Here is a 72089-nt window from a genome sequence, read left to right as displayed (position 1 = left end):
GCCTCCCTTGCAACCCAGCCATCGATAAGTGGAAGAAAATGGATGTATCGATTTGTTGATCTGTGAGACTGATAGTGAGTCTTACAGAGACTGCCTCAACTTACACTTATCATTAAAAATGGTAAATGGACTGGTACTTATATAGCTCTTTTCTACACTAACTGAGCACTCAGAATGATTTGTAGTACAAGCCTCATTCACTGAATTACACAGACAAGCACTTTTTTCCATGCCTAATGTTTGCACAGACACAGCAAATCAGGGTATCCTGTCCAAGGATACTTACAAATAGGCTGCAGTGGCTGGGGATGGAACCACTAACTGTCCGATTGGTAAATAACCTGCACTATCTTTTGGCTCATTAACCTTTTGATTATCATAACTGCATCTGATTAGAAATGCACAGAAAAGAAGAAAAGACACCAACTAGGAAGGATAAGAACGACAAACGCAACAACATTGTCATCCCCCATGTAGCCGGTGTATCAGAAAAACTCAGGAGAGTCTTCTCCAAGCACAACATCCCAGTATACTTCAGACCCAGCAACACACTCAGACAGAAACTGGTTCATCCCAAAGACAAAACTCCTAAACACAAACTTAAAAATGTGGTGTATGCGGTACATTGCAGCAAGGAATGCCCAGACCTCTACATCGGAGAGACCAAACAGCCACTTCATAAACGTATGGCACGACATAGAAGAGCCACCTCCAGGGGACAAGACTCAGTGGCCCATCTGCATGTAAAGGACAAAGGTCACTCTTTCGAGGATGCCAATGTACATATTTTGGACAGAGAGGACAGATGGTTTGAAAGAGGAGTAAAAGAAGCCATCTACGTCCACTGTGAGCGACCATCTTTGAACAGAGGCGGTCGTTTATGACACCAACTGTCTGCCATCTATAATCCAGTTTTGCGATCCCTTCCCAGATGCCTTAATGCCCACTCACATCCTGGGCCATCTGACCTCAGGAAATCACATGATAGGGTGGGGCTAGGTTTCACAATGAGCTCACCCGAAACCTTGGCTGATTGTGACCTACACCCATTTTTACACCTTGGCTCATGTGATTGGGTAGAGGATCATCAGGGGGTCCATTGTCCCTCTCGGTGGGTTACTCCCACAGAGCTTAAATCTGGGACTCTCCACCATTATTTGACCCTAGAACTGAAGAAGCTTCTCGGATGAGAGGTGAAACGTCTTCAAGCTACTTAAGGAAGTCCAGATGCTTTTCTTTCCAAGCTCCTTAGACTACGATGAGCTTCACAGACATTAGAAATACACCTCTTTCTAAAGATGTAATAATGGTTAAAATCCAAACAACCCTATATAGACAGCCAAGGAGGGATATTTGTCCTTACAGGCTACACATGAAAATTATAAAATAGTTTTGCTCAAAAGAGACTTTGCCCAGAGTTTTACCCATGTTTAGTAGCAAGAAGGATAAAAAAAATTGTCTGTATTACTGATAGTAAATATACCTCTCTGACTGCGGTTAATCTCCTGCTTCCCGTATCTATTACAACTTGTTTAACATTTTCAACTCATAAATCATTTTAAGATCTTAGACATTAATGAGTATGGCCACACAGATCTCTTTGATATGCATCTTTGTTTAATAATTCTTCATTGTGACTGGAATATTCAGACCCTGTGAAAAATAGGGAGATCTAACAGGTTTTAGACATATAAGTATATTTTAAGTATATTTTCATCATGGTTAAAAAAGATAGTAGGTTTTGGGGTAACTGTGTGTTATAAGTGTGAGTGTGTAAAACAATTTTGGCTCAGTGGAAATGTGGTAATAAATAAGTGAATTAGGAGACATTTCCCCTGCAAAGTGATCTGAAGCCAATGGAGAATTTCAGTACAGCTAGTTCAGTTAAGGCTAAATATGTGGACGCTTAGCAGCATTGGCCAGACAGATGCAGGAGGTGTCCTTGTAATTTTGCTCTTAAATTTTTTGACTGGCAGACAGGGTTCATTCACAGAACACTGGGCTGCCCTTCCCCAAAATAGGGGAGGAAAGAAAGATTTGCACGCTATTTTATTCGTGTTTGTCTTTGCCTTGGCTTCTTGTGAGGTGCATTTTATGACGCCGGGTGAATTAATGTGTTTGTCGTGCCTGCGGTCGAGCCTGTGAGGTCAGCATGTATTCTGGATTTTGTTTTGAACACATGATTAGCAAATAAGCAAATGTTATGCTCTTGGCAAACAACAAAAAATATATTTTGCTTTCTGGGTAGGCAAATTTTATTTCAGGGGGAAAAAAAGATAGCTAATGGTTGAATTTCAGGAAATGAAACAACAAAAGACAATCTAACCACCTGCTCTTAATTTTACTGGAGAATGATCAAAACATGTTAGCTAATTAGGGACAGATGATCTTAATGTGCAATCTGTACTACAGTCTAAAATGGTCTTATGCACTTCTTTAAAGACCAGTGAACCTTTCAGCTATAACAACCGAGCATGTTGTGAATTAGTGCCAGCATGCCAAACTGAACCACAAGACAGTCCGGCGCTGACCTTTGAACTTGACTATATACCACCAGGTTGATGTTGGCACTCCATTTTCCTCTGTGCTGTGCTATGTCTGTGTATACGTGTGTGGGTGTTCATTCATCTTACTGTGGTTGCTGTGAGGCTATTGGAGGCTGTCATGCAGACATGCATGGGAAAGGTTTGTCGCGGCCCGATGTGCATTTATTCATAGCAACACATGGTTAGCTCGGGTTTGTTTAGTTGCAGGACAAAGTTCAAGGGCCTGCAGCCAGCATTTAATTGGTAAACACAATCATGTTTTCAAAAACACATTTTATGGCTGTCACGGGGGCGGTAAGGAAAAAGAGACTGAAAGATATATATTTATTCGCACATTAGCTGTCACGGCATATTTTGCGCTTGCTATACAGTAAAAGTGCCAGAGGCTGTAAAGGAACTCGTAAATGATATTAACGGTGGATAAACAATTTTGATTAGTTACTCATGTTTAAATGAGCTTTTATATGGAATTGTACTCTGATTGTTGCTTTAAATCATGGTTTTAAAAACTTCAACCCAAGTCCACACACAGACACACGCATGCACGCATACTCACACATTGTTATCTGTATGGAAATACTGTCAACGCTTAGGAACAGTTTAGTTCAGCTCCTACCATGTGTTACTAAGTTTATCTAGATGTTGACCTTTTTTTAGAAGGGAACGTGGTCATGAGGAATTGGAAGGAACCGGGAGACACACTCTCACACACTCGCTCGCTACATGCTATATGCTAGATGATAGTCGCACTCGTGTAACACACACGCACACGAGCACTCCTTACTCTAACAGTCCTGAGGGATTAGTAATGGTTTCTTGGCAGTGAGCCAGGCTTCTAGCACCACTAGTCTTTGGGAACCCATATCGAGGGGATTTTCAGCTAACCTCACGGTGTTTTTCTTGCACTAAACTCATATGTTTTCATCCTGACAGCACATGTTAAAAGAAGAGTTATCATTGTAATCACGGCAAAACATAAATGAAGCTCAAATGAAAACCAAATGTTTGTCTAGAAGTGGTTATAAATTGCATGCGCTGTATTTGTGATTTGTGCATTCATGCTGCTTTTATAGCAATTTCACTAATGGTTTTATAGCCACCAGTCACCATGGCAGCACTGGAAGCCAAATGAAGTGCACGCTGGGAGGACTATAAGAGTGTGTTGAGTGTCTTCAGGATTAGGACCACAGGGCTATTTTTCATTTTGCTTTTGGGCCACCAAACAAGAGAGTAATGGGGAGCATTGCCTCTCCTAGAATCTAATCTCCCTTCAGCACTTGAGGCCATGCAGGAGAGTGGGAGGATAGCATGGGTCTGGGCGTGAGTCCGTGTGTCTATTTGTAAGAGAATGAGCAAGGACCAGATGATGCATGCTAACAAGTGCGGCCATGGAATATTAATCACAGTCCTTAGTTTCTCCAGTGCCTTGGCTGAGGACTGTATCAGCATTCATGACACGTCTACACTTGAACAGCAGCACACTAACCGCTACTTTAACTCATTTCATTAGTTTGTTTTTAAGGCGGTCCAAAAACAGTTCTTCTGGATTTGTTTCTCAAAGACAAATTTGTCATCAAGGATCTTGTTATCATATTTTTTGTCCATTATGACTATTGCTTAGTAGATAGACAATGAAACTTTAATCACACTCTATGTCTTCTTCTGACATATGGAACTGAGAATTAAGAGTATTCCCTGAAAACCCCTCTTTTGTCTAATCATTTCTTAATACATTTTAATGTGCGATAATGAATTACGAATTGGGGAATACGTTTCATCACAGTGTTTTTCTGAAAATGCTGCAATGAAATGTGAGTAAAACTGACTTTATTTGAATTCAGATTCATTATTTTTATTTACACCAAAAATGTGGCACATATCTTAAATGATTTTTTCCCATTGAGATTTTATGTGTTTCCAAAGTGTTCCTTTAATTTTTTTTTTTTTTTTTTTTTAGCAGTGTATGAATTTTAAATGTCTCACAATGCATCAAACCAGTAACATATAAATGTTGGTATTACACATTCTTTCTCATAATAATAAGGTTCATCAAAGCCATTTCTTTAGTGCTTTTATGTAAGAATATGAATACACTAAGAATATATCTGTGACAGACCCAGTTGTGTCATCAGAGCTGTTGTGTCACTGTTAAAAGCTGGTGGATGTCAGTGCTGACATTTCCTTAGGTATACAGTACAGAACAAACTTTGCCCAAGGAAGAAGACTTACAAAACTCAACTACTACTTTCCAGTGTGTGGTTCTTCCAGCCAGGTGGACTGAGTGGTTACCTGGTGCACAGTGCACAAAAACACACATGCGCATACACGAACATAGACATGCACTTCATGCTTAATGGTTTCTGTGGAAAGCTGCCAAACTCACTGAAGATCTTCCCCTCTACTCTTCTGTATTTCATCTATCCCTCCCACTTTCTTGGCCTTTTCACTCTCTTCTATCCCATCTCTCTCCATCCCTCTCTCTCTCCTTCTAAGAGCATATGCCCTTAAACCCTCCCTCCTTCCTCAACAATCTGCCACTAAGTTCCTTATGAATGACACAACCCAAGACAGAGAAAACAGACATACAAGATGTTTGTGAAATGACACTCTGTCGCAGTATATGTTTTGCCCAACACAGAACAAGCCTGGAGACAAAGTACCATATTATCATCCTTCCTGTTGCATAAAAGCACTTCAAGAGGATCTCCTTTTTATTTAGTTTCCCTTTTCTGATTTAAACACAGAGGTCATGAGTAAGGTTATTGCAACAGGCTTGCACAAAAAGCAATTGGGGGTTAGGTGCTGGTTGGGAATGTGGGAGATTTCTTTAAATTGATAAAAGTTGGTTCTTGGGCCATTCTACCCACGCATCAGATGGATCAGTACTTTACTGTGCTACATTTTGTTTTTCTGCAAAGGCATGTTTTAAGATACAGAAGATAACATACTGACATGTGGTGGATGTGTGATTCAGCATACCAATACTGGCCTCCAGCAGCACAGATGAGCATTTAAAAATTAGTAGTATAATGTCAATATTTCCATTAGGCTTAGTGTCAGTGCAAACAGTTCTAGTCCTTTAATGCTCTGCTAAGTGCTTTTCAAACATAACATAATTTTGAACCAGAGCAGAAGCAACTGCACACAATTATACACAGATTCCACAAGCAGATGTTGTAAAGAAACCTTAAATTAACCATGAATGAAAATGTCTGAATCATGAGATATTGTCATTCGCAATTTGAGAGCATTGTATTCTTTAAAGCTTGATTGTGTTTCTGATCCAACAAAACATGCCCAGAGTCTTGATCACAAAGCACTCACCAAGACGGCACATCACTAAGTTCATTCAAAGTCAATTATTCTGAAAACTGGATCACTGTGCTTAAAGGATTCCGTTTTTATGAATTGCAACAGATAGGAAGCTTTTCATTCACTACCCAATCCTTTTTAGCTTTTTAGTTTCTGTGATTATTCATTCAATGCTTAGATCTGCAGATTATAGATCTTAGCTTCAGGGTTTTTCAAACCTCAGTGTACATTCATAGGTACCCCATAGTAAAAGTCAGCAGTTGTGTTTCTTCACACAGGAGTCAAAAGTCCATGACATGGAGCAGGTTTTTTTTTTCAGAGAGATCAATTACATGGACAACTGTGGATGATTCAGGATAAACTCAATTGGTTGGTTAGCTTGTTATGGATCAAGAAGTGGAAGGTCAGCAACATGGAATATTTCCTCTTCACATGGTAATGCGTGGATCTTGCCCTTGTATAGTATTGTATAGTTAGTAATTAGTACTCTTTTATCCCTTAATTTTACCCAAATTTAGCATTTGTTTATTTATTTGTAATTCCTAGTTTTATATCTCTTGGAGATATATTTTTATATACTTATAAATCCACCATAGGGGGCTTGGGGTGAAACAGCATTTCGGTACGCTGTATACTGTGTATGCTGTTGTATTGACAATAAAGCTCTTCAATCTTGAATCTTTTGTAATAGATTGTTATCAGACACAGTTAAAATAGACCATATTATAAAACCTTTGATGACATCATTAATTTTTTCTTCAAGTGTAAAGTTGTTGCATGCCATTGTTGGCTTATGTCTATTGCTTAAGAATAATCTTGTTCAATATTCTTGGAAAAAAGAAATTCACCAGTCTCTTAGGGAGATATTTGCTGAAATAACATTTCTGGTAGAAAGTAATGGTGTGAGAACACAGTGATTAAAGTGTTTTTCCTTATATTTCAGTTCCATTCAGTCGATTCTGATTGAGTGATTCAATGTATTGTTCCTTTCTTAGTTTTATTCTTTCAGCTGCTAATGTTTCTGTTTTTGTGTACTATTTGGTTATGCCTCTCCATGAATGGTGTAGTTTGCGTCTTATATCCTGTTATTGTGTGCTGGACTATCTCAGTGGTGTCTTGTCACAGCTTGAAACTTAGGACCAGTATTGTAGACTCCTGCCTCTGTGGATCTGGTGCTTGAGACCTGTTCTTGTCCTGTTATGATCAGGACATGATCTCATAGCATTTCATCACAATGAATGAAATGAGGCTAGCTCCTCATTTCATTCTGTATTGTGGCTCTGACACTCACAAATCTTTGCACTATCGCCTTTTGTTGCTTCTAGAGTCTCATTGTGCTAGACTTTGGATGGAAACACCCCTTGCATTACAAGGAGGTTGCCGGTTTTGACATCAGTGGGATCGGTTTCTTTATTTGGTCAGGTTTCCTTCCATCTGGGTATCTGATGACTGGTATGTTTACTGGATAGTGGCTTGCATCGTATTTCTATCACTCTGCGTGTAAGTGCCTCTTTTCTTATTCTGGAGCCATTTGGCCGTGGTCAATCTCCTTGCACTCTCATCATGGTCCCCAGTGGCCTGTAGGATCCCAAGGTAGTTGTAGCTGCCCCATGTGGCCTTAAGTTAAAACACTTCAGTACAGATCAAATTCCTTTGCCAACATTTGACCACACCACTACAAATGAGATCCTGAAACCCCTATCTGGTGAGGGTTAACAGCAAAAGGAACATTTTATCATCTTGCTATGCTTGGTGGTAACTTGTGCACTGGTCTTGGAGTTGTTTTCTATAGTAGCATCAAGTTCTTGATGAACCTTACAAGTACACCAATGGGCCTGTATATTACTTAATATTCTAGTATCCATGTGAGTGGAATCATATTGTAAGCTTTCTCATAGAAAATTCAAGAAGTTCTCAGGTTGGTATGTCAAAACATTTTATATTGTTCAGTCATCCTTATCTGTTCTGGTATTTGACTCTCTGCAGGTATTTTCTGTGGCCTTAAGAGCTTTTTCACGGATGTTCTTATAGAAAAGGCTGTAAGACTAGAGATGGGCCGATCCGATATTACGTATCGGTATCGGTCCGATACTGACCTAAATTACTGGATCGGATATCGGAGAAAAATAAAAAATGTAATCCGATCCATTAAATATCACGAAAGCACCTCACAAAACTTGCAACACGCCGTAACTCACCTCAGAACGTTAGCACTCGGAGCAGTATGCATCATGTTATAGAGCAGCTGTGGCATGCGGGACCTGTCGGTGGTCTGGATAGCATTTGGAGCTTCGCTAGCAACCCAGCATTTCATCTCCGACAAAGTTATCCCAGAGAGAAGTAAAGCAAGTGTGTAAGTCCATCTCTGAATGTTTGTAAAGCATTCCTGCGTTAAGCTTAACAAGCGACTGCCTCTTCTTGCTGCTACTTCAATCATGAAACTGCTTAATGATCAGCTGATCGGCTTTTCTGTCGTGAGTCCGTGTCTCTAGTTTGCTTTTGGCCCACTTTGCACCAGAAAGAGGAAACCAGCGGCTGAACAACAGCAGCACGTTTAAGCTTGATAAGCTGTTGTTAGGATTTATTTAATATTACTTTCTACTCGATGATCTTTTTTTTACGTAGCTGACGCTGGTAACTGTGCAGGGGCGGATCTAGCAAAGTTTAGCCAGGGGGGCTGATAGGGCATGAACAGGGAAAAGGGGGCACAAAGACATACTTTTCTTTCTTACTCTCATTTAAAATGTCTAGCTTTTAATAAATAATTATCTGACACCCAAAGTTTTAATTTGATGTAAAATGAATAGAAGTCCATTACTGTATATAGTAACTATTAAGTCTAATATATATATACCCTAGTAAGCTATAGTACTTTTTCCTTTGGGAAGGTACCATCTGTGCAGTCTGCAATTTTGTTGAAGAAAGATGTTGAATCTATTTAATATTTCTTGAAAAATAATTGATTTCTGTGCATTTTTTTTTTTACACTGCATCAAATTAAGGTTGATTACGTCGATTAAGCATCATGAGGTGGAGCGTGAGGGGTGGTTCCCTATTTTTTATTTATTTATTTTTGTTGTTGCTGGGAGTTGGAACCCTATTAGTTAGGTTGCTTAATATTTACGCTAAGTACTCTTTAAAATACCAGAATAGGGAGGATGGAGTAGGTTTAAGTTTATTAGATTGATCAGTATTGCTGAACTATGAAATATTTTTTTTTTGCATACAGGTATAACAGAATAGCTTTAGTGTAGTTGTTGTTTTAAACTTGAGTATGAACTTATACAAAATGCAGCAAGATATTTTTAAAAAACAGTTTTGTTGATTAAAAAACACTATATCGGATTCATATCGGTATCTGCAGATATCCAAATTTATGATATCGGTATCGGTATCGGACATAAAAAAGCGGTATCGTGCCATCTCCATGTAAGACTAATTAATTCTGGCACTGTATTTGTAAAATGTATACACAAGCACGAGGTTACAGTTCTACTAGCTATAACAACTTTGAATTTTAAATTTTTGGCATTTCAATTTAAGAAAAATATAAATCCTAAGAAGTTTGCTAAAAGCATTCAGATCTGGTGCTATTCCTGTTTTGTTTTTGTTTTTTACTTAGTGTTTATTACTCACTGGTTTTATCTTCCATCTCTTTTATTCAGCATATATTTCTATTTCGTCTTTGTTTTATCTTATACGTTCTGATGTGTGCATTATTATTATTGCTACTTTTGCCCACTAATTCGCATAAATAGTGAAAAAGTAAAGTATTGCTTGGTACCTAAAGAATTTTTTCCCTTTTTTGCAAATAGTATGTGAAAAGAATGTCTTGTAAATGTGTAAATGAATAGTGAGATCATGAATTTTATCTTTTGTTAAAAAGGAATAAAACAAATCTAGATTTATTATATCATAGCAGCCTTCAACATTTTTCAAACAAGATACAAGGGATATAACTCAGGTCTGTTTCTTGGTCAGTTCATGGATTTTTTTTTTTCTTACCGATCTGTGTGGAATGGACACTTCTTCACCTTCACCCCCCTGTTTCATAGAGCCCCAGAACCCCAACAACACATAGGATTAATGCATATAATAAAGCATGTGGCTGAATGGGTTTTGTATAGAGCAGAAAAGAGGTAATGCTCTGTGTTTTCTAAATGGGGGAGCAGAGGGCCTTTCAGAGGGAAAACATGCTGATTACTGTATTGTAAAATGGCTTTTGATTCCCCTTGCCTGCTTTAATCCCAGGACACAACAGTAGCCCTGTCTCCCACCAATGCCAATTGAAACTCTAAGAAGACTTGCATTACCAGCAAGCAGGGTTTAATTGTGAACTCACTCAGTTATTAAAGAAGCCAGGGCCTACTGAATTGGAGACCGGTGGGCCAGTCCTTCACTGCTTTTGACTATTATGGCTCTTTCTTTCTAGACTGTGGTTCGCAGTTTGTTGTTTGCTGTGCATAGGCCCTGGATGAATACAGGCTCCTCACTATAGAAATCTTTCTTTTTCTTCCTCTAAGTTTTTCCTCCTCTTCTACTACTGGCTTCCAGGGAACGCAATTATAGTGTGGAATTTTATGGGAGGATAGAGCAGTAGTGGGGAGTGAAGGGTGAGCAGGCCAGTGAGGCTATTATCTGTCACATAGGGTTGATTGTCCCCCCTCACCCTCCCAGCAAACACAAAAGGAGTGGTCAGAGCTGAACTGGAGAGCGGCCCCATCTTAAGAATGGCAACAATCAGGGGTGGCTGGTTCCTGCTGGCTTTATGCCGGAGGATGTTCACCCTGCAAAAACGTTTGGTCTCAATAATGGCTTACTCCAAAACTTCACCTTGAAAAAATTCCTGAAGAACAGGAAATTGTCTGTCTATAATTGATAAACAATTTTCAACTGTTTAACTGTAAATTGTAAAATGAATGCCTTTCACTTTTGCAAGTTCATGGGGCCAAACGGGGATATTATTGATGTTGGGGTTAACTATTTGTTACTTTGTAATAAACTTAACTGATGATTGGCTCAATCAGGGGGCCATGATGACCTCAGTGGATTCCACAAGTACTCTAGATGCAAATTTGTTTTTTTAATCTTTTGATTTGTTGTTTGCTCTCTTGCTTGTTGTTCGCTTAAAGTTCCATTTGCAAATCTACAAATGAAACATGTGTTTGGTAAAAAGTTTGGGAAACTCTAAAAATGTAGACATACAATAATGCTTTATTCAAGGTGTGATCAGCCATAGCTTGCGAGCTATAGCACAGTTTGAACCCCTTCCACATTGAAGCAGTAAAAGTGACATGAAGTCCATTTCACCCTCAAAAATAACAAGGGACAAACACAGGGGCTGTATGCAATGCTCAAAAGTTAAACAAAAATTAAACAGATTAAACAATTTAACAGAACTCCAATCCAGTTCAGTTTTACCTCAGCATTCCTTCCCATCCAGCCGGCTAGTTCTCCATTGGACAATAGTGGATTGAGGACACCCTGAGCAGGCCAGCCTCTCTGGGGCCTTTGCACTGTTTGCCAGCATGGGTAAATAGAGGTTTTTTAATATCCGCCAGGGGGTTGAGAGGTGGGAGAGGGGTCAGGGTATAGAGCTCACTGAACTGGCAGCCATACAGGCCATTGTTGGTGTTTGTTAACAGGTGTGTGTGCTTAAATGGGAGTCTTTCACTGGAGCTGCTACACGAGCCCGTGGGGCCCGACCACCTCTCACTCCCTCACAGTGTTCTCATCAATGACAGCTTTTCAGCGGCCCAGGGAAAAGGAGGAGGAGGAAAGGAGGATGATGAGGCTGGCTGAGAGATTAAAAGTGAGAGGAAAGACTGCACAAGAGTGCATAATTTTTAGAAGGTACATTACAATCTGGAAAACTGAATTTCAAGATGCATAGGAGGAATGGAAATACAGAGATGAATACATCATGATGCACTTGTACTCTTTTTTTGCATATTCACAATATGCATACAATCCAGTGATACAACGGTTGATCGAGGAAAATTTACAGTGGCCTGAAAAAATATGTGGGCCCTTCGTTATTTTTTAGTTGTTGTTGTTGTTTAGCATATTTGTCACACTTAAACATTTCTGATCATCAAACAAACTCACAAAGATAACACAAGTAAATGCAAATGATGACTTGTATTTCCCAAGTTCAAGAAAATCAAGAAAATAGTTAAATAGAGCCTGTCTGACAAGGTGAAGTCGGCTAAAAGACTTCAAATAGCAAGACATCATACCGCAATCTAAAGAAACAGCTAAGAAACAAAGTCATTGACATCTATCAGCCTGGAAAGGGTTACAAAGTTGTTTCTAAAGCTTTGGAACTCCAGCGAACCATGGCGAGAACCACTATCCACAAGTGGAAAATGACTCCAAGAACCCGTCAATGACAAAAGAACCTCGAGCAACTTCTTAAGAACTGCAGGCCTCGCTTGCCTCAGTTAATGATTCAACAATAAGATAGAGCCTGGGAAAAAATGGCATCCATGGGAGCGTTCCAAGGAAAAAAACCCGCTGCTGACCAAAAAGAACACAAAGGCTCGTCTCACATTTGCCTATAAACATCTTGGGAAAATATTATGTCGACTGATGAGAGAAAAGCTGAATCTTTTGGAAGATTTTAGTTTGGAAGATTTACCACCCAGTCAACCATGGTGGTGGTAGCGTGATGGAATATCTGTCCATCGGTTTGTGCAATGGAACTCATGTACAATGGGGTTATGCAGCAAGACATTTATCTAAAACACACCAGGAAGTCCATATCTGGATGGCTTAGCAAACAAATAAAAACAAAAAGGTTCTGGCGTTGCCTCAACATCTGGACTTAAATCTATGGAATAAAACGTCCCGCTTTAGCTTAAATAGGTCATTTATGCTTGAAAAACCCCCAATGTGGCAGAATTAAGACAATTCTGCAAAGGAGGGTGGACTAAAATTCCTCCACTGTGATGTGAAGGGTGGCACAATTATCAGGTTTAAGGTGGAATTACTTTTTTACCATAGGACCAGGTAGGTTTGGATAACTTTTTTCCCTTAATAAATTAAATCATCACTGAAAAACTGTATTTTGTATTTACTCGTTATTTTTGTCTTATATCAAGAATTAAGTTGGTAAGAAACAAATTCAAGAATAAATGAATTCTTTGTAAGAAATCTGGAAGGAAGTAAAGACTTTCTCACAACACTGTTCCTACATTTGTTTCTTGGCTATATTTGAAGTACAGATCTGTATTTGGGGTATTAGCTTAAAGCCAAGCACAAAATAGTTGCTTCAAATGTCCAAATTTTTACACAAAAAACAAACAAATGTACCAGTGGACATGTGATCCGGGTACATACTACATAGATAAAAATGCTCTTAGCAACTGATCCCCTGTTTGGGTCTTTATCAGCAAAACTCTCTCCTGTTTTCTTTCCTTACACTTCTTGTCTATCTGTACTGTATGTCACCAATTAAATAACAGTCACAAGACAATCTTAAACATATCTCTTTCTAGGAGCAAACATACGTCTTAAAATGTTGTCTGTCCTGCAAACTCTAAGTTGTCTGTTTACAAAGGATTCCTTTGGGTCTTTACATTTCTCCTCGGTTGACACTGCAAAACTGTTTTACAGTTGGTTGGCCATCACATTTTCCTTCCCATGTCACCCCTGTCTGTGACACACCAAGGCTCAAGAAAAAAAGGTCAAGTCTTACGCATTTTCACCACGCGTGTATCAGGAAAAATCGTTATCCTGTGGCTGTGGAGGTCTAAAAACAGAGGGCAATGAGTCTCCCCCCGCTATATTGGGTTGTGTGCTGAGGATTACTGTGCTAAGAGTAAAAGAGAGCAAGAGAGAGAGAGAGCAAAGGAAAGCTGTGTGAATGATAACCTAGCCACACTGCTCCATGGAACCCTGCCCTATTAATAGTTTCCACCATGGGCAAGTGAGGAGGAGACTGCACGTAAAAGAAGGGAAATGAGAAGAGAGAGAAAAGAGTGGAAGCAGTAGAAGATGCTTCCTGTGTGGCTAGATGGGTGCTGGCCACACCACAGAGAAGGAACCTGCCTTGGGCACTGTGGAAGAACTGATGAAAGCTGCACTTTTCTCCTTTTGCAAATAAAAACAGATTTATTGTCTTGTCAACATACTGCAACTAGCAGGCTTTATTACTTAATGTCATTATGATAATACTTTTCAGTGAGCATGCCGAAAAAAGCAGTATTTTTGCGCAGGGAAGAAAGTTCCTTTTGACTAACACTTTTCTTTCAAGCATTATATTTGGACTGGCGACTTGAACTAATGATTGTTTTTTCTTCATTCTCAATTGGATCACACTACTTCGGACTGGTTTGGTCTGGCCTAGTCTGAGTAAACCTGATTGGTTTCCAGGTTCTGTATCTCACCACATGTCAATATAGGCCCAGTCTTTTAACATGGCCCTGAGGACTTCCAATCCCTCCTCAAAGTGCACTTTATGTGTGGAAATAAATCCACAAATATTCTGTTAGACGCTCAAATGTGTTAACAGATTACAAATAGATGACAGACTATTTTGTGGAGTCTCAGTATTGTGCTCTGCCAGCTGTCTTGAGCTGTCTTGACGAGATGATGAGATTTTGTTCTTTGTATTTGGTCTTTCATCTATTTCCTTTCTTTGTTGAGATGTAGGCTTCATTTAATGTATAGGACTGATCGAAAATGGCATAATTAGGTAGATTTATGGCACATTCAGTTTTCTGCTTATCATAACTGTGACACACTGTGCATGAATTACAGTGAGCTACACGGATAAATGAATCTTGGAACCAAGTACTCCTGTCCTCAGGTGGTGAAATATGACTTTAGTGCCCATGAACAAGATAAAAACAAACTGCAAGGCCTGCAACGCCCAAGTCACCACAGGCCTTGGCACTGTCAGGCTTCAGTGGTATAACAGCAGCATGCAGTAAAAGGCAGCTTCGCATTGCGGATTATACATGTTGGTGGAGCCCCGCTGATAGGACGGGTTAAGGGAGCAGTCCACTCTGTCCCTTGGGGAGATCCTTAGTCCAGGCAACAGTCAAGTATAGCAGTGTTTTCCTCTATAGGGTAGAGGAGCATAACATGTTAAATGCTTCAAAGTATATTTAGGGCGAGTCCGGTAAAGAGCCTCCCATGCTTGACTTAGCAAACCGCACACGTCTTTAACATATTTACCATAACTGGACAGAACAGATCTAATTCCAAAAAAATCTAGAGAAAATAAATATGATTACATTTTCTCTAAACTGCACTGCAGAAACTTCAAATTGTTTCGGTATAAGTAGAGTTAATACTGTCATTCAACTGTTAGAACAATGCAATATGTGAATTCATTGCTTAATAGAAATCTGACTATTTTGCACATGTGACTGTCACTCTAGCTGAGGAATGTATTCTCAATTAATTTTGTCAGCTTTATTTTTTAATTGCATTGGTGTGCAAAACATATATTTCTTTGCTTTTTATGTTTCATGTTGCATTATGTTTTTTTTATGAGTTGGTTATCGAACATAGTACTTTTTAGGGTACTGAATTACATCAGAACCACCAAGTACCAACTCACAGTAAATCAGAGTACATATGCATAAGAGTGAGAAAATCTGATGTCTCTCCTGTGATGTGTTGAAGAACAACACACACGTGGAAAGCCAAAAGCAGTGTCAGGTGTGGTTACACTTGACTCAACCCATATGGAAAAGAAATAGAAAAAACTTATAAAAAACTTGCATAAGATGTGGCCTACTTCCAGTGTTGGGGAGTAACGGAATACATGTACCGCCGTTACGTATTTAAAATACAAAATATGAGTAACTGTATTCCGTTACAGTTACCGTTTAAAAAGGTGGTATTCAGAATACAGTTACTTTGTTGAAATAAATGGATTACACTGCGGTACTTTCCTGTTTCATTTTGTCGAGGGTCAGGACTGTTTGGGTTTTGTTTGACAGCTACGTTCTGTTGTTCCAGGCGGCAGCGTTACGGTTGCCATGGTTACAGGGCGACGCTCTCTCTCTCTCTCTCTCTGCGACTGTGTGTTTCCTGGGTGAGAGAGCGCCTTTTCGTTGTTGTTGTTGTTGTTGCTGTGCTAAGCTAACAGGCAGAATGCTACAAGCATAGCTCTAAAGAATGTAGCCTCATGGGCAGTGTAGTCCGTGTTGCAGGGAGAATGGACTGCCATACACGTTATGGGTCTGTGAGCGCGAGGAGGGAGAAAAAGGGGAGTGGAAAGGTACGAGTTGTCATCGAGGAAAAACGGGAGCTGGAAACATGTAAATATAATAATAACCACTGCAGCCAAGAAGAGTGCCTGACGAGCCCAGTTGTAAGTAAGCTATTAAGACTCGACTGTACACCGTGTTCGTGTTTTCCTCCGAAAACAATAAGTTCCGTTGGAGCAGCCTTTCAACGCCTCTCTGTCTCTCACAAGAAAAGTTGACCCACACAACAAAGTAAAGCTATTTTTCGGCTACGAGCCGACAGCGACCCCGCCGTATTAGTCAGAGGTCCCTTTACTACAGTTCGGAGTCGCGGACCTTCAGTAATAGTAATAAATCATACAGCAATAGTACATTCACGTTGTTGTAAAAAGCATGATAATATATTAAGTAATCCAAAGTATTCAGAATACGTTACTGTCATTGAGTAACGTAACGGAATACGTTACAGAATACATTTTGGGGCATGTATTCTGTATTCTGTAATGGAATACATTTTAAAAGTAACCTTCCCAACACTGCCTACTTCATATACTGAATCATATAAGGCTTATACGATTTACTCATGAAAGTGGCCACTTTCTCATTACTTTCATTATATTGTTTTAGTAAGTATCCAAAACATACAAGTTTAATTTATATAATTTTTCAAGGGATCTTATTTCTGTTTTCACTCTTGTATGCTTTTCATACAAGTTTCACACAAGACAGATACAAACTTTATAAGATTTATATATATCTTTTCCATATGGGAATCATTGCTCTCTCTGACATTTGTGGTGCAAAATGCAAAGCTGGTCATGCTGACACATAATCTGATTCTAATCAAACACAAAAGGTATCTAAAACTGGTGAAGTCAAATTTGCCAAAGGATCTGCAGCCCTTATTATGTCTGTTGCACGTGTGTGAATTTATGGATGATGTTGATGAAAAAGCTGTCAGAGAAACAAGGCATTCTTTTCACTGTGTTGGTTGATTTTTATAATTTTTAAACTGTCTGCACTAACTAAACTTTCTTATCACTGTGCTATTTAGGATTTTTTTTTTTTAAACAAAACTCAAAAACATTCACATTGACACACATCCATGAACCTCCTCTGCGGTCTTTGTATCTTCTTCCTACCTGGCAGCTCCAAATTAAACATCCTTTGTCCAATATACCCACTCCTCTACACATGTCCATTCATCTCAGCCTTGAGACAAAGTTCTCTCTTGAACTTTGTCCCCAAATCACTGAATCTTAACTGTCCCCATGCTTTACTCATTTCTGATCCTGTCCTTTCTGGTCACTTAACATCTCACAACATCTTCAGCTCTGCCACCTCCAGCTCATCCTCCTGTCTTTTTGTTAGTGCCACCTTCTTCTGGCAGGCGTATCTAAAGTTCCTACCTTCACCTCCACACTCTGGCCTTTTCTTCTCTTGTGCTGCCTCCTAACATGCCTTTTCCCTTGTCTTTAGCCATCAGTAAGAGTTCCTCTGGCATCCTGTTGGCCATCAGCACTGGGGGTGCTTTTTGTTATCCCAACCAATCCAATGTGGAAATCTCAGTTTTTTTAGGATCCAGATGCTGAATTTGACTAAGATTTTATGCCAGATGTTCTTCTTGACACAACCCTCCCCATTTATCCACTTGGGACGGGCACTAGTCGTACACTGACTCGTGGAATCCTGTGGCTAGGTTGTGGAAATGAATTCACATCTTTAGTTAATTCTTGACCATATTCTATTTCTGACACCACCATTTGCTTAAGGATGCATCAAGAGTTTAGAGCAGGACAGTAAAACATCCCAATTTGATGTTGCCCCACAACATGATGCGGTGGGATTTATGTGGCTTATGAACTAAAACTACTATGATGCACCTGGTTTAGAGCACTGAACCGAAAGTTACAGTTTCTGTGCATTGTACTTCAAAAAAAGTTAGTTATGATAAATAAGGGAGGCTGTGATACATAATAAATATCAGTGTCAGTCACTTTTAGTTTCACACAGCATATTTTCAACTGGATAGCAGTTCCATTTCTTAGGAAAGACAAGTCACATTATTTTTAAATTAGTCTCACATCATTTGTCAGTGAGCAAATCATTTGAACACAATAATATAATGACAGAGATTTGTTGGATGGAGTAGCCACATGGAAAGGGGTCATAAAGACCTTGCAGTGACCTCTGTTACTGGTCTCCATGTGCGTCCCAAACCTTCATATGTGGAAAACGTGCAACAATTTGTGATTCTGAATAACAAGTCTTTGAACTGCTGGTTGCTCTGATGCACATGCTGAAAACAAGTAGAGCTTCCAAAAAAGAGATGAGCAGTTGAGAAGTTGCGGGAAGTCTTCGTTTTTTCTGTGCGTTTTTCTAGAGCATCTGTCTTCCTGCTCTGACTCAAAGAGACAAGCTGGAGGCAGCGTTTTGCTGCCCTCCAAGGCCTTGTATGTGGGGAGTAAATCATCCGCACATTGCGTGAGACCATGCTGTTGTTCACTGGTGTCTGTGACAGGGCTCATCAACACAGCATTAATTAGGGATAAATACAAAGCATAAACAATAAACATCTGACCACAGAAGCCACAACTACCTCCCATACCATTTCAAAGCTTTGCCAAAAAAAGTAAATATAATAATCTTTTCAAGATTAGTTTCCTCCCACATAGCCAGCTAAGTGAACCCAGCTAAGTGAAATATATTATTCAGCTGATATTAGTTAAAATATGTCATTCCACAGGATCTAGGAAGCCGGACTAGATTGTGTTTTACGTGGCAGTTTTGCTGGATCTCACTGCAGATGCGCATCTTGGCATATGTTGCGTCTAAAATAACCTTTTCTTGTGTGTTGTGAATCTGGACTATGTTGTTGTTTCCTGAAATCAACAGTGATTGTGTGATACTTGTATTCATCCTAATGGCCAAAAGCAGGGATCTCCCATGGTTTCAGAAATAAGATGTACGATATAGGAGTCTATGGGAAAACAACCCTGTGATCCACAGAGTGTATAGTTAGAGTTAAATAGATGATAAAGCAGGGTGTGCTGTAGGACATTATGGCGGGTTTAACAAAAGCATGACGTTGCTACTGAATGAACGTGCAGTGTTGTCTGTTAATTTAACCTTTACATGAACACCAAGATGGCAAAGGCCACAACAGTCAGCCAGGACTTCACTGGCAGCCATTCTGCAACTGCATATTAAATCAATGCACACTGCTCTAAATAAAACCATTTTGCCATGTCTGTGACTGGATGTAGATGGGTGGCCATTTCATTGGACAAGAAGTCCGTTTTATTGCTGGAAATTAAATAACATTTTCCTTCTAAAATGAGGGGTGAAAAATGACAGACTTTGTCTGTCATTTTACACTGCATTACTTGCAGTGTAAAAATTGTTTATGGTGAAAATGCTGTCAACACCTGAAGGCTTCATACGAAACATCTACAGCCTTCACGGGACATTTCTGTGTTATTGACCAATTTAAAATACTGGTAAGAAAAGTAATCCAAAAAAATTGAAATGTTACTATTGGAATTAGTTTGGTTAGAGCTTGAAATTGTTACATTTCTTCTCACATTTTAGCCTACAATCTGTAACCTTTTATAATTCAAAAGAAACCTTCCCAAAGTTCTTTATGGAGAACTGTGTTTAAATAGTTCTGCCTCTGTGTGTGTGTGTGTGTGTGTGTGTGTGTGTGTGTGTGTGTGTGTGTGTGTGTGTGTGTGTGTGTGTGTGTGTGTGGTTGAATGGGAGTAAGTGAGTGCATGCAGAAGGGGGGATGGTTGAGGGGACAGCTGTAACGGAATCACTTCATAAGTGAAATACCACTCCCCGTACAATAGCCAGCCACAAACCAGAGCTGTGGTGCAAATGTTTTTCCAACATGGCATGGATTTATCCCTGCATACTGGGATTAAAAAATGCATTTTTCACTTACTTCAAATGAGCTACCAGAGAAGGTTATGACTGGTACACTCTGGCTTTGGGATCTCAGATACGTTTCATTCAAACAGTTTTGTACGATGTTTTTGTCCGTCTTTAAACAGTCCTGTGCTTCCAGTTGTATTGTTCAGATTTCTGGAGCTTCAGCTGATGATCACATATGTCTTCCCTGCTGTTTCACCTTTTCATTTTGGAGACACGTTTACTGAGACGGGCTTTAGAGTGCCCACGTCAATGAAGACAGTCTATTGAAGGCCAAATAAAGGGTGCTAAAATGCATTCGTTCTACATAGTTTCACATGCTGAGCGCTACTTTGCATCCATCGGCCTGGAGGGTTAAGATTCAATAGACCCTCACCCTGAATTTGTAGAATGGTCTTATTGAGGAGACCAAGGGGATGAACTACATTCCAGAGGCCTGTTGGGAGAAAACAAGATGGCCGTGTGTGACATGCGGCTTTGTTGGCGGGCAAGGGATGTCTCTCATGGCCATCAGGGTGTCAGAAAGAGTTACCTCTAATCGCTCCTGATAGGCAGAGAGGGCCCGGCCACAGCCACAGGGCCTCGTGATTCAAATCACAATCACTTACAAAAACGCACCATGACCACACATTGACAGATTAACATTCCGCATGTTTAACTCATATCTCAGGAGCTGTGAAAAAGCAGTGACAAACTCCCTCCCAGATTCCAGATCGCATTGTTCCAGCTTTTTTCCCTTGCACTCTCCATGATGTGAACCTGAGGGAACAGGAGCGTTGGAATTTCCAAGATGGAATTCCTCTGAATGTCCATTTGACCTGACTCAACACTTAGTGTCAGCATGGGGAACACAATCATTAACAACTGGACCATGGTGATTGCTGACTTGAATAGCTGTTGTGACCCAGGACTAATGACTGCAATGGGCACTTAAGGCAGGGAAATGCTACGACCATGACTCCACATTTGGTATTTTTTTCCAACTGTCATAGACTACTTAACGTATACGTTATCCCCGTGGTAGTGATTGTGTTTTTGAGTGCTTGAAGAGAAGGCAACTGATCTTCTTTAGGTTTGTGAAGATGTTTTGCCTAAAATGCTGGTTTAGCTCTAAAACAACTTATCAAGAGTCCAAGGTGATCAAGTCTAGCTTTAGATGAGAAGCCCTGGACCCTTACCCTGAATTTGTAGAATGGTTTTATTGTTTCCCTCAGTTGTTTTAGAACTGGGAGTCCCAGTTAAACTAGATTACCTAGGACTCTGCACCTTGATTACGTGGGCAGAGAGTTTTTAAGTAATTAAGTTAAATTTATTACCTGGGACTCTTCATCAGTTGTTTTAGAAGTCAAAAAACCTCTTCAATGAGAGGTGAAATATTTCCCCAAACCTAAAGTCCAGTTGTTTTCTTTTCAAGCTCTAAAGACCTTCAGTAACCTGGTAGACTCTAAGTCTTCATAGTCACAGTCAAAGTTGTATGAATTGTGCTTGTTACTGAGATCTATAGTTTGTTGTTGTCTGGTTTAATTGTGACACAAGTGCATCTAGAGACAAATAATATCTTCAGGGGTTGGTTGGTATTGTAAGAGGTCGAACCACCATATTCCTTCTGTTTCAGTGTACCTTGACACAGGCAGTATCAGGCATTGACTATAGTCTATTTCCTAATTTGATGTTTTCAAAAGGGTGGCAAAAAGTGCTGTCTAAATTAAAATATAAGAAAAAACTCAGATAGATGTTCAGCTGGGTTGAGATCTGGGGACTTTAAGGGCCATAGCACAATTCACATCACTTTTGCATATATAAAACTACTTCATGACTCCTTGTGCCCCGTGGATAGTAGGATTGTCCTTCCAGAAGAGACCATTCCAGTCAAAATAGATTTTATTCTTCATAGGATAAACGTAATCAATGAACAACTTTGTCATGATTTATTATAAACCTTCCCTGGTAATGGCCAAAAACAAACAACCAGAACTTACCTGTACAATTCTCTGTAATGTGTAACTAACAAAGAGATAATATCCAAAAGTTCTGGGAAACAACTTTCCCTTTTGCTAGAAAGTCAAAGAATCGTGTTTGGCAGACGTTTTTGTAGGATGGCCACAAGATGGACAGGTTACACTGGCACAACTTTGATTTTGGCATTACATATTTTAATGGTTAAAATATGAATGGTCTTTTAAACAATGTCATTTATTGTCACATTGTTAGCTTTGTGGTGGCACGGTCAGATCATATCATCTATTGATGTTTTGAATCTATCTATCTATTGTCCATCCATTCTCTTCCGATTCTCTTTATCTGGGTCGCAGTGGAGCAAACTGAACTGAACTGATATCTTTAAATTGAAAATCAGTATAACCTATTGAATTTAAAAACTAACTAATTATCACTAACTAGTGATAATCTGTCAAATGATAGATTAATGCTTCTTTGAATGTTTATTTTATTTTTACCTTTTTTGCCTGTGGAAAGGGGTCTGTAAAACATCTATTAAAACAGGTTTATACAGCAACTAATTATATATCAACCACTAAAAGCATTCCTTAGGAATGTCCAAATATAAAATATATGGCAACTGGAAAATCTTCAAATGAATAGTCCAGCTAAGACATTAGTAATATTTATTCAGTCCAAAAGCACTTCGTTAGCTAATAAGTGTTTTTCTTTGTAATGACGGATTCAACTTGTGATATATTTTTATTATAAATTGAAACAGATCAAAGTTGCACTGATATCAAATCACACCAAAGTGTCACTGTTACACAGTACACAATGATACACAAGTGTCAGTATGGTTTAAATGCAAGCAGGTAAACACTCAAATCTGCAATTACCTAACACAAGTGATCATAAACCAGCATCTGGTGCAGTATAGCGCACGTGCCTGCCAACACTGTGAGGCCTCCCCTCGCCACTCTGACCGCACATGGCTCTCCTAGCTCCTTTGGCACAGAACCATAGTAGTATGCCGTATCACTTTTCCACGTGATATATCTACCACTGTCCTCCTGTGCAATCCACAAGGTCTTTATGTGGGTTGGGAGTGATGGAGGGTTAGTTCTAAACTCTTTCCACGAGATTCGCGGTGGTGCACCTGTTTATCGAAAGCTAGGGAAAATGTCAGAGCTGCTGTGGCAGATGATTCCTAGTCTTTTTGAGTCAGAGCAAAGTGTCAGTGAGCATCTCAGACATCTCATTGCTTCGCCAAAATTGTAGAGTGGAGTTTTGCTCTCCACACGAAAACATGCCACGTTGGTTTCATTTGATATCTGATCACAGATTATGTTCCCCAGTCATAATTAGGAAATATTTCTTTCGGACATTTTGTGCCAGCAACATTATATTATGGTTAAAGGAAACCATTCATGCAATGTTGAAACGGCAGAGCTGAAAAAATATGTCACATTTGAAAAATGTATTCAAGTGTTCAGTCTTATTGGAGGCCTTTTTTTTTTTCTCTGAGCAGCCAAATGAGTTTAACCAACACTTGTCAACAGCCAAACCATCAAATAACTGACATGCAACATATTTTAAACCAAAGAGTGAGCAAGCTACCGCAACAGCCCTGACAAAACCAAGCTCTTCAGGCAGGGGGCTGTAAATGAATCCAAATAAGACCCAGCGCCACCCTGTAACAACTTTTCAGTGCAGGGGAGGAGGAACCTGTGAAAGAGGCAACCATAGGCCAGAAAGGAGTCTCTCACGGTCACTGCTTATAAATGTACCAACCCTTTAGACCGGCCTGCTTCTGCCCTACTCTTACTCATTCTCTCTTTTTCTGCTCTCATCCAGTATTATCACTTTTTTATCATCTATAATATGTCTTGCTTGATGTTACACAGATATTTTTATTACCTTGTGTTACTTTATGGTAAATGGCCTGTATTTATATAGCACTTTACTAGTCCCTAAGGACCCCAAAGCGCTTTACATATCCAGTCATCCACCCATTCACACACACATTCACACACTGGTGATGGCAAGCTGCATTGTAGCCACAGCCACCCTGGGGCGCACTGACAGATGTGTGACTGCTGGACACTGGCGCCACCGGACCCTCTGACCAACACCAGTAGGCAACGGGTGAAGTGTTTTGCCCAAGGACCCAACGACCGAGACTGTCCAAGCCGGGGCTCGAACCGGCAACCTTCCGATTACAAGGCAAACTCCCAACTCTTGAGCCACGATCGCCCATTATGCTCATATTCTGTGTTTGCATTATGCATAAATATGTGCATGTAAAACAGCTCAAGTGACAGTTCTGATTTAAATAATTCTAGATCTTTGCTCATAATTTCAGTAATAACACTCTACTTAATGATAAATGTCTTTAATGTCTTTAAATGCAGCAACACCTTGAACAGATATTAGACTTTAATCAACAATAAACAGTTAAAATACCTTATGTCACTGTGTTTGCTGTACAAGTTCACTGCAAGTTCAGTATAATCTGTAATCAGTAACTCTGTTGGCACTATAATTGAGTTAGAAAAGAAGGCCACCGCTCTCATGTCTTCATTAATATGTAGTCACCAACACTAACTCATATGTTTGTGTACTGTTTTATGGATTTTGCCTTTGTTTTAATATGGTCTACTCCCATCTTATCTTAAGAGTAGTTGAGTTGGCAGCAAGACGTCAATCTGATTGTGTTGTCGCTAAAGCTTGCCACTAACCTTTTTTGACATATTCAAGTGGGTAGTCATGAAAATGCTGGACATGGAATAAGTCACAACCTTAAATATCAGTGAATAATTATTAACAACACTCACAGAGAAAATAATTAACTGATTATTAACAACTCACGTTGCAGAACAATATATATACCTGTAAGATTAGGAAGGATGAATTGATTTTAGAAAGTGGTAGAAATAAGACCAAAACATGTTTTAAAAACTTTAATAGGACCTTAGCTCTATATCTAATTTACCTAAGCTAGGACACTTTCGTTCAGTACTACTGTGAAGAACTCTTAGCAAACCTAAACCTAAAAGTCTACAACAAGCAACACATAGTCCGATAGAGCAGTCGGCGACACACTGGAAATCCCAAATGCCCGGGAGAGCCAGCAAGTGCTACATACGACTGAATTTTCATTAGCTAGATGGTTGATGTTGGAGTACAGATTTTTCCCTGGGGGAGGGTGGCTGTCAGGAGGTTAACAACCAGTCTGTGTGACTGGAACTTTAGATGGAAATCTGTTCCCATGACAGGGCTTTCCTTTTGAGACATTGATATGAATGTAGTTATTTCATATAACTCAAGGTATTCAGAAATGTAAATGTCAGCTTTTCTTCCACTTTGCCTTTCATGTCCCAAGAGAGGATGCATGGTGCTGGCACAAAAATAACTCCAACTGCAATACATTAATTTCTAAGAGCCATGAGAGTGGGCTGCACAGTCTCACTAGCCAGGAAAAAATTGTGCCTCATATGCCATAGAATCAGACCCAAAAAATACCCATACCCTGCTCCCATCCTTCAACGAATACACACAGACACACATGCATTTATTGTGTTTATGATATACTTGTTTTACTGTATTGCCATTTTGTTAAAAATATTTCCATGATATGTAAAATCATAGCTGCGAAGAGAAAATACCCCCCCCCCCCCCCCCCCCCCCCCCACCACCACCACCACCACATATTTAGATAACTAAAGTTGTAAACTTTAACCATCTTTGGGTTAAGCTTGTGTTAAGCCTGAGTCCTCTGCCACTATGTCAGCACTTTTTAATAAAAAATTAATTGATCTGAGGTCACATAACATGTGGAAAGATTTCAATGCAACATGGAAAGCATGGAATGAGGCACAGTGGTTCTTTCGTTGCATTTGGCTGATCCCTTAGTATTTCATAAACCTGCATTCATCGGCTTCATTTTCATGACTTTGATAAGTAATTCTTTCATGCCATGTCTTGGCATTGTGGTTGTCCAATTCTGCCATCATGGGGCCTGTAAAGTCCCCGTGACAGTGTGTTTAAGTTTACAGATAGTTTGCTACATCCAGCCTCTAATCTGCAAGATTTACTGCATACCTTATTCACCCCCTGTAATTATCAAACTTCCTAATAACTCACCTCATACATGTAGAACAGCTTCTAACCCCACATATCAGGACACAACAGGACCTACTAAGATGTCAGTTTCAAACTGAAAACATGAGGACGTTGCCATAGTGACAGTCACCACTTAAGCCAACTCTGGTTTAAGATGTGTTCACTACTCTTTTGCCAAATCTGAAGATCTTACGGAGGGAACTTCGAGTAGTATATTTAAGGAAAGAGAAAAGAAGGGATATGACTCAAGAACAGGATTACTGTGGGTCACAAATCACTGTTTGTTTAGCTGTGAAGTTACTCAGGCTGTGCATAAAAGATTAATAGAAAAAAAAAATTCAAAAGATAAACACACATGTAAAGGAAGCCCAGACATCTTCTGTCAGAATTAGCCAATCCTGACGTGACCACTGGAAGGTCGGGTCATCCACTCGGCTGTGATTCACCAATGCTATCATGGACCCCGACAACCACAGTACGTCAACCAGTAGTCTGAGGGAAGGCTTTGGGGTCAACTTTCTGCTAATGGCTCAGCGCAGCAGCACAAGTGTCTGGTCAGACCTGCTAGTCAGGCACCACACCCTGCCAACAACCACCATCTGACAGCTGCCGTTGGCTCGACAACCTGTGCGCTTGGGAAAAGTCCACTGAAGGCCAAGCAGACATTATGGACATGAGAGGACAGGAGCACGTTTGGTGTCTGTGCACCCCATCACTTCAGCTGCATGTAAAGCAGGTCATATTCTTTAATGGTCCGAGTGATGAGAGGTGTAACTGCAGGTTGCAGGCCAGAGAACTGGCAGGGATTTAAAATGGATTTTACTGCTGCTCCAAGACCTAATAGCACTTCCCAATGAGGTCTAATGCGTTTATGTATTTGCGGATCACATTTTACTGCAATTCAGCTCAATAAAACAGAAAAATATCAGGGTAGAAGTTTTCTTTGGAAGGATGATATGCAGGTCTAAATGCAGAAACCATGACACTTAAAATTAGAACCATATTATTTTTTCCTCTGCCTTCTGTCCAAGTCTGCTAATTGATAGAACATATCCGAAATCTGGTAAGGTGATCCTAAGATGAACATACTGAGCAACTATTCTTTCAAACCGCAGTTTCAGTCTGTATGTGGTCAGAGACTAATTAAAATCATCAAGGAGGGAATTCAAAGTCCAATAAATATTTTCCTAATCTTTCGCAGCTTTCAACAAAATGTGTGGGATTATTATGTACAGACATAAATTTGATTTGTTGTGTTTACAGAACTCAAAGCAGAATATCTGAAATGATAATTCAATGAGCCATCTCATTTCTTTATCCTCTAATTAGATTTATAACGCATATGGCACTTCACAGCCATATTAAAGTGTCACAGAAGATGGATTACAAAACAAGTATCATACATAGACTCGCATGGAAATAAATATTGTTCAGATTTTCTGTAAATAACGACCATATAATCACCAAGTTCTGGCTTTAAGCAAAATCTGTACTCGGTTTCTAAGAGGCCTCGTTAAATTCAATTACTTTGTGGTATCACAAAAAGAAGTTTAACAAACACACTGTTGTTTTGATGGCTGTGTGGTTCTGCTCAACAAGTTGACACCTGCTACACAAAAACCGACTTATGGAACACATTTAAAGTGTATTCTCCAATACACCGAGCAGCATTCAAACAAACAGAGATATCCGCAGCAGTAGTAAAGCCTTTTAAAATATAAAGAAACTCTAAAGGTTCATTCCAAATAACAGAAGTTAGTTTGAATATTAGAATAGAGCATTGCCAGGCTAAATAAACGTTTTATTAATCTTCTGTTAATCTTCTCATTCAAGCTGGTTTCCAAGAAAATCAAAATTGCTGTCGACTGGTTTACCAGTGTGGTTGACTCAGTAAAAAACTGCCGATTTTTCTTATGAACTCTCTTTCAGACTTTCTCCCTGGTAACTTTGGTGGAGCGTTATAGAAGCACGGGGATTTAGAAGAAGACTGTCAGTGCCAGAGCCTTGCCTTAAACAAAGACATGTGTTACCAAAGGGATGTCAGCCTGCCCACTACCCAGCACGGTGTAACTCAATCTCCCCACATTCTCATCCACTGAGGGTAGGGGGATGGCTTCTTAGGAAGAAAGGGTTAAGTATGTTGATCAAAGACTCAATGATGGACCAGAGGACTTGTCTAGATCATCACTCTGACCTCTGCACATCCATCAGCCATTAGGAGGCCACGGCTGAGGCAAGGCCCAGTTGGTGTGGATGCAGCGATGGGGGTGGTGGCGAGGAGATGACGGTCTTTGGGACCTGGGGTGCTTATGGGTCTGTGTGGTAAAGGGGAGTCAGTGGTGAGGGTGAGGTGGGGATGAGGGGGTGGGGGTTGAGACCCACAGAGACAAGAAAAAGAGGGGAAAACTGGGAGGAGGGTTGCTGGATTAAAGCCCCAACCAGCCTTTAACTTCTCCCAAACCACATGAAGTTGGTGTCCAATGCCCTACATATTCAAAGGCATGTACACTAGCCCACTTCCAGCCCTTGACACAGATGGAGATAGAAATATACAAGTGCTGGGCAACCAGTTTCTCTAATGTTACTTTCTCTGTGGTGCACTTTGCTGACAGACTGAGTTAGCCATCGACTCTGAGCAGGAGATGGACAAGTTCACTGGCGTTAAGCAAACTTTCTCTACATGCTGCTCCTCGTTGTCTGTCAGAAATGCTTAAACCTCTGCTTAAACCTCCGCTACTCGCTGGGTTTAACACAGCTGAGAAAGCCATTAAATGTCATAATGTCACGAGATAATTTGTTTGAACAACAGGGCCCAGTGTTTCATGCAGCACGCTTAGCTACAGGTTGAGCTGGAGCCGTTTGTGTGTTGTTCCGGTGACCTTCCATCCCCATGGAAAAGCAATGGATTCAGCAGAATTTTCCATGTATGTGACCCACATCATGGAACCTCCTCACCACCACCACTGCTCTTTCCACAGGCTAGACGGGGAAGGATGATACACTGGCACTGAATTCCACTGGCCCTGGCTGTCTAGTGGGGTTGGCTACTCCCGAATTATCCTCTGAAACTGACTCAAAAGTGTTGCTGTTTAGTGGAGGAAAGAGCTAAAACCTTGTTGCAGATGCAGCAATGTGACAGTTTACAGTAGGCACAAGGTGCACAAATAACTGTGGATTTTTTGGGTGTAGTTGCTGAGAATACTCGATGAGAATACTCGATGCTGTATAAGTTAACAAAGAACTAAAAAAATAATAATAATAAAATAAAATTACAAATCACAGCTGTGGAGTGTCAAGTTCTGTGGTTTCAGCTGCATAGTGCATTGATGTTGTTTTATCAGAACAGATCATGAAGTCCAGCACTTGAAGCCTTTCTGGTTTTCTATGGTTTGGACTGAGCTAGTTTGCTGTAATTTCAGTCAGTTCGGTTTATTATTTGCATGCTGGGATATGCCAAATTCCATTTTATAAAAAATAATGGTTTATAAAAAAAAAAAAATGAATTGCTAAATAATGAGTCAGCTTTTGTCCTAGGAAATAACATGTGCTTAAGGCCTGGAAAATGAATTACCAAGTTACAGTTTTTGTTGTGAAATTCATTATTCGCTTCCTTCAGGACGCTTGTCTCTCTGCTTTGCTTGACAGATGCCGGGGGGGGGGGGGTTGAAGTGCTAAGATAATCTCCCTAAAGTGGCCTGTAGTTTTTCCCCCAGGTGGAGTCTGCTTATAGAACCCCGACCTCACTTCACGAAAAACAAAACATGAGGAGAAAAATAACCTCAAGGAGAAGTCGTGGGCTAGCCAACCACTGGACACTGAGCAGCACAAAAGCGCGTGTGGGCCGTCCTCGAACTCCCTTCACCAAATGTGTCCACATAGAAACCCACTTCCCATAGAGATGTGTCGGTCTTCTCACACACACACACACACACACACACACACATGCATGCAGACAGAAACACAAAGTACCCGACAAATAAATCCACCGAATGAGCTTCGCACACGCATGAACACATACAGCAGCGCCTGGGGTTAGACCCATCCCATCATCTCAGACTGCTGATGCTGTCCTTAATGTAGCTGTGAGGCCCGAGGGCGTCACCACATAAGTATTAACCTTGCACATATTTTACAAGCACTGCTTAGTGCCCCAGTCCAATATAAACAGGTGTGCATGCCAAATTGGGCGTCATTACTCCCCAGGCTGTCTTGTCTGCTTATTAAGATATAGCTCATTTTGATACCTGTGACTCTAAAGGTACTTGAAGTTCTTTAACTGGACATTTTTAATGTTCCTTTTGGTTTGTTTTTATATATAGGTAAAAAAGTCTGTGGGACTTGGCCATATTCTTCTTTTTCCTTCAGTCGTCATGCACAAAGTTCTCCATTGTCTTTGCAGAAAGGACGAGAGACAGTTCGGCAAAAAAGCCCAAAGACACATCAGAAGCCGAGACCAACGATGGTCCGTTTTATTTTCTTTTTTTTAACAATATAGATAAAGATGGATGAAGGCAGTCAGGTAGTGTTCAGAGTCCTCAGTCTGGGGTCTTGATGATCCCCACTTTGCCTTGCGGTTTATGATGTCACACAGGGTTTTGCCTTTGAATGGCCATGTGTTCCTCACCACTAATATCAAACAGATGATGAGAAACCTCCAAATGATGGTCTTTCACAAAGACAAGCAGTCAAAACAAAGTTATAGGAACACAGAAAAACACCACTCCAACTGATCACATGACAAAGAAAGACTATGTGTTCTTAATTACAGCAGGCTGTGCTGTGGGCGGCCTTATGCTGTATTGTCTGCTCCTCTGCTTTGTTGAAAATTTAATTTGAAACCTGCATCATCATGGCATTGGCTGCATTTCTGTTCTGTTCGCACGGGCTGCTAAGAGATGCCCTTTGCACAGTAGCACTTTTATGATTTCATCCAGAATCCAGACTATATCCCAGAATAACAAACAAAAAGGTTCAAAGGAATGCCCCAAAATAATCTGTCATCCACGGGGCTGTTAAACATCCCCTGCCTCTACTTAGGAGAAGTCTGTAATTGAAGTGCGGTGTCTGGAAGACAACAATCCTTCTCACTTGGTGTCTGGCTAATCTCAAGAATCAGCTCAGTAGATCTTTCACTCCTTGATCTTAGATTTCATCCCTTCATTTGGGTCATTTTCTTTCTTTCTTTTTTTTTGCCACCCCTTTTTGTCTCTTCACATATCATCACGTGTCGTATCTGTAAAGGGCCAAGCTGTTAACCTGAATGTCCATTACGAAAGTTACAAGTTAGCGAAGGAGGCAGGATACTGGAGAGATTTCAAAGAAATTTCAGAACACCCTTCTAACATCACAATAACAGAAACAAAGGCTGGATTTTACTTTACTATCCTATCAAATTTAAATTAAAAGCTGGTTTGTACACCTTTGGCTTAGATCCATTAAATTACTTAGACACCCTAAAATCTCTTTGCAGCACCGGATTTGAGAATTGGACTGTGTTGAGTCATTTTATTGGTTCAAAGGACAAGAAAGTAAATGACCCCATAGGACTATGATTTTTTCTGTCTTCCCTCTTCTCTTCAGCTTTCATGAATGGAAGCCGGCAGTCTTGTTACTCCTTCACCTAAATTAAAAGCTTCCCATGGCTCACAAAGCTCTCATGTCCCTGACACATTTCGCCATACAGTGAACTCTGAACAGTATGATAATGTGTTAAATTTACATAAGGTAAATGCTTGGCCTTAACACAGGCAAGGTTCATCCATTCCAGCAGTTATGTTACCTCATAACTAATTTTCCATGAATTGGAAAAGTGGGCATACTGCTCCCAGAAGTGAGATGGACCAGAAGCATTAGCTTGCAGAATATATCCCAATGAACTAATGATCCTGACACCCAAACAATAGCAGATTTAGAAGAAGGCACACACAGCAGACTCTGTTTTTCTATCTCATATTTTTAATGACAAAATGTTTGTCGGAAACAAATGGATTTATTTTTCTCAATCCAGGGAATAATATGGGGAGCTTATATGGTTCCGGTCCCCTGGGCTTCAGACAACTAACAAAACACATCTTACTTCTGCTCTGCTGCCCGTCCACAATGCTTTTCACATACAGGAGGATGAGCGCGAGCCTCCGTTTAATTGACAAAGTAGCATGGGTCTCATACATATATCCATTACATAGCAATAGACGAAAGCCGACAAAAGTCTGGAAAGGTCATTTGTTAAATATGTAAAGTTATGAATGATTTGAACATTTAATAATAATAAATATAAATTAAACATTGGATTTAATCGTTTATACAATACACAGAATATCTTCTTTTTTTACTAGCTTTGCTCTAGTTTGTCGCCAACTTGCACCGGCAGCTGCTCCTTCTTATACAGTGTACCCACTATTTCTCCAATGCATTCTCAGTCAGGCCCTCTCTTAAATACCCACCCTTTTCACTTGCTGTTTCCGGCTTCACATGCACCTCCTTTCATCAAGCCATCCCATCCATCTCAAAAACACCCTCACAAAAGAACTACACTCTTGTTTGTGTGTCCAAAAACAAAGAGGCACACTGAGTAACTTCCTATTCACATCAGGTGATTTGCATGAGGGATCTCTCCCCATTTAGTGACTCCAAAACGCTTTTGCCAACACAGAGTGGACGAGGAGGCTTGAGGGTGGAGACAGCTATCCTTTCACTCTGCATGCTAAAATCCTCAGTTCGACTCTTCTTATCAGCCACATCGGATTTTGAGAGTAATATCATCCACACTTGGAAACATAATAGAAAACAGGGAAAGTAAAAGCCCTAATAATTCCATTTAATAATGTTGAGCTTTAACTGTGTGTAGAATTAAAATATTAGTGGTACAGATTTTACTATTTTTCCCCTCTTCTTTCTGTGTTGTGATCACTGCCCGGTTTGACACAGACAAGAAGCTCCTTTCCATACTGGAGCGAGATAATTGACTTCTGTTCCATGCGTGCCACAATCAAGACAGCAGACCACAGCATATTACGAACATGTGCTGTGTACAAAATAATGTCAAAGTCAGCAGAGTGCTTGATTTATTTATTTTTGATTTTTAATGATTTATGCTTCCTAATGCACTTGCCAGTTACTATATTAAGCGTGGTTGGAATGTTTGAATAACAGACTTTGGCATAAAGTTTGGCTTCAAACCTGGACACACATACACGCACACACACACACGCACACACACACAATCAACAAATTTAATGTGTGTGTTTTCCTTCGAAGGGAGAAAATTTATGAAAATAATAGCTTTGGATGTTTGTTGGAACAACTGATACGGGCAACTGAACACCAGGCAGGAACACTCTTGTACCAACAGGCAGTGAGCAATAAAGTGAAGAATGTGTGTTTAGGGTTCAGCTTTCTTTTATATTTCAGAATGCAATTCATCATTGAATCAAAGACGCATCAGATTTTTATGTGTGGAAATGTGTTTGCATCTGAGTCTATTTTTTTTAATGGCTCTAACTGGAGTTATTTTAGGCACTATTTCAGGAACAATGAAAACATGGCAGTGTAAAAATACACGCTAGAAACTTTTTGTTATAATAAGCTATTTAATTGAGTAAATGTGCACAGTTATGAATGTAATTGCTTTGTTTAATCCATCTGAGTTGCGCCTTTGCTGAAATGAAAAAGAAAAGCTAATACTACATTTTAAATGACTAGGCTACATGGTTTTATGTGTAATCATAAATGTGCAAAAGTCATTCTACATCTCAAATATATTAATTAACATGTAAATGAAGATAAACTGGCCTAGACGCTCTTTCACTGTCACATGATTTTAACGTGGTGTTGTAGATTAAATGTACCAAACAAACAAAAAGCAAAAAATGGTTAAAAGAATCTGCTAGGATAGATCGACTTTTTACCTTTCTCATACTGCATGTATTAAAGGAATAATTTGACATTTTAATGTATGTATACTTTATTGATCCCCATGGGGAAATTCCTCTCTGCATTTAACCCATTCACTCAGTGAAGCAGTGGGCAGCCATTGGGTGCACTGTGTAGGGATGGTACCTTGCTCAGGGGTACCTCAGGGTAGTCGTCCAGTGGATTCCAACCCTTGACCTTCCGATCATGGGGCCACCACTCTACCTAGTGTGTGAATGCGAGAGTGAATGAATAGTGGTATTGTAAAGCGTTTTGGGTGTCTTGAAAAGCGCTATATAAATCCAATCTATTATTATTATTATTATTATTACTGAGCTATCCCTGACAATAACCCCGATTCATTTACTTCACAACAGTTAAATTGTTAGAGAAGACTGGCAGATTCTACTCTCATTATCTATGCGTCAAGTCTGGAGCTAGAGCCGGGAGGTGTAAAAGCTTAGCTTAGCATAAAGATTGAGAGCAGGTCTAAACAGCAACCTTGACATCCTCTAAATTTAAACATGTCATCATCTCTAAAAGCGATCAATTAAAGAAATGCTACTACTTCTGCCAAAACTGAATACAGGTTGTGAAACCAAATATTTATGGTCTTAAAGGGGTTTGGATGTGCTAACACCTTCAGGCGCAATGTAGATTCTCTTTGTACTTTATAGCAACACCTTTCTATCGGTTTCATTTGTGACATTTTACTTAAAAAGTTGGGTATGAGAATGCTGAAACATCTCAAATTTGTCTCAAGTTGAATTTATCTGGAAAGAAAAACAAATACTGCCCCATCTTTCTGCTGTAAACATCTGTCATTGAAAAAAATAATAATAATTGAACTTCAACAAACTTCAGCAAGCAGCTTTCTGTGTACTCTGTGAAACAACATATTATAAGATATACGCTATATGGGCAAACCTCCACATTATAGCTACAGGAGCTGCTCAGCCATGGAAAGCAATGCCATTAAGCTCCCGGTACACTGAGCTTTGGAGCTCTGCAATTATTGAGTCCACAGAGAGTTTTTTGCTTTTATGCAAAGTACGCGTCCACATTCAGCAATTACGTTGTCTGACACTTTGTGGATGAGTTACTGTGGTTCTTTGAAAAACAAACAAACAAACAGTTTCATCATGAACTGTCGAAGAAGGAAGAAATTTCACTAACTGACTTTTGCAGTGGTGGCATCCCATTACAGTAATAGACTTGAATTCATTGAGCTTCACTGAGATGACCCATTCTTTCACAAATGCTTTTAAAGGCAGGCTGAATAACTAGAAATAAGTCTAGGTGCTTGACTTTATGCACATGTAGCAGTGGGACTGAAAAGACCTGAATTAAAGATGAAGAAATGTGTCCCAATACTTTTATCCATATAGTATACTTTGGGTGCCCTTACCAATAAAGTACTTTTTTTTTTTTTACAATTGCTTATTTCTATTTTCTGCCACCATGTTATCATCTCTCAGCCATTACCATAGTGAGCACAATGTGATCATGAATCCTCAAGTAAGATCCAAGTTGTAATAAAGTGGAAATATCCTTTATTATTGTTACAGAGGAGAGCTTATTTAGCCAGAAGTAAAATGCCCCTATAGCCAAAATGGGAATAAGCAAAAGAAAATCAACAGTTCCAAGTTAATCTTTGGTTGAATTTGAAAAAATTATCAATAAAAAAAAGAATTAAGATGAACTGCAGGTTAAACTTCAGTTGATATTTTAGCATTGAACCATCAAACTGAGTAAAATGGGAGCCATTTAGTTCTCATAGATTAAAATAGAAAATATAGGTGCAGCACTTAACACATCCACATCCAGCACAGTTTTAATGTTCATGTTTAATGAATTTAGGAAGGATCTCTGCAGTGTTTTCATGCTACTGTCTTTGAAATTGCACAACCATTGAAATAGTTGTTACTGCTCAGGGAGCGAAAAAGGACTGCAAACAAGCTAAACTACAACATAGTAGAGCCCAGGTGTCTGAAACATGTGAAACATGCTGTAAAGATCTCTTCTGTTGTCAACACACCAGTAGCTATGACTTTTTTTTTCTTTTCTTCTTCCTTTTTTTTAAAGAAAAGATTAGGTTTTGTAGGGGTTTGGGGGGGGGGGTCATGTTCTAATAGACACACATTTTTTCCAGTCAGTTTCTAAAAAGTATTTTTCTTTACACTTAGTACAAAAAAAAAAGACATGTCTACCCGTTAGTGTTTTGTTTTAAGATACTATAACATAAATAGACAATTTATTTTCAGTGTTCAGAACAGACAGTTCCAGTGTGACTGGAAAACTAACATACTCCACCATATTCCAGTTGGCAGCAGAGGGTTTTAACAGAGTTCTCCACTCAGATATTGGCGCAGCGTGATGCACCACACTTACAAAATGTTCTTCATTTCTACAGACCTCCACCATTAGCCCCAGCCAAGCTAGGGGTATCATTCATGTCAAGATTCACTTATGCCCCCACCCGTTAGTGAAAAAATGACAAAACCCACAAAGAGTTTCTCGTCAAAGACTTAACAATGGCTGTCACTTCGATCAACTCCCAGGTTACTGTGAGTTCCTCTCCATGCAAGTCTGGTTATATTGCAATCGAACCATCACAAATCCCAGAGTGCAAAGCACAGTTCCCACCGAGGGTCTCATTCTTTACACGTAGTCCCAACTTCACTGCGGATACATCAGTACATAAGCACAACCTCAATGTGACAGTAAAGTTTTGGGGGTATTACCTACTGATAATTAGAATTTACTTTCGGAAAAGCAATTAGATAGATTCTGCTGTGCAAAACGATGCCTCGAAGAGCTGATAGTGTAAATTCCATTGCTTCGCTTCAAAATCTCGAAGACACACCTTCCTGCTCGTTCTCCCGCTTCTTCCTCATTTAGCTAGTCCTTTGCGCGTCACTTTTTCTGGCACTGAGCTCTTCATGTCCTTATTTGCAGGTAAACACCTCCGTCCTCTCACTGCATGTGTTGCATTTGACGAAGCAGCACCACTGGAACTTACAATTGCACTGCCACACCTTTGTGTACTGGTGTGTATTGTATCCCCGACCGCAGCACATAAGGTCGCAGCCGTCCGTATGTGGTGAGGTGCGGTTGCACAGGCGTCCCTGGGTTCCCACGCTCCCTGTGGCTGCGTCCTCCTCGCAGTAGTTGGGCGACCTCTCAATGTATACGAGGTCTGTCTCCATGGGCTTACGGTAGCCCTGAGTCTGCTTTACCTTGAGGTGGGTGGGCTGGCGCAGTCGGCTGGCCCGGACTACCTCCACATGCACAGCTTTATTGTACTTGTCCTTGAGTACGTAGCCAATCTCGCGGAATTTCGGAAGAGTAGTCCAACATGTTTTAGTGGTACAGGATCCCGAGACGCCGTGGCACTTGCACTCTAGCTTCATCCTTTCTTCTAAAACCTGGGGAGTGGTAGAGACAACAGGTCAGCTGTAGAGCTCTAGCAGTTATAGGACTTTCAGGTAATAGAACCCCTAGATGAAGATTTCAATTTTCCTTCTCTCTATGGATTTCCAGTGTGCTGGGAAAAAGGTAGAAATGTTTAAAGTGTCTAATTATTATTATTATTATTATTGTTGTTGTTGTTATTATTGTTTCTATTTCTATTTCACATGAGTGCAAAGCTCAAGACATCTGCATAGTTTGACTAGAGTGGAAGTCCATAAGAAAATCATTGATATCCAATCGACCAATATATAGATCTTTGAACACCTTTTGTTTTGATGTGGATACTTTATTTTAGTCATTAGTTATTATAAGTCTCTTGCTCTCATTTATATTGTGCATGTCATCGCATCTCCCTTCCCTCACCCTCAACCAGTCATGGCAGATGGCTGCCCCTCTGTGTTTCTTCCTGTTAAAAGGGAGTTTTTTCTTCCCACTGTTGCCGAGTGTTTGCTCACAGGGGCTCATCTGATTGTTGGTGTTTTCTCTCCTTTCCTTACAATATAAAGTGTTTTTCTAGCTTTTACAAGAAATATCCTATAGTAGTAATTTTGCCTGTGGTTTTCATAAAACATATCACTGATTCAGAAACAAAAATATCTCATATGTTTTTGATCGCCATTGAAAATTTGAATCCATTGTGCAATTAAATGTGTTACACATGCAGTGTACAAACAGGCAAACTCAATTAATCGTTTACAGCTGGACAACACACATGGTTTAAGTGGGTTCTTAACCAATATTATGACAAAAAAATACAGCATTATTCCCATATGGGTAAGATTTTGATGTATTATGTTATATTACAATCATAAGACGGGACTATATGACAGTTTATTTTGTGTAACTCCCTTTCTTAGGTTTGGTCTTAAGATTTGTTGGTTTATCTCCAACATATGGTACACACAGGGCAGAAAGTCTTCTCTTTGCTCCCTAATCCCGCGGCATGTGGTAAATATTGCGTGCTGTTGTCAGTATTCAAGTGTCAATCCTTTGTCCCTTGAGAGTAAGAAAGAACAAAAAACAAAAACAAAAAAAGTATTTTTTTCCTAAAAGACAAAGGGACAGAGAAATCACGGGGGTGTCGTTTAGTTGAGTCCTATTAACCCGCTGCTAACAAATCTGCCATGACTCTAAAAACTCTTCGTTTGCTTGAGCAAAGCGGGCGTCTCTGTTGTTGCTGGGTGGCTGTGCAGCTTTTTCCTGGAATGACGCCTTGCCAACAGCACAAGTCATCACTTCTATCACACACTTATGAAATGTACACAAGTGATGTTATATAGCTCTCTCTGTCTTGTCTACGCACTCATGTGGTTTGAGGAAATTTGATTATTTTTTTTTAAAAAACTGAGCCTTCCCGACTACATAAAAGCTGGGATCAGATGTCAAGCCTGCCTCCAGTATTAATTCAGAGTGAGGATTTCCAAAAATGCACTGTACAAAAACCACAAGAAATGTCTGGCATAAGGAGTCTGACATATGTATGGAAACATTTACTTAAAGTGTGTCCATCAAAGCCTCTGATCTGTTACTGATTAGTCCAATATGACCAGATACACATCACCGCATACAGATGCACTGAGATGCCCTGAGATGGCTTGTCAAACACACATCTGCATGTAGACTTCTTTTGGTTTGTTTTTCCATTAATAAGAGTAATAGTAACAATCAACAAAGCCCTCTTACACTCGTCATTTTAAAGGCTTCACATCTGAACAAAATCCAGACGTAACTACATAAAATCCAGTTTACATATATAGCGATGCATATGTGTGTGCCTTCATCTGGCAAATTGCAGATGGACTGATCGGATCAGTGTTGGTTTTCCAATAAGACTCCTATCTGTCTTTAACTTTTGGATGTTGTTTTTTTTTTTTAAATATTTAATACCTATGTGATGCAGTTGACACTCTTGGAGTAACTGTGCATGCATCATCAAACAAAGTGAGGTACAATCAGAGAAGGCCCAAATCTCTGTGTCCTTATAAGTTCTTAAACTTTTAGCTTTCCTTCAGTATGCACACAAAAAAAGAATCTGACACTTCCTCATAGCATTTAATTTTTTTGAGCTACAAAGAGCAAAGCGGCAATAGTGCCAGCTCTAATCGAGAGAGCTGCCAGTACCATGGCATGCAGCGTAGACCATATCAGTCTGCTGTGTTAACACTAGCATTGTCGGCCTGCTTTCACACCCTGAATAGATGCAGTCAAATGGCAGTGACATGTTTTGGTATTGTGCAGACAACTGCAATAATATCCTGTTCCTGACTTTACACTTCATAATTCCATGAAAGGAACTGGAAAGGATAAATGGCAGTCCTCCATCTGGCAACCACTTGGGAAGGCTCCATTTTCCCAGTGAACATTATACAGCTGAAGTTATTAATTAGATCCATTTTTCAACTAAGTATTGTCTTTTTTCTTTTTTTCACCTCCCACACTCTCTCTGTCTTTTTTTTCCTGGTCGTTAACGTTCTTCATGACTTTCTGCTATCTGTTCTCTAAGAAATAAACTGCTGATCTGTTGATTGATCGCAGCTTTTTGTCACAAGTCTGCGACTTTGAGCTCTTTATCTGGGAGAGCTCCGCTTGTCTGGGACACATCTCTGCATCTATGGATAAACACATGTTTGCCATTAAATCCATTCATCCAGTTGTTTGTATCTTTGGCTGGCAGATATGCCATGCTATCAACTGCTATCAAGTGACTTAAAGAATAAATAACAATTGTTCTTTGTAACTACTTCCATAGTGCTGCTAGCTCTATTTAGTTGCTCCAGACGTCCATTTATTCGTTGCGGTATCATTTATCAGCGTGATCACCAAACGCAAGCTTAATCCAATGAGTAACCTTCTTTGTTTGGAGGTAAAAACAAAAGTTAGGTCATCAAGATAATGCAAAAATTCACTTCACAGTAAGTATGCTCTCTTGAGGATAGACATTTATTGTGCACAGTTTACATAATATTTAAGTAATTAATTTAAGTAAGATTTGTTTAAGCATTTTCTGGGGTTTTTGTGACTTCGAGGCTAAAAGAAAAGTATATGACATCTTTCTTTACCTTTCTGCCTGCCTCATTGTTGTGCAAGTTCATCAGACGACGTGGGGTCTTTCTAATCTCGCGGGCATCCACGAAGCGGCGAGAGAACTCTATGCCGTACTTGATGTCTGCCGAGCATCCTCCCCATTTCCAGCCTTCCTCCTGATTATAATAACCCTGCTTCTCCCTGTCACATCCACACTGACTGAGGTTGCCTTGGCTGCATGCTGCGGTGATAGCATGGGCCACCCCAGCCGCTGTGATGGCATAGGTAAAAGCTGCTTCCCGGCTGCCTGAAAAAGAAAAACAGATAAATGCTCCACTCACAGCATTTTACAGCGCAGAGAATTTGATTTTTGACAACACCACAGATATTCAGAATCTTTCCCATCATTCGATAAGCCACCATTTTGCTTTCCTCTCATGAACAGCTTGCCTTCTGTACCTTGGTAGAAATGTGGTCATACTTCCCACCACAAATTCCTTGGACCTAGCCTGCAAGAGTGCAGTGTTGGAATTCCAGTGTGGGGAGAGCTGGGGTAGGTGCTGTCCAAAGTGCTGAATTCCTCCACAGGAGCACCTTGTACTGCTGCCCACACTGCAGACAGTTGGGGTCTGCAGGTCTCGCTGACTCTGATACTGATCACTGACAAGAAAGGAAGCCCTGTGGTGCCTAGATCAGGTAATACCAGGACCTCAGAAGATAAGAGCAGCTGCTAAACCTAACAAGATTAATTCTACCTATGTTTCATAGTCTGACTTCAGGCTTTAAAGACAGTGCATGCTTACTGGCCATGAAAGCACTCAAACTGAAGGTTTAGATTAGTTGTTATTGGCTTTAAAAAGTTCTACTTCGGCTTATGTCACTAGATAAAATACTATGTGCACTGTCATCACTTAAAAACCAAAAAATAGATTCAATGTCTTGGGAAAAAAATTGAGAATGCCAATGCCCGAGGTATAGACTTCTTGTTGTGTCAATAAGAGAAAAAAAATTATATATATATACAATAAACAACATGTAAAGGACCTGGGTACACTTTAGCTAAAAGGACGGTGACAATAACCATACCATACAATTCCACTCACTTCCTGCATATCTGAAATAACTGTACTATTCCCCTAATGGCTACAAAGGGATCTGACTTAAAAGACATCGTCTCTGGGTATAGGAAGGACTGCGGGTTATTACAACCCTGGTCTCCCTCCAAGTGGCAGTAATCTAGAAGGAGGCAATCCTCAGAAACAAGGCTAGCCAAAGAGTGTTTTAAGGGGCCTTTCAGCCTGTGGAGAAGAATGTTTTGTAAGTCTTTGATGTGTGTTGTGTAATGTACTCAGTCGCAATTATTGGAATCACTCTAGGTAAAATGTGTTCTGTTGTTCTGCACTTCAGAGGGCCAAAAGCTCCATGTCAGTTTATCATTTTCTTTTTTCAGCGGTTCTCAGAGGTTCATCGTGTTCGGTAGTTTGCAAACGTCACAGTACATGACCTATCAAAAAGAATCATCCGGTTTCAGCAGGCTAGTGAACATAAAAGCTTGATGTAAATTTTCAAATGAGTGGCCGAATATAAAGTTGTACATACAGAACTTGTCACAAGTGTTCAATATACCGCCTCCAAGCTAACGGATATGATAGTCAAACTTATCCTATACTTTTGCAAGCATGTCGCTGCAACCACTGTTTTTCTTATGCTTCTTGCAGGCAACCACATGAACTCAAGGATCCCCTCTTTACTGTATTTCTGCTGGATGTCAAAACACATCTGTAGAAACCTATTTATTTATGAGTAAATTCTGGTAGCATCCTTGTAGGCTTTGGAGAGAATTCTATTTTTTTATGTATTATTTTTTATACATTGTAGACAGTTTCAGTGTATTTGACTATATGTTCTAAACACTGATTAGCCTTTAAATACAAAAATACAGCAAATGAAGTGAAAATTATAAGGAAACAAGACAAAAACGACTTTATGGACGCCAAGCAAACACTCGATAGCTTGTGTTATCCGCTAAAGCTTATGTGTACAAATTTTTATTCAACTTTTTTTTCATTTCAAAAGCAATGTGCTTTATGTACTCCTAAATATACTGCTAATATGCAGCCATTTGCAGCTGTTTTCCATTTCATTTCCTCTTCTTTTTTTAGAGGGACTTTTTACACCTCCTATTCTGGTCTCGGGGGCATTTTTGAACTCTCAGAGATGTTTTCACCCAAAGCCACTGTTAATTTCCTACCCTGGCACTGGTGCTGTAGACTTAATACCATAGCCACAGGTTTGCCTGGTGGGCACTGACTCACAACCACTTGCTTCTTTGGTTAGCAGCAGAGCTGTGCCCCACCAGCTTGTGGTGACATTCTGCTGCCCCCACCTCATACACAAATGCAGTCACACAGCTGCAATGTAGCTCTGTTCACATGCACACACACACACATGCAAACGCTCCCTGACCGGCCACATAATAAAATAATACGACACACTTCCACTTCCCTCCACCCTTGCGCGCATACACTGTTAAAAGCTCGTTTACACATAGATGCACAAACAGAGCATCACTGTAATGTTTAAAACAGGATAAAGGCAGTTTCCAGAGAAAGGGTGGTACTCAATGAGTTATGCTATTAGTGGGGCAATGATGACAATCAGAATATAGAATGCTTTCATTCTGTTTCCCTGAAAGTGACTGACTCATAAATCAAAGATGGAAAGGTTACGAACAAAATAAGTGGAGTGAAGCCAGTTCAGACAGGCAACTCCAGCCACACTGTGTTTTGCACGCTAACATGCTTCAGTTTCCACATGTCATATCCCAAACACCCCTCCTCTCAGTTTGGTGGTCTACTTGCAGAATTTCCCATTTCTCCCTCCGACATGTCAGTGCACTACCCTGATATGTCAACCCCCTTCACCAACCCAACCTGTAGGCTCTGTGTGGATGTTTACTCATCACTCCCAATTTCTGTATCATATTTAGAGTGGGCGATGAGTCAGAGTCTAGACACCAAAGATTATATTCTGCTGTTGAACTGCCTAGCTCAGTTACATTAATATAGCAATGCAAAGGTGTAGCATGTGCATCCTGCGTGTGCAACATCTTTTTTTTAAAACGCCTGTGTTCTGGAGAAAGAAAGAGGCCCCCGAACAGATGTGCATCTGATGAAATTTTGAAGGAGAAAATGCACCCATAACAGCAGCAAAAAGCCCCAAAAGAGGCTGGCCCCAGAGTCCTGACAGCACTCCAGGAGGAACCACCCTGGGATAGCCTTGCTAGCTGCCAGTGGAAAATTGGAGTGACCAGAAAAACCTCAATGAACTTGGAAACATCCAGGAGAGAAGAATGGGGGAATATTAAACCAGATGTCTAATGGAGTTTAGTGGCAAGTGTCTGCTGTAGCAGCCAAGAAAGCAGGCAAGAAGATCAGGCTTGTTTCACTGAGAACAGGTAAGGGAGCTCATATGCAGACATTTGTTTTGTTTTCTTTTGTTACGGCCCTGCGTTGGGGGCTAAAACCAGAAATACTGACTCAGTATGCTTTGGCCTTCACATTACCTGACCACACCACTTTGGACAGCGGCTCCCGCTGCGATGGCCCGCCGTGTCTTTTGACCATCTGCCGAAACTAGGACATAAAAAGAAGTCTCTGGATGTAGTGGCTTGCCGCTAAAACTGCAATCTGTGTTTAGAGACGGAGGCAGGCACACCGCTAGCCAGAATTCACATGACACAGCATAGAAGATTTACAACCGGGGATACTATACAGGCAGCACTTGTGTACTATAGACAAGCTGATGTAGTAACATTGCCGCTGACCTCAACGGGCCTTGCTTTCTTCTCTGTTCACAGGCCATAGTAAAGATATGTTGTTGACAGGAGAGGAAAGGGAAAAGATATACTGAAGGGACTTGGATACAGAATTGGCTGTAGAGCGCCCTTTTCTCTCCAAAAACCAGGCCAAGGTCAGTCATGTTGTGTGTCTGCCCCATCATGGGACAAATGGTTAAAATATACAAAAAAAAAGGTCAAGTGAGGGCAGAAATGGCCTGACAACCATGACTTGCTAAAGGTTATCGCATTCATCTGTTATTATTATGACTGACCTGATGTTTTACAAAGCAGCTAGTGGAGATGCTGAGCTAATTTCCTTTACTAATCCTGCCAGCCAGAAACAAATTCCTTCTGTCCTCGTCAGCACGCTTCCCCATAAAACACGTCTGGGATTCTGAGAATTCCGATTGCACAATGTGATACATACGGACGGTGTACAGCCTAAGAAAGATGTAGCGAAACATGCAGACATCAAGCTTTACAGAACATCACAGCAAAGATATGATTCGGTTACGGTAAAGGTGAGGTGAGCCAGAGGATGGGTAAAGACATTCAGTAGACTAAAAGGACTGGAGAGAAGTAGTTTAGGCTGGATTCCTGGTAGGGAAGGGGTGGGGAGGGGGTGCCAAACAACAGCAAAACACACACACATACATACACAGAAGTACACACAGAAACCGGCAGGTTTCCAGCAGAGTGGCTGAATTGCCTCTCCACACAGGCCAAGCCTGCTGTTGCTGGAGCAGTGAAGGGGAAAGCCTTTTAAAGACCCCTCATCCCAGACATGCACTCACTCCCACAGGGGACACAAGGGAGTGGGGTGGGATTGGGGGTGGGGGGTGGAGAGTAGATTGCATAAAAAATAAAATCTCCACAACACAGCGACACACTCGAAGTTCAAGTTTCACATCACATTCACACATTACCTGTAAGAACATCTTGTCACACACAAATGGCCCACAGTGAACAAAGGGAAAAGTGTCACCTGCTGGTGGCCAAGAGTCTTTACACATATTGTGGGATTTTCACAAGATACAAAATAATAATAACAATAATGATAATAATAATGATAAAAAACACGATGCCAAACCTTTTTTAAAGCAGATATGGAAGTTGCAGAGTGCTGTTTCTCAAGTAACATTTAGATCATTTGGTTTTTTTCTCTTACTTTTCCCCCGTCTTGCAGCAAAACTATAGAAATTGAATCAAAACACTAAAACCCAGAAATAAAAGCTCCAGGTCATCATTTTCAAAAGCAAAAACAAAGCATCGTGCAACACACTCTGCAGCTCCGGTGAATCAAATGGAAACATGATACCGCTTTTAAAACATTGTGAGCACATGCAAGTTCATGGATACTACATAACAAAGTTATTTTACGTCACTGTGCACATATAATAAAGTTATGACACCAAAAAATACTGAGAATAAGCTCTAACCAAAGCCATACTGGTGCTGGAATCCTGTCTCCAGGGCCCCATGGAAGGGGAAGAAAGTTGGAGGAAAACCCCTTGCTTTGTGTACCACTCGCTGAACTGACTACTGCGCTCTCTACTACTGTTTTCCGTTCCGCTTTATGTACCGTTGCTATGAACATATGCTCCCAGCAAATTATAGACAAAGTTGTGGTCCGTGAGGTTTGCAGCTTGAGGAATTAGCACAGCCGTGTTCCTGTACAATAAAATAATATTGTTTTACCAGAACTAGGCTCCACATTCTCAGAGAACTCACATCAGAGAGCCGAGGAAGTGACACGCTTTGGCACGGCCGCTCACTGTAGGTCCTCCAGTTTGATTCATATAATGAGGAGGGCTTTGAGAAGAAAAGCTAAAAACAATTATGAGGGTGTTTAACTTTGCCGGTGCACTATTAAATTCTGAGAATTTAGGTAAGCTGCCTCCCAGGCACAGAAAATTGGGCTGGCACAAAACCGTTTCAAAAGCATCCTTTCTCTCCTCTGATCTGCCTGAGGTGAAGATAAAGCTTTTTGACTGAATGCTGAGGCTTGCTAAAACAAGCACAAATCCTTCTTCCCACCCTTTCATCCTAATAATGAGCCCAAATCAGGACCTCACCTGCACACATCTACAAACGTAGGCCGCTGCGCGCTCTACGAAGCATTCATCAAGTTCACGGGAGGACAATGTCGAGGATTTTCCTCAATTTCAATCTTTACTTGAATTTGTTTCATCTTCAGCGGAAACATATTTACCGAGATGTGTGCGGATCCCACAGCGCATCAACGAAGATATCATTATCCTCACCACTATAATCAACGAGTCAAATATGCCACTGATGACATGTTTCTCCTTCTCATTACAAAAGAAACCTCCAGACTTGACATTTTCATATTTGGTGATACTCATCATCACACAGTCAAAATAAAGCCCCACGTCTCTTAGCATCTTCTCCCTCCAAACCGGTGTCTCTGCCTTAAAAACCCACTAAGACTCTCTCCCTCTCGCTGTTTCTCTCTCTCTGAACTCTCACCTAAGTGGGCCAGTAGCGATGTGATTGTTGGCACATGTAAATGTCCAGTGGTGGGCCAGCAAGTAGAGAATACAGTGATGGGCCTGGGATAGTGTGGAACAAAGCACAGAGTGAGATTACAGTTGATCCTCTTGCATCCTGCTTCCTCCTGCGTCTAGCTGCACTGGCAGACACAGACAGACGCAGATCCCACCGATAACGCGAGGCTACGGGGAGCCCCGTGTGCAGGGGGCCACAAGGGTCGGGTCTCTGAACAGCTCAGACAGACTGTGGGTGGGCGGGGGAGAGAGAAATGGGGTGAGGAAAAGGTGAGGGACCCCAGCAAACGGACACACCCACACACTCTGAGACAGAGACAGAGCTGATGAATGAACAAGCAGAAAAGTGGACCCGGCAATGATAGTGCTGTTTGGTTGCGTAGGACGACAAGCCACACCCTAGATACAGACACATGCTGTGGGCAGAGGATGTGAGGCAAGACGCTGGGAAGAAAAAGCGTAAGACATGACCTTTTACTGCCGATGATGACCACAGCCCACACGCTGCAGAACAACAAAGCAACGGACTCTCCTGCTATCTGATAAAGTTAGTGAAAGATCCTACGCGCGGGATGCGCACGCGCGCACGTCGGACCGCTCCAGCTTCTCTGGGCTCACATGGAGGAAGGCAGAGAGTATTAGCGCAACCCACATGATGACGGGCTGAAAAATAGGCCTTTTATCCACCACCGTTCCACCATAACACAATGCACGCGTCATTTCCACGCTGTTATCCGCTCGGTGCCAACTGCTTGGCTGCCTGGGAGTGGATCTGCTGTTTTGCTGGCAGATCAGCACTGGTGGTGCATCAGATCTTTTATCGGCTTTAATATTCCGTCCTTTAATGATAACAATATTTATTTTTCTTTATCTCTGTGGGATAGCGAGATTTGGGTGAATGATTAAGTAGTCGAGCTGCAGTATGCCTGAAGGGCGTAGAACCAACAAAAAGTAATCCCCACAAAGGGGAAAAATCCTCAGTGGCAGTGAGATGATTGATGGCATTTTGGGAGAGTTCACCAGTGTCAAAGTATCCACTTGTGGTGATAAAAAAAAAAGGAGCAGGAAAAAACAGTTTGAAGAATGGCTTTTTTGACTGCCTTTGTTAAGCTAGTCCTGGGCATGACACCTTCTTGCCAGCTGAGTAAGCTTGTGTGTTTTTTTTCTGCCAAGCTTCACTCCCAGCCAATCACAGCCTTGAAAACATGAGATGTAAGTTTACACAGTTATGCCATGTTATTTCTTCTTTGAATTTTGAATAATTGTGGGGTTGACAGTGTGGATGGCTGAAATTACAATGCTGACTGATTCCCTTTGCCTTGCTTTGTTTATACTGTCCTTGAATGTCTGCTCTCGAGACACAATCGCCATGTGATTTAAAGGGGACTTTTCTGGAAATCTTCATCTGGCCAGAGTGAATATTTCAGCTTGTATTAGCTCTCGCTTTGTCAGAATGAGCAAAACAAAGCAATAACCGAACCGCGTGGTCATTTTAAACAGATTTTTTTGTCCATTCATTATTACCCTTAGGTTAGACTGATGCTGTGCCTCCATTCTGCGGAGATATGATTTCACCACAAAACGACCATCAGCTGATTCCGAGAAAAGGAAGGAGCTCCACCAAAGAATTTATAATCTGCAAGTATTCTGTTGTCCTCGGCCCAGGAGCTTGTAGTGCGGTGTGTCGGATGAATTGTAGACGTGTGGGGGGGAAAGCAAATTAATGGCTACTTCAAGTCTTGACAACAGCAAATAAAATGTTGGCATAATAATTATTAATTATGAGTGTTCAGGAAATTTAAGGACACCGCAGGGATTCTCAAATCACACCAAAGTCATTTTTAACATCTATATATATATTTAAGAGATAAAAAAACACCCAGCACGCCCCTGCGGGCGGTTTATCCTTCAAGCTCGGGTCCTCTACCAGAGGCCTGGGAGCTTGAGGGTCCTGCGCAGTATCTTAGCTGTTCCCAGGACTGCGCTCTTCTGGACAGAGATCTCCGATGTTGTTCCCGGGATCTGCTGGAGCCACTCGCCTAGCTTGGGAGTCACCGCACCTAGTGCTCCGATTACCACGGGGACCACCGTTACCTTCACCCTCCACATCCTCTCGAGCTCTTCTCTGAGCCCTTGGTATTTCTCCAGCTTCTCGTGTTCCTTCTTCCTGATATTGCTGTCATTCGGAACCGCTACATCGATCACTACGGCCGTCTTCTTCTGTTTGTCTACCACCACTATGTCCGGTTGGTTAGCCACCACCATTTTGTCCGTCTGTATCTGGAAGTCCCACAGGATCTTAGCTCGGTCATTCTCCACCACCCTTGGGGGCATCTCCTATTTTGACCTCGGGACTTCCAGGTTATACTCGGCACAGATGTTCCTGTACACTATGCCGGCCACTTGGTTATGGCGTTCCATGTATGCCTTGCCTGCTAGCATCTTGCACCCTGCTGTTATGTGCTGGATTGTTTCTGGGGCATCTTTACACAGCCTGCACCTGGGGTCTTGCCTGGTGTGATAGACCCCAGCCTCTATGGATCTTGTACTCAGAGCTTGTTCTTGTGCTGCCATGATTAGTGCCTCTGTGCTGTCTTTCAGTCCAGCTTTGTCCAGCCACTGGTAGGATTTCTGGATATCAGCCACCTCCTCTATCTGCCGGTGGTACATACCGTGCAGGGGCCTGTCCTTCCATGATGGTTCCTCGTCTCCCTCCTCTTTCTTGGGTTTCTGCTGCCTGAGGTATTCACTGAGCACTCGGTCAGTTGGGGCCATCTTCCCAATGTATTCTTGGATGTTCCTTGTCTCATCCTGGACTGTGGTGCTGACACTCACCAGTCCCCGGCCCCCTTCCTTCCGCTTAGCGTACAGCCTCAGGGTGCTGGACTTGGGGTGAAACCCTCCATGCATGGTCAGGAGCTTTCTTGTCTTTATGTCAGTGGCTTCTATCTCCTCCTTTGGCCAGCCTATTACCCCAGCAGGGTACCTGATCACGGGCAGGGCGTATGTGTTGATGGCCCGGATCTTGTTCTTACCATTCAGCTGACTCCTCAGGACTTGCCTGACCCTCTGCAGGTACTTGGTGGTTGCAGCCTTTCTAGCGGCCTCTTCATGGTTCCCATTTGCCTGCGGGATCCCCAGGTACTTGTAACTGTCCTCTATGTCTGCAATGTTGCCTTCTGGTAGTTCAATCCCCTCAGTTCTGACTACCTTCCCTCTCTTTGTTACCATCCGACTACACTTCTCCAGTCCGAACGACATTCCAATGTCATTGCTGTATAGCCTGGTAGTGTGGATCAGTGAATCGATGTCTCGTTCACTCTTGGCATACAGCTTGATGTCATCCATGTACAGGAGGTGGCTGACAACTGCTCCGTTCCGTAGTCGGTATCCGTAGCCAGTCCTGTTAATGATCTCACTGAGGGGGTTCAGGCCTATGCAGAACAGCAGTGGGGACAGAGCATCTCCTTGGTAGATCCCGCACTTGATGGTAACTTGTGCTATGGGCTTGGAGTTGGCCTCTAGTGTTGTACGCCACATCCCCATTGAGTTCCTGATGAAGGCTCTTAGGGTCCCATTGATCTTGTACAATTCTAGGCATTCCAGTATCCAGCTGTGGGGCATTGAGTCATAGGCCTTCTTGTAATCAATCCAGGCAGTGCACAGGTTGGTCAGTCTGGTCTTGCAGTCTCGGCTGATTGTTCTGTCTACCAGTAGCTGGTGTTTTGCACCTCTGGTATTCTTGCCAATTCCTTTCTGTGTCCCGCTCATGTATTGACCCATGTGCCTGTTCATCTTAGCCGATATGATGCCTGACAGGAGCTTCCATGTAGTACTGAGGCAGGTTATTGGTCGGTAGTTGGAGGGGACCGGTCCCTTCTTGGGGTCCTTGGGGATCAGGACCGTCCGGCCTTCAGTTAGCCATTCTGGGTGTCTTTCGTTAACTAGCAGCTGGTTCATTTGTGCTGCCAGACGCTCGTGGAGTGCAGTCAGCTTCTTCAGCCAGTAGGCGTGAACCATGTCGGGCCCTGGTGCTGTCCAACTCTTCATACTGGAGACCCTTTCTTGGATATCTGCCACTGTGATGGTTACTGGACCCTGTTCAGGGAGGTCGCTGTGGTCTGCCCTCAGATCCTCTAGCCACTGAGCATTGCCGTTATGGGTTGCATCCTTCTCCCATATGCTCTTCCAGTATTGCTCCGTCTCCAGCCTTGGTGGTGCTGTTCTCTTATTGTTCCCTTGCCACTGAGAGTACACCTTTGCTGGTTCTGTGGAGAACAGCTGGTTTATTCTCCTGCCTTCTATCTCTCTGGTGTACCTCCTCAAGCGGCTGGCCAAGGCTGTGAGTCTTTGCTTGGCAGTTTCCAAGGCCTCAGGTATGGACAGCTTGCTGTATTTCTTAGGCACCTTATTTGTCGCACCTTTCTGCAACTCCGTTAGTTGGCTAACCTCCCTCCGTGCTACTTTGATCTTGCCCTCTAGCCTCCTTCTCCATGGAGGGTACTGCCCCTTGTGGCTGTTCAACTTGTAGCCAAGCATCTCACTGATCACTGCTGCCGTATTGTAGATCAGCTTGTTAGTGTCGGTAATCGTGGTTGTAGGTATTGCCCGTAGTGCTGCATTAACATCATCTAGCAGACCTTCTGAGGGTACTTCACGTAATCTTGGTAACCGGCTACGGGGGATCCAGGTTTCAAGCTTGGCCATGATCCTATTTTTCAGGTCAGTTCCTCTCGCACTCAACGATCCTTCTCCTATCGCACTTGGGGCTATGTACCCAATCTCGGGTGGGGGTGATGATATCTCCCCCCTGACCTGGCGTCCTGACTCCTCCTTGCCGTAGCATTTGTGTTGTACCTCGTCAATCTCTAGCTGTGAGAGCAGTCCCTTCTTTCGAATGTTGGAACACTGAGCTACTAGTTGTTTCGCCGTCATTGTGGATGTTGGGTATCGAAGAATCCATAGGTCCCTCATCCTATTCATGTAGCCCCTTCCGCCGGGGTTACTTGCGTAGTAGCATTCCAACAACGCCCTGTTTTCGTCCCTTGCCCACCGATGCCTTCTTGTTCCAGTAGCCCACTTTTCGTCAGGGTGCCCTGGTTCCTCAACACCTGACGCGGACCTTGTTGATCCGGGCGACGTCCGAGCCGGCATGCCTTCATATTTATCTGTCTCGCTCATGTCTGCGGTAGGCTTGCTTAGCATAGGGGGTCTAGCCTTAGGACCCTTACTGGATACAGACGCCCCAGGCAGGAATCGAACTTGCGATCCTCTGTTCCAAAGGCGTGTAGTTTAACCACTACGCTATCCAGCTATATATATATATATATATATATATATATACATATATATATATGAGCAACAATGTGGAAAAGATGGTCCCACACAGTTTGTTTTTCTCTGATTATTGTATTTGGAGTGGGAAAAGACACCAAAAATGGTTCATCTGTTGCTTCTGGCACACTCCATTCTCTGTGAATTCAGGTTTTCTATAAAAACGGGAATGGTGTATATAACACTAAGCCAAAATTCCCAAACTTTTGTCAACCACATCCTCTTTGCACTTACTTATCCAACTCCACTGTGGATAAAAAAAACAGCCTCCCTCAGTTATGTCTGGCTCTTGGTGTCTGCAGTGACCTTTCCCCTCCTCCGAGAGGTAGCCCTGCCATCTCCAGCTCCCGATCAAGTATGTGCCTGTCCGGGGAGTTCTTTCCACACAAATGGTTTTCAATAAGCCTGCTGACTTAAACATCCTTTCTAGTGACTGGATGCTAGTTTGGTCCCTGCAGCCCTGTAGGTTCTAGCAGGTGGACTGACCACTACCTTCACCACAATGTTGATCCTGTGAGAGGAAATAGGTGAAAGAGAAAGAAGGAGGATGGCATGAACACACCTTTAATTCCCTGACACCTCTACACTACTCCCATTTCTTTTTTTCTCTTTCTCTCTTTTTTGTTTTTCCTGTAACCCACAGCTTGGGGCAACTTCTCTGCACCTGACAAAAAAAAAATAGAGAGAGACAGGGAGACAAAATGGGAAAAAAAATAATAAAAGGAGCACAGTGAAAAAGCAAAGGGGGGGGGGTCATGAAAGAAAAAAGACTTGCTTACATCTTTTCTTAAAAAGGTCTGATTGTTTCACTGTTCACTGTAGCAGTTGTGCACAGTTATACCTAGGTATGCTTAAATTTAAATTGTCGTAACAATAAAAAACTGTCGTGTTTCCTCGGCTCACCTGCTCAAGTGCTCCATCCATTCTTGTGCAATGAGCCAAAGGCAGAATGATTGAACTTTTGCAATAATTCACTAGCAGCACAATACAAGAAACCTCTTTCATGTGAAAAAGCGTGGATCAGGATGGTGACAAACTGGTTGGAAAGTCAAACAAAGAGTAACCAGAGCAGGCCATTTTATGACAAGGGGGCCAGTGTTGGCCTTTGATGCTGAGTGTAGCTGTTGAAAGGTGTCCATTTTCAGGCTCTAATCACTGACTTCAAGTGCATTGCAATTTGAACAGAGCTGTAAGGTATTCATAGGCATTTCTTTTTTTGTTTAAGTGAAGGGCATCTCTATTACAGGTAGTTAGCCAAAGGAATGTCTGATTGCACACAGGATGAGGCTTTACCAAGTCAAAACATGTCATTAAAAACAAGGGGAGAAGTTCAAATATGCTTTGATAGGGAGATCAATAACCAAAAGCTGCATTGATCACGGCTGATGAGCAGCATAAATGCAATAGAAAAATAAAGCCAGTTCACGCAGAATATGCATGCTAAGGCTGATTTATGTGGCACAGAACAACGAGATTTAACTTTTATGTGAAATCTGTAGCACGGCACTTAATTATGCACAGTAAATTGAAATCAACAAATCACGGCTACGGGATCGAGTCTTGACAGGAGTGTTTAAAATAGAATGATTCATTCAGAAAGCAGGCCAGATCGGAGCGGAGGGCAGACCACATTTGCCATTCTTATCCTGAAACCCCCTCTTTTTCCTCCTAAGCTGCTGATGGATGTGTTTCTAATTTTATTATTGGTTCTTAATAGACTGCAACAAGTCACTCAATAACACCCATTTCTGTTAGCACGGGATAATTCATTCCACATTTCTGAGGGCTGATGGCACTGGCTCATGCCAACGCTGTTAGCGGGGCACGGGGAAGAATGCTAAATCTGCTTTTGCAGAGGAAACAGAGACACACTCAAATTGCTGGTTTCAAATCTCCGCGCTGAGTTTACGGCGTTGTACTCCAATTTGTCAGTTGGTGCGTAATAAGCAAGCTCACACTTTTTGCAAAACAGTGGAAATGCTGAGCGGCAGAGCTGCAGGAGATATGTGGGTTCATTTTTTTGTTTTTTGTTTCAGTGCATCTACTGTAGAGTCTCGTGTCAGCAACAAAAGAGATGCCGGCAGCAGCCAACCTTGAAAACTTGAAATAAAAGTGAAGTAAATATCAAATAGACCATTTTTGAACCATCTCTGCTAAATGACGATATCTCAAGTCCTAAAAATCCACAATAGCCCAGTTATTAATGTGTGCTCCCTTGGAAAGCGAATGTAATATCTTGGACCAGCTCCAGAAGAGAAAGACTGCCTCCAAGAGAAGGCAGTACAGAGAGAGAATGCATAAGACTTGCGGTCGGTTGATCTTTACTTCTTGAAAAACTGCCGACATCTCCTCCCTTCAGTCCAGAACTAAGACTGCATCACTGAGCACGGGGGTGGGTGGGAGGTTTGGCGTTCATAATTTGGGGGGATTTGAACAAGGAACCTAAACAGGAGCAGAACGCGAACAGCTTTTCCCTCTACATTTGATTATGATGATGTTGGAATTTGCAGATTTGAAGCAGGGATCGGAACATTTTCTCCGAGGGGTGTATTCCATGATTTCATATGCCATGCTAAAGAATTCCATAATACATACGGACGCGGTTAGAAAACATGGTTACATCTTCAATCAAGGGCAATAGTCACTGGAAAAGATCACAATCGCGAAGGTTGCATGCAGGCTGCTGGCAGCTTGAAATTCAGGTGTTGAGAAAAAATACAGTCACCCGCTTCTCCCCTGTGTGTGCATGTGTGTGTGTGAGAGAGACAGGAGAGTAGCTGCGGTGTCGGTGGTTTCCTACGATGACCTAGTGGGACGCTACTAAACTAAAACAGAGCACTTAGATCGAATCCAGCAGCGTGCTTGATCTCATTTATTCAAAACGTAGTAATCACACACCTCTGTCTAGCAGTCGCTAGATTTAGGTTTAAAAACATAAATATTATTATATTAATACTCTGAGGTCTAAGTCATCATATACCCTAACCCGCGCTTTGGAAGAGCAGTGCCAACCATTGCTAGCAAACGGTGCTATGCAATATCAAACTAATGCAAATACATGAATCCCAAATATCTACTGAAATGATCTTACATATAACACTAAATGTGATTCACAGCTTACTCAGTATCATCGTCACATCTTTAAGTATCTAAAAGGCTTCTATGTTAGCTGTGTCCACAACATAGAAAACAAAAAGCATGGTTATTTTGTTGGGTTCTATCTATTTTTGTGGTGCAGGACTTCTATGCATTAAACATCAAATAGGTTATAGTATGAAGTCCGCACTTTTAACACAACTTGAAATGGAGACTCGGCGAGGCTGTATCTCCCTGCTAGACCATCTTAAATCAGTCCAGAGAGTTAAACCTATGAATAGAGAGGAGCTATCCTACTCCTTATGTACACACAGCAAGAAATTTTTACTGACAGGGATACCGAACTGGGGTTAAAATACATTACCGCTCAACACTGACACACAAACATTAATGTACAACACCATTCAAATTCTCAAACTCTTTGTGTATGACTCTAATTCTATTGTGATAATGTTTGGCACACGGGTTATAGGCTCACCTCACATAGCCAGCATGTTTCTATGAACGAAGGTGCAACATATGCTACCTTTTATGGTGCAAACACAGACCCGGAGGGAGAGATTTGGGTGATTCACAAGGTCATGATCAGAAGTAAAAACAGCATATTGCCAGACTTCAAGCTACACAGTTGCGGTCAGTCAGCATCGCATGACTAACTACTGGCCAATAAGTTTGCAGCAACAAGTTGTGGTTTAGATGCTACAATAGAGAGATGACCAGATGTTTTCCACACAGATTGCAACCATTTCCCAGTCCAAATGCTGACTTTAAGTAATCTGATTACATCTAAATTTTCCATGTTTTTTTTTAATGGAGGTACAATGTGAAATGTTCAATTCAATGGAATATACTTACTCTTTTTTTCACACTTGGATCAATGATAGTAAGAAATAACTGTTAAACAATTTCTTATTAAGTCTTTTGAGCTAGTTTCGCCTTCTAAAGTTTCAAAGGGATAAACTAGCAGCCTGCACAGACTTTTCTTTGAGGCATCAGCTCCTCGAAATGTGCAGCGTTTTCTCTGAACAAGAATCGATTTGGAACGATTACTATCCGGGTTCGCATGTCATGGTCCTCCAGTCCTCCTGTGTGCCTCCACCGTCTCTCTCTCTCTCTCTCTCTCTCTGTTGTGTCCTTGCTGCTCTGTGTGAGGGTGTGTTTACTTGCCTTACAGGGGCGGGATCCTCCTGGGATCCCCGCCCTCTCCTGGACACACCTGACTCAATCAGCACCAGTGGATCATCTGGCAATCAGCTGTTTGCTATTTAAGCTGGGACCTGACCTTCAGTCTTTGCCTTGGTGTTGTCTAACTGCAGTAGTGTTCATGTTGCCTCTCTGTTTCAGTTTATTTGCTGAAGCTTTCTAATGTGTCTTTTCCTGTGCCTAGGACGGCCCAGCGGAGTTCCAAAAGAGTGTTTGTTACTTGGCAGAGTGAGGAGATCGGGGACTTGGATTCATGCAACCTTCCATCCATTGGATTTTGTACATATTGGACTTTTGAACTAAGCACTTCAAAGACTTTGTATATAGCACTATCACCAACACTGTAAATATACTCACTGAACTTTCATTCCTGAGTCCTGCGTTTGAGCCCAGCCAGACAAACCATGACATTGCATCATTTGCAGAGATGCAGACTGAGAGGATTTGGTGTCACTGTACTGACACGCAGGGTGCCTTATAATATGTCCTCTTGCAGTTTACAAATGTGACGCAATCGAGCAAGCTGAAGCTCTACTGTCATGTGTTCTTTTGATGCGCCACTCTGTTCGCATAAATCTGCACAGTTCGGCCTGTTTTACTGCTCATTAACTTTGTGTGTGGTTCAAATATGACAATAGAAGATGGGGTGGGTAGGTGGGGGATTTTTATGGGGTTTATTTTCTAACATAAATGAGGGAAAATAAGTTGAAAAATAAGCCCCTGTTGGCTGGTTATTTTATTTATTCATTGAAAAACCCCAAATCTGCCTTGGGAATCCTAACTTAAATCAAGTTCCATGTTGGTCTAGAGGAAGACGTCATTGTAGGGATACTTTATTGAGAAGGCCACCAAGTCCCATCATTATAGAACAATCATGACAGGCCCAGCAGTCATCGGTCTCTGACTATAACTGGACGACCAACAGTGATGTGCTCAGTGCGGGCGCACGGAGCATTTATTTGTGCAGATCTACTATGGAAACCAAACAAGTTAACACCAAATTCAAATGGCGCCATTGCTAAATATATAATATAACATATAATAAACCAAAGAAGACCCCCTATTGGGTTGAATATATGTTTTAATAGTAAAATTTACTTTGGGTGAGCAGCATAATGCATGAAAACATTAATAGCCGTCACACAGAAATACACATGAGATGCGTCCAAAGAACCACTGCCGAATGCCATGTATAAATCTCCGAGTGCTTCAAAAGGCCATAAAAGACAAGAACAAAAGAAAGCGAAAAGGGGATGTTGTTGAGGAAAACAACATGAGCTTCATTACCAAAGAAAGCGCCACATTCACAACAAAGAAAAAAAATGCTTTTGCTAAAAGGAGCTGGAGCTAATTCAGCTGCTGCTTAAGAGGAGGGATTGTGAACAGAGCCACTGGATTAAATGTGCAGCCCAACCGCAACGTAATAGCAACAAAGCATCTAAATGAAAGGAAATATATAAAAGTCCCTGTAAAACAAAAGCAGCGCAAAAGAGATTTGCAGAAGTTTGAGAAGTCCCTCAAGCAAAAGCATTTTAAAATGTAAACGTTTGCCCTCTTTTGGGGCTTTTTCTGCCTATATGAGAACACTCAAGTGAACCAGCCAGGCATGGACACAACCAATTTAGCCCAATTAACAACAGATGTGTCCATCTATTTCGGTTTGACATGAGTTCTCTGCAATAACACGATTAGCTGTCTCTTCATTTGCCGTCTCGTTTTCCATCCATACGCTTTCCCCATCAGAGCTGCACTTCTTTTCGGTAGCTTTTCCACAATTTTGGACACAGCCAGCTATGGCAGGCATGCTGCTAACCAACACCCCACACTGCACAAACTACATCAGCGAATCAGCTGCAGGGAACACTAGAGAAACAGCATTTTTTCAGCTGAGAATGAGGAGCAGCAAAAGATGGGGTGGAATCAGCGGTATGCGAGATCCTCTTGAGCAACATGAATGGTTATACAATAGAAAATCAAAAGAGACTGCGCATTACTGGTTTGAGTTTGAACTGACTGTGTGATGTGTGCAGCTTGGGTTTGGCTTGTTACGAGCCATATTTCATGGGGTTCAGAGGGTCAGGGCCTGGTACCACATTTTTGATGCTCTCGTGGCACTGTTTCATAAAACTGGGACAATAAAGATGCATTATGTAACTTCTTGTTTAATAAGAAAATTACTGGTATTATTGTTGTCAGCTACATTGCCATTACCAAATTAATAGTTGCGATTGCAGGCAGAGAAAGAAATTTACCACCATCTGCTCAGCATCGCACAACTTTGAGGCTACACAAAGCCTCAAAGCTGTAGTTCCCGTTTTGTATCATACTTTCATTGTTAAGTTGACTGGAAAGTCACAAATCCATAGTAGTGTACAACAGTGCCTCAAATGGTTTGTTCCTCTGTCTTATTAAGACGGTGTATCGCTCACCTTTAAGTTATATTCAAACCAACGTAATACCAAATCCATAGTTATTATGAGTGAGTGCATTTTTGTAGTGAAGTACTATGTCTATAAATTTATTTGGGAAAGTGTGCCACTAATGTAAAATATCATTTAAGCTGTATTGTTAAGTATCTTTGTGTATCAAAATCCGATTATAAGATTTTGGCTGTTTTAGCTTTTCTTTCTAACTGGTGTACATTAGTGGGATGTCTAAGACTTTTATTTAATCTCTTCTGCATAGAATACGGTTATTATGATTTTTTCCACCAGAGTCCTGTAGGGTAGCAGACCGTAACACTGAACCTAACTTTAGCAAACAAAAACCTAACCCCAATCCAAAGGTCTTACACTGATTCAATTTGCTCATTAAAGACGTGATCAGTGGCAAAAGTTCCTTGCAGCGCCATAAGCAAAGCCTGTGTAAGTCTATCGCATGCACAGCCATACAGAGCACACAGATATGGATACAGGAACACACTATCCCGCTTCAATTTGTGAAAGAACGCAGACTAACCTACTCGCAGCTCCTGACCGAAGACTGTTCTTTCTCCCAGCGCCGAACAGTTCCAGCGTCCATATCGGAACTGGTATTGACACTCATTGATGCCCATCTGGGCCCCTTCGCCCACAACAATTATGGCGTCCGGGCGGCTCTGGCAGATGGCCCGCTGGCGAGGTGCCAGCCCTGGGATCTTGTTGCAGATGATGTTGGCACCCAGAGCCACCACTGAGGACAGGGCCCTGCCGAAGTAAGAAAAACACACCGCCACACACGCAGACATGCATTCATACGCAGAGGCATGGATGCATGCATGCGTTGTCGCACACACACACACACACACACACACACACAAACAAACTCAGTTAGAGCCTCCAGAGGACGGTGAGATTTACTCACTTTCACGAGACTCTCCAGAACAGGATTCAATTCAGCCCGTGATTGATGCACATTCCATAGTAAAGTGAAAGCTGTACTGCACGAGAGTATTACTATTTAATGGATTAAAGGTAAATGAAAAACCTGAGAGCTTAATCCAACATAAGAAATATAAAAAATAAAAATAAAAAATGTTAAAAACAGCCCAGAGAGAGACAAGAAGATGCTTATTTGGCTGTTCACAACAGCATTCCCCAGTGGTTTGGAAGACGTGAGTTTAAGTAATTTGTTTGGATTTTTGTGTCAATTGTTAGGTAACATACTGGTGTGAATGGCTTCCAGACTTGTATACCCACTGTGCAGACCTCCTCGGTGCCTGATGGCACAGTTGCAGAAATCGCTTTTTTAACCAAATCTCATATAAAGTACGATTTGTATGATTTGTGTAATTACAGTATGCGTTTGAAGAATACTTGGGGTGTAAATTGCCCATAAATTTCATGAGAGGCTTTGCATTGAACACATGTAAGGTTTTCAGCACTGGTTTTCTCCAATCCTAAAGTGGTCAGTCTTGTATGACCCAGGACATGTCCTTATTGGTTCACCTCAAACACACAACAGCATATTTGATAGGTACAACGGCATATTTTCAAGATGGCTTTATGGCCACTGGGAACACCAAAACAGATTACAAAAAAAAAGAAGAAGAAGAAGAAGAAAAAGAAAAACACAGACTTTCTCCAAGATTCTGTTTATAGCCCTTGAAACCATGTAGATACATACTTTTCAAACATGTCAGGGACAGGGAGCCATAAATGAGCGCGGAGGCAAACACCGCCTTTGAAGTATGACGTCGACCTCCGAAGTATTGACCACAAACGGGGCAAACTAACACAGGCGAGCTGTGTGTCAGCGAAAAGAAATGGCAACATATATAAGGGGTGAAATGGAAGAATGGATGAAGGAGACGAAGAGAGAGGGAGAGACTGGGAGAAACAGAGCTCTAGGAGATGTCGATTTTAGAGCTCGGAGCACACTCTCGTTCTGAGAAGCCCTGACTTAGAGCGTGGATTTGAGTCGGGATAGCTAAAAACCTCTCGGACGACTGTGTTCTCTTTTCTGATTGTTGTTTAAGTTCCTACGCAATGGAAGAACAACATAAATCTCAATTTCAAAGACAAACTTTAGAATAAATCCTAACTGCAGTGGGGCGAGTATCTGTTACCAAACACAGGGCTACACACATTGTCTTGGTGGAGTATAACATTGAAAAGGGACATGCAAAATGGGTATGCTTGTTGATTTTAGAAACGCTTCACTTGAACTCGCCATAAATCAATCAATGTCAACATGTTAGGATACACGTTTTCATATAGAATAGAAGCCCGATGTTTATTAGACAGAAGAAGAAAAAAAAGAAGAAGAATTAAATTTGGTCTGCGAAACGTGTGCATCACTACACTAGATGCAAACTTATCTAACAGGTATTTAACTTCTAAAAAATAATCATATAAAATTTTTTTTAAAATCCCCTGTTAGAAAGAAAAAAGGACATTCATCAGGTGCCTTCTGCATTCGCAGCGAACACTACAGCCTGCTGCTTCTTTCAATCCTGCTTTGCTTTCTCAGCTGTAAAGTAGCTCGAACTTCTCTGACCCTCTTTGACCCTCCGCTGCATACACGGTAGTTCATGGCAACGACGACATCCAGTTTGTCCAAAAGTGAAAGGTGGGCTCATTAAGTTTAATGTGCAACTAGAGAAATTTGCTTCCTTCCATAATGAACATTAGAGATGAATAAGGTCAGTTTGCGATAAAAATCCAACACAAGCGTCGAGGTGATAATTTTTAGCTCTGTCAAAGAAACCTCTTTTCAGCCTCCTTTGTTAGCTCTTTCTCATGTCCTTCACATGCTAATTTGCACAATCACAGTCTACCATGGGCAAACCCGACCAACAGACAACACCAAACAGAGAATTCCAGGGCTAAGCTTTTAAATCCCCGCATCATCAAAGTGCACAAATGCAAATCTGTTTGCTTAGTGTATGCTCTGTGTGTGCCAGCAGCTTGGGGGACAGCTCACCCACAGCCACACAGATCTCCAATAAGATAGACTGTCAACATGAACTTAAAAGTAAGCTGATGCATTTCAAAGCCCCGGCCTGTATAGCTTCCTCAGGTTTACAGGATGAGAGTCGATGCAAAAGTTGTGTCTTTTCATGCAAACTGTGTGCTGTTTAATCGACTAATGGCAGCGTCACTGGATTGTGGTTTAGCAGTGATGCTGCAGAGAGATGAGAGGAAAGGTGGGTTTTAATTTTAAAGCAGCAGGTGGAAAGTCTGATCATGTTACCACAAACCGTACAGAAACCTAAAACATTTAGAGTCCACCGTTAATTGCTCTTTCTATTCTGATTTTTAAGCTGGTAAAGCTGATTTTTCATTAATAATTTAACCTTAGCGCTGATAAAACATGATCATTTCCATGTTACATTGATCCCAAAAACTTCAAGACTAAAACAGTCACCAGGAAATGTAAATGAAACACTACTTTAGGTCAGTGTGAAGTCATTACTGTGGAAGAGCTTAAATCTTAACTGTGGTGAGGAGCTTAAAGATTCCATCACAGTGCAGTGTGGTGGCCTTAAGAGGAACTATCATCTGCGTCATGGCATTCAGTTTGCTTACAGCCACCTGCTTCATCACATTGAACACTTTGAACCTAACTGACAGGCTGTTACGTTCCCAGGCGTGTTTTCTACAAGAGGAAGGCCCTCGCAAAAATGCCCGAGGCACAACTTACTCAAGTCAAGTGAATAAATACTCTCCTTATTCCCCCCACCACACACACACAGACACATTAACAGCAAATCTAGCAGCATTTATAAATTTTAGCATTTTAGAGTGGTTTTACTTAAAACAAAATCCCTTACACGCCCACAGTTTTCAGACTGTTTCCACAGGCGAGGTGTGCAGTGACTCCAAAGGACTATATGGATATATACTTTGGCTCGGGGTGTATTTACTGCCCACAAAAAACTTGTTTTTACAGTTTTACATGCCAAAACATTTCCTGTATAGTTTTGATGAAGGGGTATTGTATTATTTTGAATCTATGTTTAAATGTTCTCCACGTGGCCTATCCTGCGGTTAATACACCGCTGAAAACATAGTTAAATAATCCAAACAAATAATGGTATGTAACTTTGATGTGCAAGCCATATACTTAGCAGCGTAGCCTACTTTTGTCTGAACCCCCCCAAGGAGAAAAAAAAAACACATCTATTCCAGCATCAGGTTTGGGGTCTCCGGGCAGCAAAGGATGGAGCAAAGGACCATGTAATTATTTTGGAAACTTTAAGAAAGCCGCCGTTCTGCGAAATACTTTTAATCCAGAGCTCAGCGCATTGCGGTGCCAATCACGTACGTGTTGCATAGGGGATAGTTTAAGATGTGGGCTCAAACGGTAACATCAAAATATTTGAAATCGGGGAGAGGTGAGGTAATGCGTGGTAGTCTTTCGCTCGCTCTGGCAGGTTAAAGGTGCTTCCATGCGTAAAAATGACCCACGTTGCGCGAAGTTTTTCTCACAAGGGGAAGAAAACAGAATCTCCGCATCTAATTGTCTTGAACATCTCTGCCACTCAGTGGCCAAAATGGACCAATGTTGCAGTTCCTACAGTATTATTTTTCCTCGATTTTGTAAAATGTTTTAAATCCAACAGCCTGACCCAAACGAGCCCTACTTACTCCGCAGACATGCTCGCTGAGGGGATGGCACATTAGAGCGTTGAGCTTTACGCCAAATTACTGCTTTCCCACGTGGACCCGGGTGTTTCTACTGATGAGTATTATCTTTTTTCTTCTTTCTTTTTAGTTTGGATAACATTAGTTCAGTTGAACAATCAAATATGCCGCCTGAGCTGCACTTCTGTTAGACCCGGTCCGTGTTCGATACAGTTTGATATCACGGTGTAAATAACTCTGACCTGAGGATGAGGGATGAGCGAAATAATCCACTTTTATCGGCTTTTGAATATTGGGGCGAAGAAAATATATCCCCTATTGAGAAGACTGAGGGTTGTGAGAGGAGGAAAGCCTAACCCGTGCATCTTTGTGTTGCTGAGGATGAGAGCGCGCACCCTGTGGAGTGAAGGACTCGTTAATTGGCTCGAACTTACAGGTAGCTGCCACTCGTCAGGATCAGGAAAATCTGCGGGTAGTAGACTGACAGCAGTACACTGCGCGACGAGAAGAGGATCATGATGACATTGAGCAAAACGGCCACGCTCGGTTTGAGTGAGACGAGACGGACTACGATGAGAGGAGGAGGGATAAAAAAAAACCTTCTTTAATCCCGGGCTTTAAATCCCCTTTTCCGCACAAAAATAAAAAAATAAAACTCGCTCTGCGTCGCCTTGTGTTTGCGCAGCGACTCTACGCAGCTCCAAGCTCCCAGGGCCGTGTGTGCGCCGAGATTGGCTCTGTCATCTCTCAGCAGCGGAGGTTGTTACACAGTACTGTGGGTTCCCGAGCCGGAATGATGATGGTTTTAGGGATTTTGCATGGCAGAAAAGTGCCTCTCTCCGCTCTCATGAGAGTCGTGCCTGCCATTGGGCAGGGAGAGACACTGCTATCCGCCCACTTTGCCACAGTGGGACAATAGGGTGACACTCATCTGATTCCCGTTGGACAGTGCTAAAGGTTTCATTCATCATTATCACCCCCTCCCCACCTACCGACACAGCCACACAGCCCCGCAACCTCCACCCCCAACCCCACCATCCAGCCAAAAATAAACAAACACAGAGGCTGGCTGCTTCAGCCTCACACCATCAGCGAGGCTCCATGTGTAAGAAATCAGCGCACGTCTTGGCAGGATGTGTCATTTTGAATCAACAAGTTGGCATCACGTTAACGAAGTGACTCTATCTATCTATCTGTCTGTCTGTCTGTCTGTCTGTGAATGGCAGATATGATTCTAGCTATTTTTCCATGCTGCTGTAAAGAAATGTCTTTGTCTGCTGTGACATTTCCATGGAAACATAAAGCATAATTCCCAGAAGCCAAACAGGGGTTCAGTGACCTTATTCTATCCTGCGGCAACACTATAACATTTCTATAGGTGTCTATAATATTTCTGCTCTGCCTACCTGTCTGCTGCGCTCTGTTGGCTGTCATCCTATTTTGAGACCCTGCTCTGAGGCAGGGTTTTCTCAGGGTGCAGGATTGATGGAAGTAAAGGCTTAAAAACTGCACTATTGTTGCCATAAACTGAATTTTTCTTTTCTTTTTTTCTTTTTTCTTTTTTTTCTGACATGGTTTGGTGAGTGGAAGCTTTTTTTTATCTTCTCAACATCGTGACTTTCACTCAACACCTGCAGGCTCCAGTTATTGTACACAAAGAGGGTACCATGAAAGACTTAGCCGGAGTAAAAGGATGGAAGGAATGAGCTAACTGCTCAGGATTAGTAAACAATAAGACAAGAGACCCCATAAAGGAGCTACTGTCATGTGACATGAACCCCGTGTGAAATCTGAAGTCAGTTCACGAGGTTCTGTCTATTTGATTCGTTTCGACCGCGCGAATCTCCGAGATTTGCGCAGTCGGAGCATTAACATCAAGCTGCAGGGGCCCAATCGTTCCATTTTACAGCTGAAAATGTGAGACAGGATAAGATCAGATCTACTTAACTGCCATTATAAGCACAAGCATACAACAAAGTTAGAAGCACTCCTGAACTTGATGTATATGACAAACATAAACAGTCTTACTATTAGAATAAAAGAGTCATAAATACATGTTCTATACTATTATGTGGTGTGGTCGTGTGTGACTGGTACCAGCTTTCATTTTTAATTATTAACTTTTATTTATTTCTTGGGCAATTGCTTAGAATTAACCCACTAAGCAAATGCAGAGTGGCTTAAAAACAACAGAACCTGTTATAAAGTCTACTTTTTATAACGTAGGTCCTGCTTTTGCTCTGATTCGGTTGGATCTGTCTCCTCTGCAGCGCAACGTTCCCGGTAGGCAGGGCTGCACAGGACCCCTGGGCCTTATTATGGCTATAGCAGCTAATTTATATTGGTTTCAGTGTATTGGATTCAGATGGGTTAGAACATGTACTCTTCGACTCACTGAGCATTTCACTAATAATTAATGTTTTATTAACAGTATGATGTTAAAAATGCGCAAAAAAAAACCCGAACTTCTGCTTATCTTCCTGGAGATCCTAACACGATCATGCCCGAGAGGCAGCAGAGAAGGAAGGCATGGACGTCCTTCTGTGTTTATGTATCAAGGTGAGGTATTGCAAAACAGGTAAAAACTCCGTCTGGGCAATGGAATGTGGAACTACAACTCAGTCTGCCGCTATTAATGAAGGTATGCAGGGCCGAGCTGAATCCGAGGCAGAGACAGCGGCTCAAATGATCCTCTGCAACAAAGCAGGAGTACCAGGAGGTGAATTAAATAAGCTTCTGTGGTAAACGCCGATCGATCGTACTGTCCGTTGGTACAAGAACAGACCTGCAATTTTTTTACGCATAACACCCCTCTCCAAGCTATAGCTGTGCACTTTGATGATGCAATGATTCTTACATGTTTAAACACACCTGGTTTTACTTTTTCATCCTCATACTTCACTCTAAGGTCAGAGGGCAGTCGAATCTTTCCTCTACAATGCTTTTCCCCTCTGAAGCGTGCCTGACTATCGCAACGAATTTCACACCGAGGCTCGCGGGCTACAGTGTCTCGATAAGTAACAACGACAAAAAACTCACCCAAGTCTGAGGTATATGATGCCAAAACACAGGAACACGTAGAGACTCCGTCTTCGGAGGGTTTCGTGCATGATCGTTGCCACTTTGTCCGGAGGCCATGCACTATAACATAAAGTGGCCACGCTTTCCGTTCACATTGGCAGGTTTCTTAGCCCTTCCAGATGCACGTGTACCGTCTGTTTCCCGCGACATCTAGCATAAGCTCCTTGGAAATAATCGACCGTGCGAAATCCATGGTCCGCGAGTACAGGTGAGATGCTGATGACGACCTGAAAGGTGGTTAAGAACTCCAAAATGAAACTCGAGAGAGGTTCGGACTTGAAAGGTGAATGAGTTCTTGGAGGAAGTGCCTCCTATTCGTCCTTACTTTGACGGTAAAACCTAATTAACAATTCCTACTTGCTGTGCCTTGCAGGTAGAAAGAGAGCGAGAGAGGGGGGAATAGTTGCGCATACTGCAGTGTCCTAAAAGAAAAGGAAAAAAACGCGGATTTCGTGGTGTTTAAAGCTTTGGAACATCGCTGCTTCTATATTTTGAAGACATCTTAAACACAGACCACGTTACTAACTTGCAACCGCCAGGTAGTCTAATACAGGTAACAAAAGGGCTCCTTGCCTCCTCCTCCTCCTGCAGCATGGATATGCAGAGGATGGGACGGGCTTCAGTGCTGAGCTCAACACGTGCAGTTGTTGTATGGAAAACTAAAAGGAACGAAGTGAAATGGCCTTTTATAGGCCTGTAGCCCCGGCTAGGCGCTTGCAACATTAGGCATTGCCCCACAAGTGATGGGCTACACCACAACAGTAAGCCCCATAAAATGAAGCAGAGGAGGAATGGCTTTCCAGCTGTTTGAGTGAAAAAAAAAATACCACTGCATGACTAATAATTAATAATAATGAACTGGTTCAGTAGGATTCTGTCAGTGATTTTGATTAACAGTGAAGTGCATGAACAAAAAAACATAAACAAAACCTCAATATTCGCATTTCTTGCCTATGAGCCAGGGTGATGTGAATTTTGAGCAGATATTCAGACTATGGAGTTAAATCCTTTGGGACTCCCTCTGGTGGCAAAAGGACACACACATACACACACACACACACACACACACACAGATAGATAGATAGATAGATAGATAGATAGATAGATAGATAGATAGATAGATAGATAGATAGATAGATAGATAGATAGATAGATAGATAGATAGATATGCCACTTTACATGTCCTGCTTGTTTTTGGTTACTGGAGAAAATGTAATAAAACTGATAATCTGACGAGGCCACTCCAGTCTTAGAATTTACCTTAGTTCACTTTCAGGCACAACTGATCATATTTGATCAGAGTGATTTATTTACTTACTTACTTTAGCTAGTCACAGTCCAAGGAACCCTTTTTCTCTTTACTCTTTAAATTTTATTGTCCCTGGTATGTTTCTCTAAAGAACGCATAAACCATCAGTTCAGTATATTTCCAAAGAAAGTACATGAAAAATAGCTAACGTGTTGTAATAATGATGCCATAAACTAAAATTACAGACATGAGCTATCTGAGCACAGAGACTGTCGGGCTGTTGTTCGCCACGAGAAACAGACAAAACCGCAGAGACCTTTGTTTCAAGACATCCCTGCATTGTGGTTTCAAGGCCTTTTCCTTCAAAACATGCCCATCAAAATTCCAGATGGAATTTAGAAATAATGAAAGTCAACATGCAGGCCCAGGGTGACATAAAAAAGACATGTTTTTGATGTCTGCCCTGTAAAAGATGGTCTTGTTTGTCTTCAAAATATACATAACTCATAGGCCTGGGTGGAGATGGTCCTGTTTAGTTTAATTAAAATGTTCAAAGGACTGACTCGTTTTTTTTTGTTTTTTTTTTGTTTTTATTGAAGCAAGGCTCAAGACCCAGGACAGTGTGCGTCAGCATTGTTTGTCACTCGCCATTGTCATCACAGACGTGTCACACGCATCCAAACCGGCGAACACATTCCCGTGCGCACTAACACACACTCCTCGTCCCTCTGCATCCATGCAGTAAATCTGCGTACGGAGCCACAAATTAAACCGTTAGACACAAGCACTGCGGACACACACAGAGAATCTCTCACACACTGAAGCACTTGGGTGGCATGTGGAAGATCTTGTGACACACTGTTTATTTAACTTCAAAAAGAGGAGGCAGGGATGACAGCATTTAGGTCAACGAGGACATATCAATCTGCGTAAGTCATACGCCACATCACTGCCTCCGCTTTGTGCTGGATTTCAGGGCCATTGTATTCGAAATATTTCCATTTGCAGCCTCTTGAAAGGCAGTCACTGTCTTTGCTCTGTGCTTGCCATTTTTCTCAGTCTGCTCTATTACTTTAATAAGTGCCAGCCAAACTTTGTCTAGATTGGAGCATTGTGTATCTGTTCCTTTTCATCTCCGTGCTCTCTTCCCAAACTGCAGAGGGGAAAATTGTTGGGAAGGGAGGGAGGGGAAAAAGAAAAGAAAAAAAAAAGCAGATCATATTTTGGCAAGCGTGGTATGATATGTCGCACTGTCTTTTTGAATATTATTAAGTACTCTTGACCGACAACTAAATAAGAAAACCCACCGGTTGCCCATGTGTTTGCATGGGAGCTGGTTCAGCTGGAAACAGTGAGAAGGCTGAAACGCACAGTGTGCCAAACCACGGAGTGGCGTCTGGGGCTGGGTCCACCACATCTACGCTGGGCCCCAGGCAAGAGGGGGGAAATGGCTATATTGTACTCGCAAAGTCCCCCCTTTCAATCTCCATCAGACGTCTCCCTCTGACTCTCTGTTCCTCTTAATTTTAACACTTCCTTCAATTAGCCAAGCTCAGCCTCACTTTGTGAATACAGTGATGGAGATTTGTAGAAGCATGCTGGGAGTAACTGAAGTGCATATAAAATGTCAACTCATACATGGAACTGTGAGGTCAAAGGTTAGACCAACCCCGTCATTCCACCTATCCTTTTGAATGGATTTGACCTATTCGTCTCTCCTGTTCAGGCACAGCTGCAGGTAGGGAAACAGGGTGTGTTTGATTAATTCCTCACCATGCTTACTGATATATCAGTTCCTTACAAGCTCATTTGTGTGCATATGTGTGCAATCATAGATCTGCTAGGCTGGGTCCGCATGAATCCCAGGCCCACTTCTTCCTGGAAGCTGAAATGCTGCACCATGCCCTCTTGATAGAAGGCAGCGGGGGTTTTTTTCAACAGCTGGTTCCTCTCCACAGTGCCCAACACCACACTTGCTGAGATTGTATGAAGTTTGAACTGAAGCTTAAAGCGGGGAGAGTGTTTTTTTCTCATGTTAAAACCTTCAAACATTAATTTGCAATGTTGCTATTTTAAATAGGTTTCACTTCTTTGCAAGGCCACTAGCCAAACTGTCACGGGTGTTTTCCTGATCAGGCCAGGGTTCTTAAACAGTGCAGGGAGGCAGGATCAGTTTTCCCAAATCTGACAGTCTGGGACACCATGCCAAAGCTGTAGTCTATATTCAAGAACACACTCAGTAAAATGAATGAAATGACATAGAGGAAAGAAAAGAGTCCGGTTTCAACTTGGAGAGGTCTTAGAAAGACTGAAATTAAGATTTGTTGCTACTGTTCCATGTGTCTACGCGAGCGACTAGCTGAGGATGTATATTTGCACAAAAGTAATACAATATACACTTGATAATTACTGCATGCAGGAGTTCGGCAGGAATACATTTTATTGGAACAAACCTTAGCATGCTCATCAAACGACATGTGTCACATAAAAGACAGCATAATTCACGGTTTGTTTTTCAGATTTTACATTGTCTGCTCAAATACTTACTGATATTCCAGCTGATACTGCTAATGACCAAAAAACACAGTGAAGTCACATCAGTAAAATACATCTATCCCCTCCCTCAGTATTAAAGTTGGGGTCTTTTTGTTGTTGTTTTTTTAATCACGTGTTTTGATGACTCTCCAGAATCCTTCCCAAGTAAAAAATTCAAAATTATATGTCATCCGGGGATCATAATGTAATGAATGTCTATGCCCACAGACCTAGTATGTCAAACACAGTTTGACTCATACACGCACAATAATACACAAAGCCACACACTCGAAGAAACCTTCGGAAGGAAATGAAATGCTACCTTTTCACTCTTCAATAGTATTTGATTGGTCTGACTGCCCTGGGCAAACATTTTGCCTTCAGTTGTTTTCATTAAATCAGATGGGTAGGAAGCCCTTGTGTGCCACAGTCTAAGCATGGGCCTGTCACTTGGAATGAACACGGGATATATATCCATATATCTTGTTTATTTGTTGTTATTTTGATTTTTTTTACTTCACTGGATCAATATTATTGGGACTAAAATCCCTCTTACATTTAGCAACACTGAAAAAGCTATAATACAAATACAATTCAGTTCAAGTTTGTTTATATTGTGCCAAATCAATCAATCACAATAGTTGCCTCAAGGCGCTTTATATTACAAGGTACAGACCCAACAATTATACCGAGAAAACAATCAAATGACCCCCTTTGAGAAAGCACTTGGCGACAGACGGAAGGAAAAACTGCATTTTAACGGGAAGTGAGAGCAAAATTTCACACGTTCAAGGCAAACACAGGGACAATTTATTTCATGGCTTAAAAACACATAAATCTGACCAAAAACAAAGTATATCAATCACATTTTAGCTTCCTTGGTCAGAGAATGGAACCCTAGCATTTACATTCACAATAAAATCTGACAGACATGTGGCTTGTGTCTGTAGCAAAGAACCCCCAGACACTGTGCAGTGGAGCGAATACAAGCAGTGCTCTTTGTTGCCCTCTAACAAGCCTGTGGATATGAGAAAAGCTCTGAAAAGACAGAGTCCACATCAATTTGGCACTTGAGACACAATTTCATCTGTAATATTAACATGACTTGTCCCCTGTGCCCAGAAGCAACAATTCAACTGCATAATTTCTGTTATATATTTTTTTAAACCCAACACTATCAGAAAAAAACAACTCATCAATAAAGCATAAATCAAATATAACAAGTAAGCTTGAGGTTTGCTTGAGGACTTCAGTGTTTGTAATTCTGCAACATTCTCTGTAGTACTTTAAAATAAGCAGCTTATATAATTGATTCCAGTGCATGCTGGTCCACTGGCCAAGAGCTATTAGTGACTGTGCTTTGCCTCAATAGGCAGGAATATGAATGAGATAACATTGCAAAACTTCATTAGGTATTAACTTTCCTCCACTTTTCAGGTAAACTTTGCGGACACATCAAATGCACACTTTGGTGTTGGAGTTTACATACCTGTGAAGTCTAAATGGGCTGCATTGACTTAAGGTGTGGTGCTATATTTGTATCTGGCTGCAGTTATGGACAGGTACAAGTGCGTGGACATGTGCACACATATGCACACATATGCACACACACACACAAATGCAAACATCGATCTGAACAGCTGGGAGTGTTTGCAGTGCGAGCGGGTCTTTCGTTCTCCTCTCTGTC

The 72089-nt window shown here is 41.5% G+C and overlaps 1 protein-coding gene across 2 annotated transcripts; it reads right to left on the bottom strand.

Annotated features, from left to right (window-relative positions):
• Positions 1-35500: 35500 nt before the first annotated feature.
• wnt7bb (wingless-type MMTV integration site family, member 7Bb) lies at positions 35501-67253 on the bottom strand. 2 transcript variants are annotated; one of them, XM_004563824.3, is made up of 4 exons: positions 66577-67253; positions 59429-59655; positions 40504-40775; positions 35501-37398 (listed from the first exon to the last, which is right to left on the bottom strand). In XM_004563824.3, exons 1-4 carry the CDS (start codon positions 66645-66647, stop codon positions 36919-36921), a joined length of 1050 nt encoding a protein of 349 aa, XP_004563881.1. In that variant the 5' UTR covers positions 66648-67253; the 3' UTR covers positions 35501-36918. The 2 variants fall into 2 exon arrangements, with proteins under 2 accessions (XP_004563881.1, XP_004563880.1); XM_004563823.3 differs by lacking the exon at positions 66577-67253 and adding an exon at positions 63972-64467.
• Between the last annotated feature and the right edge of the window lie 4836 nt (positions 67254-72089).

The sequence above is a fragment of the Maylandia zebra genome, linkage group LG7 (assembly GCF_041146795.1).
Source record: "Maylandia zebra isolate NMK-2024a linkage group LG7, Mzebra_GT3a, whole genome shotgun sequence".
Lineage (NCBI taxonomy): Eukaryota > Metazoa > Chordata > Actinopteri > Cichliformes > Cichlidae > Maylandia > Maylandia zebra.
Note: the sequence above shows the minus strand (reverse complement) of the source record. Positions and strands in the feature narration are given on the sequence as shown.

What these genes read in the sequence shown, in the direction of transcription:
- wnt7bb (XM_004563823.3), bottom strand. Translation starts at nt 64,054, where the DNA reads ATGATCCTCTTCTCGTCGCGCAGTGTACTGCTGTCAGTCTACTACCCG. An exon ending in CTGACGAGTGGCAGCTACCT is followed by an intron (nt 59,656 to 63,971) that starts GTAAGTTCGAGC and finishes TTACTTCGGCAG; the next exon opens with GGCCCTGTCCTCAGTGGTGG. An exon ending in ACAATGAGGCAGGCAGAAAG is followed by an intron (nt 37,399 to 40,503) that starts GTAAAGAAAGAT and finishes ACCACTCCCCAG; the next exon opens with GTTTTAGAAGAAAGGATGAA.